Source organism: Prionailurus viverrinus, chromosome A1 (assembly GCF_022837055.1).
Source record: "Prionailurus viverrinus isolate Anna chromosome A1, UM_Priviv_1.0, whole genome shotgun sequence".
Taxonomy (NCBI): domain Eukaryota; kingdom Metazoa; phylum Chordata; class Mammalia; order Carnivora; family Felidae; genus Prionailurus; species Prionailurus viverrinus.
The window spans coordinates 41,330,764-41,402,852 of NC_062561.1; positions in this window are offsets into that span (position 1 = coordinate 41,330,764).

Genomic DNA, 72,089 nt, shown 5'->3' on the forward strand with positions numbered 1-72,089 from the left:
AACACTTAACATACAGTGTAGTATTAGTTTCAGATGTAGCGTTTAGTGATTCAACACTTACATACAACACCCGGTGCTCATCACAAGTGCACTCCCCCCGTCACCTATTTAGCCCATCCACCTGCTCACCTCCATTTTGGTAATCATCAGTTTCTTCTCTATAGTTAAGAGTCTATTTCTTGGTTTTTCTCTCTTTTTGCCCCACTGTGTTCATTTGTTTTGTTTCTTAAATTCCACATATGTGTGAAATAATATTTTATTTGTCTTTCTCTGACTTATTTAGTTTAGCATAATACTCTCTAGCTTTATCCATGTCATTGCTAATGGCAAGATTTCATTCTTTTTAGTGGCTGAGTAAAAATCCATTGTCTATATATACCACAGTTTCTTTATCCATTCATCAGTTGTTGGACATTTGAGCCCTTTCCATAATTTGGCTATTGTTTATAATGCTGCCATAAACATCAGGGTGCATGTATCCCTTTGAGTCAATGTTTTTGTATCCTTTGGGTAAATACCCAGTAGTACAATTATTGGATTATAGAGTAGTTACATTTTTAACTTTTTGAGGAACGTCCATGCTGTTTTCCAGAGTGGCTGCACCAGTTTGCATTCCCACCAACAGTGTCTCATTGCACTTTAAAATTGTCAACTGACTAAAGGAAATGTTTTTTTGTCCCTACAATCTTGATGGATTGGGAGGTTCTAGTGCCTGAAGGATGAATGCTTCTCTGAGAGAAGTAAGTCACATTTCTGACAAAATAGAAGTTAACCCATCATTGGACAATTGGGGGTCTTCAACCACTGAGCCTACAGCATAGGAGAAGGTTGTGTATCAACTGTACTTGGAAAAAAATCGACTGACTGCTTCACAATAGGGACAATGAAGATTTTTTTTTCTAACCAATATTACTCACTGAGTTGCATTTTAATTCTTCTTTCCAATAGTCCTAATAAGCTGCAACTCAGTAAAGATAAGGTCCCCAAGAACTCAAATGATGTGATTTGGTAGGTAAAAGACTGTCCAGCTGAAGTTAAAGGAAACATAGAGGAGGGAGATGGTGAATATGATCACAATATGAGCCTTATGGCTATAAAACAGACATCTATGGCAAGGTGCTGTATGCTAATAAATTATTTCATTTATCAACCGCCTCCTGCTACCTAGTATGAAGAACCCTGGAAAGCTAACATTTTAGGTTTTTGGAAGGAGCATGATCAAATTAATATCACTTCTGATTATGCAATACAGGATGAGAAACTGTACTGGGAACACAGCATTCCACCTGAAAGGGGTGAAGGGAAGGAGGAGATCTGAGGGTAAAAAGAATGGAGGATGTGGGATATCTTTCACTTGCCAATACGGATTCACTCTCCATCCTGGTATATCTTGCTCAGTGCCCCAAGATGTTGGCTGTTTAGTGTAGTTCATTTGGCTCCAGTGCTTCCTTGCTTCCAACTGGTTTAAGCCAATGGGTAACACCCGAAGGCAAGCAGATCAGAGCGTGGGAGGAGGAGGAATTTGCTTTGTTACTACTGTCTCCATTTTCCTGTCTGTGGGTTCACCTTATACAAGCAGAGCCCCTCCATTAAAGGCCATAATACTGCCTGATGACCTTCCCAACTTTCGCTGTCTTGATTTCATCAACCACACGCCCTTACCCTTTCTGACCTTGTGGTGGTAAGGGCTCTTCCTCCATTCAACAGTTCCTCACACTGCTAAGGTTGCTGTGGTTTCCATACACTTTGTAAACTTTATTGCTCTGTTTGTCCAACATGCTAATCTTGCTGGCTTTTGGGTTCTTTCTAAAATGATAAAAATGATTATTGTGATCTCTAAATTGACAAAGTTAGGGTCTTTAGGGATTATTTTGTCTTGGCAGCAGTTAATTAGAAAGCTGACAATCTGTAGGACCTCAGTACATACCAAGTGGATTTTTAAAAAATCATACAATTGACAGCATCCTTCTTTAAAAATTCAAAGTGTGGAAAATGCATCTGTGAATTCTATCTTATAACACACTAATTAGTACTAGAAAATATGTAGTTTATTTGCATAGGCCAATTATTTTCGTATTTATTATAATGCTGTGGAATTTAAACTGATGGTTTATCACAAATTGTATGGAGGAACTGTTTTTGACTTGTCAATATTTGAAACATGGAAACCACTGTTACTACCTTGCTAAAGATCCACAAAGAATTAATCAAAATATTTGTACTTTCATTTTTTCTTTCCACCTGACATTATATTAATATACCAGAACTTATTGCATGTGTCATTTTGTCAAAGATTCTTAATGAGAATCTTTAAAAGAAATAAAAGCAAAATAGAAGTAAATGTACTAATTTGTAGGATCAGCAAACATAATTTAAAAATAAAGCCCATCTCTCCTGAAATCAATATTACACTATATGTTAACTAGAATTTAAGTAAAAACTTGAAACAACATAAAATAAAACAAAACCTATCCAATATCAGATTTTTAAAGTTATAGATATTATCTGTACTTGGGTTGTCTTAATCTCAATCTACTAATTTTTTAATTATTGTATACATACTTAAGGGTATTTATAAAGAGAAATGAGACAAAAAGATACTGATACATGCTGAAAGAGTATGTTATTTTATTTAAAATGTTTATTTATTTATGTATTTCTGTATTTATTTATGAGAGAGTGAGGGGCAGAGAGAAGGAGACAAAGTATCCGAAGCCGGCTCTGTGCTGACAGCAAGGGCTTGATGCAGGGCTTGAACTCACGAATCTAGAGATCATGACCTCAGTTGAAGTTGGATTCTTAACCTACTGAGCCATCCAGGTGCCCCGAAAGAGTATTTTAAAGTCTAGATTTGTTTTTGCCTTTAGTCAAAGCATAGCTCTTTTTGTTGAAAAGTAATCTCCCCTCATATTTTATCCCTTTTAATTTTAAATTTATTTCAGTGTCATTCCTTACAAGTTCAATGTTTAATTAAAAGAATTAACTATCAGTGTGTTCTTATTATAGTAATTTGTATGTATGTGTGAATCTTTTAAATTTATATATATAGATTCACTTTTAACAGGGTATCTATAATTTCTCATAAATGAGTGTTACTATTTATATTTATATACACATACTCTGGCAATTTTGTTTTTTACCTGTGCCAAATTTCATGGGATATTTCAGTATCTATGACTGAATATATTTGTTAGGCTAGGAATAAATACATAGTCCCCAAATATACCTGTTCCCTCTGAGAAGTACATGGAGGAAGCAATCTACTAGGGTCCTTTTAGTTAGAACTATCACAAGCTTATAAATTTATTTTTCACTTTTCTCCATTATTTCCCCAATGTGTAGTATATGAAATGTGCTGATCTCACATGAGAAATAGAAAAATCTGGACTGATATAATAAAGACATCTGGTGAAAATATAAATTATTTTATTATTAAGTGGGGATATAAAATATACATGAAAAAACATTTTATTATTTGATTTGAAAATAACTTTTTGATGGTGTATATTGTGTAGTTCTTTATAATCTCAAAGGCATTTACTTAAAAACAAATTCCAGGAATGCCATTCTGGCATATGCAACACAGAAAGCTAATTTCCCCGAACAACAGTCTAGCAAAATCCCCCTCAGAAATATCTCTGAATAAGAGCAAATTGATGGATGTATAGTTTCCATGCAATTCAAAATCAAATGAATCTGTCATCAAGAATTGGAGGAACTTGGCTGTAATCATTTTTTCTGTTTATCTTATTCTACACTGATAAGTTTTTTCCTCTTTCCTGAATGCCAATTTCTTAGCAAATTATAGAATCAGTTCTCTTGTTTTCCTATTATCTATATTATGTGAAAGTGAGGTTAGCTAGGTGGCTTTTGATTTTCTAAGTTTTTAGTTATTTCATTCAACTTTTAATTTTGTGCCAAATGGGCCATATTTTTAAAATTTTCACCTTTATGCTTGTTGGCTTAGCAGTGTACCCTTGCAATTTCAACAGTATCTGGCACATAGTAGACCATCAATACATCTAATGGGTGAGTAAATGACATAATTATGCATAAAACTAATTGTCAAATCACATTATGAAATGACTTTTACATCTTGCCCCAAATCTTGCTGTCCTAATCGCAACACTGATATTCCAGGAACATAAAATCAAGCTATCATAAAAAATTCTATTATACACCAGAAGATCATTTTTAACAATTTAGTTTTCCCCATATAGTTATTTTGAATTCCTTAAAAATTTACATTCTGTTGGTTTTAATCTATTCTCTTCTGGATGAGGGAGAAACTTAAAACAATAAAATGATTATATCATGTTTTATATATAAATTATCAATCTGCAACTTACTTTGGGACTCAGCTTCATTTCCAAATAACACTGACAAGATATTACCAAGTCAAGAAAAAAAATGTCTTAAGTGTGATTGTTATTAATATAGATTTTGCAAATATGGAATGAAACACTAACTTATTCATTTCAACCCATCCTTTTTTTGTCCATTGTGACTCATCCAAGCCTGGATCTAATTTTGAAATCAATAGAAAATATATAGATGGAATTTACAGGCATGAGCAAAAACATGAGAGATGCACAGTAAATGTGACCTTCGATCTTGAAGGCTAAACTATGAGAACAAAGACAATAGACAAAGTGATTCCACTTCAGAGTATCCTAAATTCATAGACTTAGAAAGAGAAATCTCCTCCAAAGTCTGCATTATGAACAAAATATGCAAAATTTTGTAACATTTCTGTCTTAAAAAGCATGTTGAACATTTATAGAAAAACAATGAAGATCTAAAATAGATCTCTAACACATGTACAAATGAACAAAATAGCATCTCCGTTTTTATGCTAACTGCAAAGCATGACAGCATTACCACGGACTCTGAAGAGCAGAGTGACAAAGTCTCCGTTTCCTAAATGCCTTTTTCAGTTGCTTGTTAAAAAAATATTCCTTCCTCTATCACATTCATGCGTACATCTTTACAACCACAACTCTGCCTCGGGCACTTTGTGGTGTCAGAGGCTACCATCTGGAAGGTGGTTGTGTATAGTAAATGAGTTTTAACAGAACCAATTGTGTTGGTTTCCTCCAGAGGGACGAACCCCTAACTGCAAAAATTCTTAGTACAACATTGAATTTTGCAGGAGAGTCTGCCCTACCTATTTGCTATATACACACTTGCCACCAGCTGTTTTATGCACTCTTGGCTCCCCAGCTGAGACAATTAAGGGAACAGGATTTGGCATTCTGTATAAATATGAGATAAGACTCTGGAGCTCTTTCCAGGTTGGCAAAGCATGGGGTAAAAAACACGGCTTTGCTCCAGAATAAAGACTTTTTAATCTTATAGGCAATGATCGAGGAATGAAAGAGGCAGATGCTAAAAGGATAATGTGGGAAAATATGGAAGCCTGGCCATCAGCAAAATATTGTAAATTAAATTAAGTGCATAAGAGTAGCTGCATCCTGCAAAAAGGAAAGGGAAAGAAAATGCTAAATGTTTGGGTAGGGGGAGCAGATTGGGATATTTTGCTCTGTGTGATGCTTTTCCTGAACACTGCATCTAGCTAAACATTATCCAGAGTAGCTACATTTCACTCCTGCTTCTAGCATGTACTGGGGTGTTGAGTCTGAAACCCTGTAAAGAAAAGAGCATGGGGGGCAGGATTGGGTAAGTGATGAACGAGGTAAGTATGTACTCTAGAATAGAACCACTGTTCAAGTTACAGAAAAAAACAACTTCCTAATTAAATTAAAGTTGTTTGGTGATGTTTTAGCTGTAACGATGTTACCCGGTGAACATTCTCACCTTTATAATTTGTTTTCTACATAGAAAAGCTATAAATAAATATGACAAATTACTAATTTCTACGTTCATTCATGTTGACACTGTTGCTTTTTTCTTTACTTTGCTTTAAAATTTCCTATGATCAATATGCCATTTTTTAAATGAAAAAAATACAAAATAAAAAAATAGGATTTTTCTCTCCTGTCTCCTGTAAAAACAGCTATTGAAACTATTTTAGGTAAGCTAATAGGTCTGTTTCTTGGGAGAAAAAAATGCATGCATGTGAAGGTGGTTCCAGAAGCTGTATTTCCTACCCTGACTTCTAGCCCAAACACTAGATTCATATCCATAATTACTTGGTACCTCAACAAGACACACATCTCAAAACTGAAAAAGCGGAATCAAAAATCTTGATCCTGCTATCACTTAATTTGTATGTTTACCCATCTCTGGATTTTGTTGAGGCAATGTTAGCATTCAATTGTTAAAGAAACAGTACCCACTTGTCAAGCCTAAAGTAATTATATTCCCCTTGATACTTCTCTTTCCCCAACTCTGAAATTTATTTCATCAAAAACTCCCATTTATGCTACCTACAAATATATATGGACACTGCCCATGTCTTTACATATGTTTTTCCATGATCCTAGTAAAAGCCACTGTCAACTTTCACTGTGATTACTGTAGTAAGGAAAAAAGGAAGGAAGAAAGGGAAGGAGGGAAGGTGGGAGGAAGGCAGGAAGGCAGGGAGGAATGAAGGAAGGGAGAAAGGAAAGAAGGTGGGAGGAAGGAAGGAAGGAAGGGAAGGATGGAAGGTGGGAGGAAGGCAGGATGGCAGGCAGGAATGAAGGAAGGGATAAAGGAAAGAAAGTAGGAGGAAGGAAGGGAGGAAAGAAGGAAGGAAGGAAGGAAGGAAGGAAGGAAGGAAGGAAGGTGCGAAGATTGAAACTCCTTCCTCTAGCGTAGAAAGCCTTATGAGGTCTGCCCCCAGCCATATGCCTCATCACTCTTCATCTTACCTCCTATGTTAAATTCACACTGTAGTAGTTTTTCAAATATGATAAACTTTTAGCTACTTAAGAGTCTTTTGAAATAGATGTTCTGATTTCCTGGAATATTCTTCCTTCTCTTTCTGTGGTGGATTCTTTAACCTTCAAATTTCTTCTTAAATGTCATTTCTTTGCCCATGCAATCTAAGAAAATAAAAAAAGTCACTATCCCATCACTTACTTTAACTTCCTATACACCACTTAACACTATCTCATATATGTCACACGCGCGCGCGCGCACACACACACACACACACACACACACACACACACCAGTTTGTATTCCCTTTTAGCATAGAAACTTTTTAGGATCAGAGACTTTAATTGCATTGAGTACAATCAAATTCTGCCCCTTTAGAAGAGCGAGTGGCAAATAATGTTTATTCAGTATAAATTTGTTGGGTAAGTAAATGAGTAAGACTGGAGTTTAATTATTCTAATACCTTAAAATTCTATGTAATTTTAATAGCCAAACTGACACTGTTATATTTAATTCTAAGCTTCAATTCAAAGTAGCCATATCAGGAATAACTTTTTTCAATGAGAAAATTATAAAAAATGTACTTATTTTAACAATTCTGCAACTTCTATATTGATGGATTATTTTAAACATATTTTACTTCATTCACCTAACATAAGGTAACCAAATTGTATGGTCATAAATCTAGTATATCAAAATATTTTGATATTTGCTTGAGTATCCATATTATTAACTTTTTAAAACCTTAGTTTCAAAATTCCAATTGCTTTAATGTTTTCCTAGCTAATGTGCATCAAGTGTTTTTATAAAAGACATTACACTAGTGCATATCTTGCATTTATCAGCATTCTATGCTTTCTCCTAAATAGATTTGCTGGGCTGAAAACAGGCATAAATTAAATAGTAACATGTAGCTATTGTAAAATAAATTGTGGCAACCTGATGAAGAATAGATAAATTTAAATGGTGGGACAGAAATACAAGCTACTAGGAAACATCAAAATAACCTAGTCTATCACAATCAGAAATTGATCATAATATTTTCTTCTAGAAGGTGTTTGGTAAACAATAGATGCTATTTTTCCATAATTAACTGTGTTTATCAGCTAAATATAGGGTAACATATTACATTTTGTTTCCCTATTCTGTGTATGACCTTGCTCTTTTTCTCAGGGAAATGTCAATAACTTGGATTTCATGATATAAAATGAGTGTCAACAGATTATTTTTATAAAGTGCTCTCAATGTCCATTGATAAAAAATACATTAGTTCTAAGATTGTCAACAACTGACCAGCAGTTAAGTGAAATGTTCCCACTGATTCAAATGAAGCATTTCTGACAATTAGCAGAAAGAAAATGATTTCTTAAGATCTAGTGACAGCATGAAAAGACAAATCCCTTAATGCTGTAAGAAGGCAACAGTGTGCATAAAGTGATTTTTTTGATTCTTGTAGTCATTTTGACCTATCTTCATAGACCTTCATAGCTATGCTCTCTAAAAGTGTTCTTACCAATTGTTGTAAAAGATAAATTGTATTTTGTGAATTGCTCAAAAAGTAAGCTAGATGGTGCTAAAGAACACCATTCTATTTATTATGTGGGCATATTTACAACATAACTGTTGTTGGTAAGAATGAACAAAAAGGTTGACACCCATTACATTCACATCCAATTTGGTATTGCATTATAAATTAAACACAAAAGTTTACGAAGAAGACAGACTCAAGAAGGGGGTGAGATTAAGAGGTAGTCCATATTCATAAGCTTGTATTAAAGTAAACACAACATAACCCATAATCACAAAATAATAATTGTCACTATATAACAAACCTATGTCAGATTTCTACTGCAGATATGTTACTATTCTTCTGCTAAATCTGTGGTACGTGAATATTCTGATCCTTTTGGGATACCTTTTTTTTTTCTTGCACTTAATATAAAAATTGAGCAGTGGGGTTTAAAGTGATAAACTACAACTGGGATACCCCAAATATTTAGATATTATCTACAGCTCACCTTGGAATTGCTTTTAACCCCGTTTATATTTATGTCTGAAGGAAAACTCGTGTTCCATTAAAAGTAACTCATCATTTTCTCAAATTAAAGAGCCCCTTTTGGATTAAATCAGCTTCCCTGAGCCTGCCTCACAAGCACCACTTGCCAGTAGCCCCTTTTGGATTAAATCAGCTTCCCTGAGCCTGCCTCACAAGCACCACTTGCCAGTTTGAATGAGTGCTGTAGTCTGAGAAGGGTTCTGAAGAGTAGTTGGCTGCTTGGGCTTTGCCTTTAGCTTTCCGGGGTTCAGAGATTTTAAGCCCCAAAGAAAACTATGGGGTAGCATAATTTTTTTTTTCATTTTAGCCATGTTGATAGGCATATAGTGATATCTTGTTGGGGTTTTAATTTTCATTTCCGTGGTGACTATTGATCCTGAACATATTTTTATCACACGTTGTCTTGTAACACCAGACACTGATGTAGTGCTAGATACACTGTACATGTTGCATACATTTCTGTTGAAGTGAATAATAAATCTTACAATCCCTGGACAAAGTGTATTATATTATGCTCACAAGACCATCCACGGTGATGTTATACACACATCTGAATATGGCTTTGGTTCAGAAGACGCTGGAAATCTTTTAATGGACCAAAAAAGTAACAGCTCATCATCAGAATCAAGATTTATAAGACTCTGTGCTATTTTTAAAGTTAGTGGGAAGTTGTTATGTGCTTTTTTTAAGGATATAAGCTGCTAGTGTATGCCATATTCTAGAAGGGGTAAGCACTGGCTTTGGGAGAGAGGGATGGGAAATTGAGCAATAAAATATTTCCCTAAAAATAGCCCACGTTCTACCATTGGAGACATGATCCCTATTCTCTTGTGGGTTTTGTGGTGAAGAATATTAACAATTAAATTAAAGCTCTGGTTACTTAGGATTATCCTTGCTTAAAAATTGCCTGGACTCTTCTGGCAACAGGTATGCAATAGTGTGCAGTACTTGAAAAATAAGAGATAAAGAGTAAATGCAAGCATAAGCAGATTTTTGAGTTGTGTTGAAATTTTAATCTAATAAAACATGCTTATGTAGGATGGTCATGAAATCCCTGTCCTCCCCCCTCCCCGCCACGTCCCACTCTAAATATCACACTTGAGGCTGTTTTTATACTTTTTGTTGTTGTGTTTCAGTCAATGCAGTTGTAGGAAGTCTTCAGAAATAGAAATTTGTAATTACTTTCTCCAGTCTCTTTCACAGTCCTCTACATGAAAAAACAGATGACTAAACTGACAGCATTTCTTACTGTGTTTGAAAGGTAACCAAAGCTTTTTGCAGAAGCAAAATGTGAATGAAACACACACATACACATATACAAGTGAATTGCAAAGGGCAAGAAATTGAGAGCAGATGGATCAGTTCTGCTAGTAAGACCATAACGAAATCATCTTCTCAGAGTTGAGGCTGTTGTTTTTTCATTCAAAGCATGCATCACAGACCATCCCAGAAGTTTAAAATCAAATATACAGATTAAGCTGGGTGAAATGTTAATCATGTAAAGCAAAACCGAAGGATTTAGGTTTCACACAGCAGTATGCACTGTCTGCATGTTAAATACAGGAAGACAAAATTCCACCAGCTAATTGAAAAATAGATATTGAATAAATTTAACATTAAGGAACATGTAATTATAGTGATGCCCCCAAATGCTTGATTTACTTAATGAGAAGCCGTTTAGTAAGATGAACTCTTACAATGGAGTGAATATTATTACAGATCATTTCTGTATCATAATTTTCCTTTTATGTCATTCACCTAACAGGACATCTTTAAAAAAATAAACAATGATGGCAGAATTGAGCTGTATTAGTCTTTGTTAAATTTTAAGAATATTTAAAACTTAGGTATCCTCAGTCCTCATAGAGTTTAAATGATACAAGCCCTCCTAAGACACTGAATTCTGTAAAAAATGGAACATAACCATCTTCCAGAAAGCCAAACAGGCCCAAGTAAACTTCAGCAATGAAACTTAGTTTGGTAATGGCAATGATAAATCAGGAAACTACAGATCATATTAGTTAATTGCTATTTAGTTTTAAACCAAGTGCTGAAAAACAAATAGTAGAGCTTCTTATATATTGTTTAAATAGGGTGAAACTGGTAAGTATATTTCATGTAACAGAAAAATTAATACAGAACACTTCTCCCACCTTAAGGGCATTTCTTTACTAGACAATGGTAGGGAATTTGGTGACATTATAAATCAGAGCTTATCTAAATGCATTTAATTCCAACTGCATTCAATAAATACTTCCTTCTAACGTAGAAGCTTTAAAAATCCTTAGCAACTTGTTAACAATTGAAAAATGTATGAGAAAGCAGTGTTTTGACTTAATTTTGTTCCCTCTACCTAAACCTGCAATTTATTTTATGTATTGGAGGGACCTCATGTCATTTTCACATGAAAAATATTAAATACTGAATTGACCACCATATTCTAGAAGCAACAGTGTATCATTTATAAAATAAACACTTTGTTTGATTTGGGACTTGGGAATATAATGTCATATCACTCCCTTGCTTAAATTACATTACATAGTAAGTGGACTTTGGAGATGTTAAGATCTTTCATCAGCTGACTGTGAGTGAATCAACAGAGAGCCTATCTCTGGTTGTGTTTGTGACCTAATCAGGTGAGCCCTCTAAAAGAGACACTAGAGGTAAAAGACAGGTCTCAGCAGTCACTCCTCCTGACCTTGACAGAACAAACTCCTGTTGTGGAGAAGACCATGTGGCAGGAAATGATGGGTGATTTCCAGATCACCCACTCAGCCCTGCAACTTCAGGAACTTTGCCAGAACCAGTGAACTTGGGAGAGGACTCTGAGCCTCTGATGACATCGCAGCCCTGGCTGCCACCTTTGACTGGAGACTTGCAAAGACCCTGAGTAACAGATCCAGCCATGTAATGTCCAAGCTTCTGCCCCGCAGAATCTGAATCTTGTTTTAAGCCACAAAAATGGTGATATCTTATTACATAGCAAAGATAACTAATACCATTTTCATTAAGAACAAGAAGATATTAATAGACCATTATCATCCTTATCTGAGGGACTTCAAAAGGACATTCGAGCAATAGGTCAGTATTGATGAAAATATAAACGCTCTGGGACATTTTGAGAACAGATAATAACATAGAAATAGACATTTACAACTAATTTTTCTTGGAATTTAAACTGTATTCTTATTGATACCCATATGAAATAAGGATCCAGAACATAAGTAAACATGATTTTTCAGTTTGGTGGTCTGTATAGGTTCACTCTAAATTTCTTCTGGTGTATTGGAAAATCCCTAAATATAAACCAAAAACTTACCTTTTGAGTATATACATAAAGCATGAAATACACAGAAATCAATTCTACTTTCAGAAGCAGGAGAAGGGAAAGCACTCAGCTACTCAAGCATTTGTTAATCACCTTTAACTAAATACTTACATATTTGACTGAATAAGGGTAATAAGGAATTTCAAAAACTAGTAGAAAGAAGCTTATAGTATAAAAACTGAACTGCTGCTTGGCGAAGAAGTACTTTGCTAATCAGTTGAAGTTCTTCTTTTTATTTCTTGTTTTTTCTGCTTACTTCATAAACTATTGTATTCAGTATCACTGAAGAAATAGTACCAGACACTTTGTTTCAGATGATTCATATATCATGAGGACATTCTAATTTATATTTAAAAAACAAAACGGAGCACCATTGAGTGGCTCAGACGGTTAAGCATCTGACTCTTGAGCCACCAGTGAGTGGCTCAGGTCATGACCTCACAGTTTGTGGGATTGAGCCCAGCATCTGGCTCTGGCTGACAGCACAGATCCTGCTTGGAATTCTCTGTATCCTTCTCTCTCTCTGCCCATCCTCCGCTTGTAATGGCTCTCTTTCCCTCAAAATAAATGAATAAACATTTTTAAAAATAAAAAAAATTAAAAAACCCCTAATTTTGTATGCTGCTGGTTACTATGTATCCTCAGATCTGAATTTGAACCTGGTTATTTATAAGATGTAGAATATAAAGCCTAAAAAAGAGAGAAAAGAGTGAAAATTTTACTGTAGATTATAGATGGATAGATAGATGATGATGATAGATAGATAGATAGATAGATGATAGATAGATAGATAGATAGATAGATAGATAGATAGATAGATTTTTTATTTTGTTGCACTTACTTTCCTGCCGGTAAAAAAGTATAAAATCCAAGGGGAAAATATTAAACATAAACTGAAGGCACAGGAGTGTCAGCCAAAGCAGGTAGAAGTTGGGGGAAATTCCACCTTTGAATGAAGAGAAGCATGCCGGTTGGTATCTGGGTGTCACTGGCTTTGCCCAGGTCGGCACTGCAACTAAAGCATCAGCACAAGAGGGCAGCCTTATAGGGCTGAGGAGGCACAAGTCAGCACAATTGCATCACAACACAATATAAACATACCCTTCCCCATTTCAAACATGTGAAAGGTTTCCTCTTAGGTATACAAGAGCAATTTGGTGAAGAAAAAGCCATTGGTTGGGCACTTAACCCCACACGGTTCATGAAACCTCATGAAGGGTCTTCTTTTCTAGTTCCAGTCCTAATGGCCTCCTTACACTGTTTCCTAAAGGTACTTCTCCTTACTCTCCAGAGCCTGTTTGCATGCTGACCCCTTCATGTTATCATCTGTCATTTTAAAATCTCAGCTAGCCATTCATTTCTTTGGGGAATTTCCCCTGACAACTCCAACAAGGACCAGTCCACTGGTTTCAGAGAATTATGTAAATCTTATTGAAACACTTATCATAGTTTGTAATTTAAATTTATTTGATAGTTTTGATGAATGCCTGTGTCCCCTACTGTCCTAGAGATCCTATGACAGGATCTTGCATATGGTATAAGTGCTAAATTACTATTGCAGGTTTCTGTGCCATTTTAGTCCTTTCTAACCAACCTGTAATATATCTGTATTTGTAAGAAAAACTAAGAACATTTAAAGATCATCATAGGAGGTCGGGATGTATATACATTCCTTCTGGACCATAGTAAGGAAGGCTTTGAAGTAGGTGGTTAATGAATTTAGAATAAGATTCATTTGCTCTGTATGCAGTTTTCTTTATTAGAGCTTAGCTGCTTTGGTGATAACATGGAGGAAAGCAGACAGGTGAGTTTCTGGGAAATAAAGCTTCTTCAACAGGTGTACCAAAAAGGAGAAAGCCCTATGGGTTATATTGTTGTCTCTCTCTGAAGGCTTTCTTAAAATAATGATACTGCAATGTTATCTCAGTTTTTTATACTCTTCTACTTGTACAAAATCATAATCATAAACAATATGTTTAGTTTCACAAGTAACTACTCTTGTCACTTTACAGAGTTTAATAATAAGTAATAAATAAGTTTAATAATAAATAAATAAATTTAATAATAATAAGTAAAATGTTTACCATCTTTGTCCTATTGGCATAGTTCAAAGAGATTTGTTTTTGGCATGCACATCTACTTCTTGGTGCTTGTAGGTGCAAATTTTGAGTCATATATTTGTCAAAAATATGGTTTTGAGAACACTCTCCAGTCCAAATTTTACATAGTTCTATGCAATTCCCATTGAAGAATGTAAGAATAGCTCACATAAACAAAACTCATGGTTCACCATAAATACTAACTATCCATAAAACAGGAAGACCTTTTCAACTATTACCATCCCTGTTTGTTTACATTGGACCACCTTCTCCTAATCATCCCTGGAAACCTCCACAGATGTCGAAGTATAGTCCACAAACTACCACTTGTTGGAATATTTAAACATTTCAGGAGGTTTCCAAGTGTCCTGAAATTTTTTCATCAGCTGTAGGGAACTCAAAAGGATCTACTTTATTCATTAGTTCTACAAATCAATGGAGAATTCTCTGGGTCTGCTTCATGGTAAATGTAAGCTTACAACCACTGGAGAAGGTGCTCGAGCATAGTCCTTTATTACACTGTCCAAGAGTGCATACTCTAATGCCTAGCAGTTTGAATGACCTGTGTGAAATCTTAAATTGCCATAATGCTAAATCATAGTGATAAATGTTGTCTGAAAGGATCTTTTATTCTGCTTGTTAAATGTTCAAAATGAAAGTGTGTTATTTAAACCAAAGCGTTTTTTAGCATCCCTTAGAATAGGTTAGAAAATGTTAAGAAATCCAAAGTTTAAGAGCGTTCTTACATGTTTTTCTCTTTTTAACATGAGCTACAAATTACAAATTTCATGAATCCCTAACCAAGATCTTCAAAGCAAAACAAAAACACATTACATTTAGCTTATTGCATGGCCTCCACCTACTTAAAAAAGCAGCAATTCAAAATATTTTCACTTATTGAAAAAATACTTAACCTGATCACCATAACTAACAGATGCTGAAGATGAGAACATATGGTTCATTCATAGCACCTAAAATTAAACTTTAAAACTCTACTGTTTGTCTCAATTTTTTTATGGAGAAACTCTTTCTAGCTTTTATATTTCAACATTACATTGTTATGTTTCATTGTCTACCTAGAGAAAGGATCTTTTCAATGTCTTCATCAGTCATAGTTTGAACAATTATAGAGAAAAATGATAGACCTGAAGTTAATAGGAAACAGTTAGAAATTACCCTTTTTAATCATGGCTGCTTATTTAACTTTAAAGCCATTACATTGAATTAATGTAATAAGAATCAATCACTCTATATTATGGCTGTGTTGTAGAAGATAATAGAAACTTAAGAAAATCAATTTAGCTTTTGTGCCATTTGATATGATACATGTGGTTTGTGATAGCTAAGGAAGTAAAGAAAGGTCTTTGGTAACTACTCATAGTAATGGTGATAATTCAAATCCACATTATTCCAAGGAACCTGTGTTATAATCTGACTTTTGTCAGTTGAAAGAAAAATCCACTTTTATTATTTAAATCACTTAATTTTACATACTGCGGATGCCTTTTTAAAAAGCACAGTTTAATAATCATATCTAGGCATATTATTTTAATTTGTATTTAAAACAATCAAAGACGTTGGTTTTACTGGCAATTAAACTGAATAACTGAAATTTCTGATAATGGCCCTGACTTTTAATTTAAATTATTGGGTGATATTTAAGTATAATCATAGATTAAGAATAGATTTAAAGAATTCATTTTGTCTATTATCATTTCCTCAGATATGACAATTCCTAAATGTACTTTCAGCATAATTATGACTCTGAATTGTAGGCAATAAATAATGCTTTAATAAATTACTTTATATGTAACATTATTTATTTTAAATATGCAAGTAAGATAAATGTTATGTTTACATATATTTATAAATAATATTTCATATTTACAGATAATGCTATTGGCAAAGTATGTTATTCTCAATTTTTTAAAATATTTCCCCTTGGAGTAAACACATAAAATTTTGTGGTAAAGCATCCAGATACTTTTTTGAGAGATCATGTTGTAGGAATTCAAAAGGATGGAAGGAAGGAAGGAAGGAAGGAAGGAAGAAAGGAAGGAAGGAAGGAAAGAAGGAAGAAGGGAAAGGAGGGGAAAGGAAGAAAGAAATAAAAGGAAAAAAAAGAAAAGAACAGAAAACAAAAGAAAAGAAAAAAGAATAAGAAAGAAGAGAAGGAGAGAGGGAGGAAGAGGGGAGGGAGGAAGAAAATGTTGCTTTAAAAAACCTTCATATCAGGGGCGCCTGGGTGGCTCAGTCGTTTAAGCATCTGACTTCAGCTCAGGTCATGATCTCGTGGTTCATGAGTTTTCAGGCTCTGTGCTGCAGCTCAGAACCTGGAGCCTGCTTCGGATTCTGTGTCTCTCTCTTTCTCTGACCCTCCCACACTCGTGCTCTATCTCTCTGCCTCAAAAATAAACATTAAAAAATTTAAAAATATTTTATATCAGTGCTAAATAATAATTTATTATGTCATATTTGCTTAATTTAATGTTTTTACATTAATTGGTAGTACTTACTATAAGCCACTGCTATTCTTGTAATGATAGACTATGTTTTCTATCCATTAACAAAACTATTTTAAAGAATGCCTTCTAATTTCCTAATCCCAAGTGTCATTTGTGAACATGTCCTATTAAATGTGATGTCTTGATCTATAATAAACATTATTTAAAAATAGCAAGAGCATTTATATAACACATTATCTGGTGGTACTCTTCTTACTTGCTATTGATCTTTAGCTCCATCAGTCATTAGTTGACTACTAAAATGTCTAGATGTAACTGAGGCAATGGTTCCACAGGGGACCTAAGACATGATCTTTTATGGCACAGTGTATCATCCATATGTATTATTTTTCTCATCAAAAACCATTCATAAAACATCAAATCAGGAAATGAAATAAATATTTGACTATATTATATGCAAACCTGAAGCTAAATATAATAGGCATAGAGAGTTACAAAACAGATGGTAAAAGAAAAATACCTTGGAATATTTTGGATAACAGTTCTTTATCAGATATGTATTATGCAAATATTTTCTCCCAATGTGGCTTGTGTTTTTGTTCTCTTAACAGTATTTTTAATGGAGTTAAACATTTTAATTTTAGTGGAGTCAGGCTTATCCATTCTTTCTTTCATGGATCATGCTTTTAGTGTTATAGTCAAAAAAGTCATCACTGAACTCAAAGTCATCCAGATTTTCTCTTATGGTATCTTCAGGGAGTTTTAGATTTTGCAGTTTTGTACTAAATTTTGTGGTACATTTTGAATTAATTGATTTATTGAGAAAAAATCAATAGAGACATTGATTTTATTGATCTTTCTACTTACATAGGTGGAGGCTTAGATTATTGATTTTACATTTTTTTTCTAGTATATATGTATTTAATGCTATAAATTTCCCTCTAAGTACTGCCTTCCCTGAATCCCACAAATTTTGACAGGTTGTGTTTTTATTTTCATCTCATTCAAAACATTTGTCGTTTGTCTTGAGATTTATTCCTTTACACCTCTGTTATTTAGAGGTGTGTGGTTTAATCTTCAAGAATTTGAGGAGTGTTCCAGTTATCTTTGAATTATCAATTTCTAGTTTAATTGCATTGTGGTCTGAGAGAAGACTGTATTATTTCTATTCTTTTAAATTTGTTAAGGTGTATTTTATGTACCAAAATATGGTGTATTTTGGTTCCTTATGAACTTGAGAAGAATGTGTAATGTGCTGTGGTTGGATGAGTAGTTTATACATGTCAATTATATCCAGTTGATTGATTAAAATGTCAACAGTATTTTTTTTCCCACTGAAGACTGTAGATTATAATCAGTTAATCTTTTCCAAAAAAATATAACAAAGGTAAATTACTATTTAGGAACTGATCATTAATTTCAACTTTAATTGTGTGTTATACATGTTAATATTCTATTCTAGAATAACATGTTAACAATCTGCTTCTACCTTTTACCCCCAAAATTGAAATTGCTCCAACTTCCAAGAGAAACATCCTCCATAATTTTTAACTACAATTTCACATTTTATTTCTAGTTTTATCAATGTTGAGATAGAAATACGGTTTTCTGACTTAGCAGATATCTTAAATATTTACACATTATGTTCTGTAATAAATTATACATTATCAAAAATCTCATTTATTAGTGTCCCTATTGATTACATCCTCAGAAAACTCTTTTGCATATTGTTGTTTTCCATGAAGTGGAACGTTGTCCATTTTTAACAAAATGTCTGCCAGATATCCACAAGTGAATAATCATAGGTTTTTGTCAAGTTGTTTTTTCAATAAAAATGGTTAGCGATGGATCAGGGAGGATGTGTTTGAGCTTGCAACTCAAAGAATGTCTTATGTGCTTTTCCTGGGGAGAACTATTATAATTTGGTATGAAACAGAAGTACATTTCCTCACAGAATATTTTAAAATAAAAGGATATTAAAATTTTAATACTAAAAAAACAAAAAACTTGATATTTAAAGAAATTTATAAAAATGTGTATTCAATACAGAGATTTTAAAAATATTTGTTTCTGATTCAAAAGAACATTATTAAGTGAATGTACATTATATATTCTATATATAATAATATATAATACATATTATATACATATATATATATATATATATATATATATATATATAAAGGTACCTACTACTGTTTTTGCATATTCAGTGAAAATATTAACACAATGAAAAAGGCAAGTAAGTATTATTTCTTTTAATGTTTATTCATCTTTGAGAGAGAGAGAGAGAGTGTGTGAGTGGGCAAGGGGCAGAGACAGGGGGAGACATAGAATCTGAAGCAGGCTCCAGGCTCTGAGCTGTCAGCACAGAGCCTGATGTGGGGCTTGAAACCACTAACCACATGATAGTGACATGAGACAAAGTCGGACGAAGTTGGCTAAACTGACTGAACCACCCAGGCTCCCCAAAAGGCAAGTAATTCCTAGCATTATTATTTTAGAAGTTTTGACTTTGTGACCACCTTATCATAGATTTATGATTTTTTAAAGCTTTACAGAAAGTATTTGTATCTCTTCTGGATAAAATGATTCATAACATATTTATGTTTTAAATATTAATATAAACTATTTATTTTTTATTTTTTTTTTTATGAAATTTATTGACAAATTGGTTTCCATACAACACCCAGTGCTCATCCCAAAAGGTGCCCTCCTCAATACCCATCACCCACCCTCTCCTCCCTCCCACCCCCCATCAACCCTCAGTTTGTTCTCAGTTTTTAACAGTCTCTTATGCTTTGGCTCTCTCCCATTCTAACCTCTTTTTTTTTTTCCTTCCCCTCCCCCATGGGTTCCTGTTAAGTTTCTCAGGATCCACATAAGAGTGAAACCATATGGTATCTGTCTTTCTCTGTATGGCTTATTTCACTTAGCATCACACTCTCCAGTTCCATCCACGTTGCTACGAAAGGCCATATTTCATTTTTTCTCATTGCCACGTAATATTCCATTGTGTATATAAACCACAATTTCTTTATCCATTCATCAGTTGATGGACATTTAGGCTCTTTCCATAATTTGGCTATTGTTGAGAGTGCTGCTATGAACATTGGGGTACAAGTGGCCCTATGCATCAGTGCTCCTGTATCCCTTGGATAAATTCCTAGCAGTGCTATTGCTGGGTCATAGGGTAGGTCTATTTTTAATTTTTTGAGGAACCTCCACACTGCTTTCCAGAGAGGCTACACCAATTTGCATTCCCACCAACAGTGCAAGAGGGTTCCCGTTTCTCCACATCCTCTCCAGCATCTATAATCTCCTGATTTGTTCATTTTGGCCACTCTGACTGGCGTGAGGTGATACCTGAGTGTGGTTTTGATTTGTATTTCCCTGATAAGGAGCGACGCTGAACATCTTTTCATGTGCCTGTTGGCCATCCGGATGTCTTCTTTAGAGAAGTGTCTATTCATGTATTCTGCCCATTTCTTCCCTGGGTTATTTGTTTTTTGGGTGTGGAGTTTGGTGAGCTCTTTATAGATTTTGGATACTAGCCCTTTGTCCGATATGTCATTTGCGAATATCTTTTCCCATTCCATTGGTTGCCTTTTAGTTGTGTTGGTTGTTTCCTTTGCTGTGCAGAAGCTTTTTATCTTCATAAGGTCCCAGTAATTCACTTTTGCTTTTAATTCCCTTGCCTTTGGGGATGTGTCCAGTAAGAGATTGCTACGGCTGAGGTCAGAGAGGTCTTTTCCTGCTTTCTCCTCTAAGGTTTTGATGGTTTCCTGTCTCACATTTAGGTCCTTTATCCATTTTGAGTTTATTTTTGTGAATGGTGTGAGAAAGTGGTCTAGTTTCAACCTTCTGCATGTTGCTGTCCAGTTCTCCCAGCACCATTTGTTAAAGAGGCTGTCTTTTTTCCATTGGATGTTCTTTCCTGCTTTGTCAAAGATGAGTTGGCCATACGTTTGTGGGTCTAGTTCTGGGGTTTCTATTCTATTCCATTGGTCTATGTGTCTGTTTTGGTGCCAATACCATGCTGTCTTGATGATGACAGCTTTGTAGTAGAGGCTAAAGTCTGGGATTGTGATGCCTCCTGCTTTGGTCTTCTTCTTCAAAATTACTTTGGCTATTCGGGGCCTTTTGTGGTTCCATATGAATTTTAGGACTGCTTGTTCTAGTTTCGAGAAGAATGCTGGTGCAATTTTGATTGGGATTGCATTGAATGTGTAGATAGCTTTGGGTAGTATTGACATTTTGACAATATTTATTTTTCCAATCCATGAGCAGGGAATGTCTTTCCATTTCTTTAAATCTTCTTCAATTTCCTTCATAAGCTTTCTATAGTTTTCAGCATACAGATCCTTTACATCTTTGGTTAGATTTATTCCTAGGTATTTCATGCTTCTTGGTGCAATTGTGAATGGGATCAGTTTCTTTATTTGTCTTTCTGTTGCTTCATTGTTAGTGTATAAGAATGCAACTGATTTCTGTAAATTGATTTTGTATCCTGCAACTTTGCTAATTCCTGTATCATTTCTAGCAGACTTTTGGTGGAGTCTATCGGATTTTCCATGTATTATATCATGTCATCTGCAAAAAGCGAAAGCTTGACTTCATCTTTGCCGATTTTGATGCCTTTGATTTCCTTTTGTTGTCTGATTGCTGATGCTAGAACTTCCAGCACTATGTTAAACAGCAGCGGTGAGAGTGGGCATCCTTGTCGTGTTCCTGATCTCAGGGAAAAAGCTCTCAGTTTTTCCCCGTTGAGGATGATGTTAGCTGTGGGCTTTTCATAAATGGCTTTTATGATCCTTAAGTATGTTCCTTCTATCCCGACTTTCTCAAGGGTTTTTATTAAGAAAGGGTGCTGGATTTTGTCGAAGGCCTTTTCTGCATCGATTGACAGGATCATATGGTTCTTCTCTTTTTTTTTGTTAATGTGATGTATCACGTTGATTGATTTGCGAATGTTGAACCAGCCCTGCATCCCAGGAATGAATCCCACTTGATCATGGTGAATAATTCTTTTTATATGCTGTTGAATTCGATTTGCTAGTATCTTATTGAGAATTTTTGCATCCATATTCATCAGGGATATTGGCCTGTAGTTCTCTTTTTTTACTGGGTCTCTGTCTGGTTTAGGAATCAAAGTAATACTGGCTTCATAGAATGAGTCTGGCAGTTTTCCTTCCCTTTCTATTATTTGGAATAGCTTGAGAAGGATAGGTATTATCTCTGCTTTAAACGTCTGGTAGAACTCCCCTGGGAAGCCATCTGGTCCTGGACTCTTATTTGTTGGGAGATTTTTGATAACCGATTCAATTTCTTTGCTGGTTATGGGTCTATTCAAGCTTTCTATTTCCTCCTGATTGAGTTTTGGAAGAGTGTGGGTATTCAGGAATTTGTCCATTTCTTCCAGGTTGTCCAGTTTGTTGGCATATAATTTTTCATAGTATTCCCTGATAATTGTTTGTATCTCTGAGGGATTGGTTGTAATAATTCCATTTTCATTCATGATTTTATCTATTTGGGTCATCTCCCTTTTCTTTTTGAGAAGCCTGGCTAGAGGTTTGTCAATTTTGTTTATTTTTTCAAAAAACCAACTCTTGGTTTCGTTGATCTGCTCTACAGTTTTTTTAGTTTCTATATTGTTTATTTCTGCTCTGATCTTTATTATTTCTCTTCCTCTGCTGGGCTTAGGCTGCCTTTGCTGTTCTGCTTCTAGTTCCTTTAGGTGTGCTGTTAGATTTTGTATTTGGGATTTTTCTTGTTTCTTGAGATAGGCCTGGATTGCAATGTATTTTCCTCTCAGGACTGCCTTTGCTGTGTCCCAAAGCGTTTGGATTGTTGTATTTTCATTTTCGTTTGTTTCCATATATTTTTTAATTTCTTCTCTAATTGTCTGGTTGACCCACTCATTCGTTAGTAGGGTGTTCTTTAACCTCCATGCTTTTGGAGGTTTTCCAGACTTTTTTCTGTGGTTGATTTCAAGCTTCATAGCATTGTGGTCTGAAAGTAAGCATGGTATAATTTCAATTCTTGTAAACTTATGAAGGGCTGTTTTGTGACCCAGTATATGATCTATCTTGGAGAATGTTCCATGTGCACTCGAGAAGAAAGTATATTCTGTTGCTTTGGGATGCAGAGTTCTAAATATATCTGTCAAGTCCATCTGATCCAATGTCACATTCAGGGCCCTTGTTTCTTTATTGACCGTGTGTCTAGATGATCTATCCATTTCTGTAAGTGGTGTATTAAAGTCCCCTGCAATTACCACATTCTTATCAATAAGGATGCTTATGTTTATGAGTAATTGTTTTATATATTTGGGGGCTCCGGTATTCGGTGCATAGACATTTATAATTGTTAGCTCTTCCTGATGGATAGACCCTGTAACTATTATATAATGTCCTTCTTCATCTCTTGTTACAGCCTTTAATTTAAAGTCTAGTTTGTCTGATATAAGTATGGCTACTCCAGCTTTCTTTTGGCTTCCAGTCGCATGATAAATAGTTCTCCATCCCCTCACTCTCAATCTAAAGGTGTCCTCAGGTCTAAAATGAGTCTCTTGTAGACAGCAAATAGATGGGTCTTGTTTTTTTATCCATTCTGATACCCTATGTCTTTTGGTTGGCGCATTTAATCCATTTACATTCAGTGTTATTATAGAAAGATACGGGTTTAGAGTCATTGTGATGTCTGTATGTTTTATGCTTGTAGTGATGTCTCTGGGACTTTGTCTCACAGGTTCCCCCTTAGGATCTCTTGTAGGGCTGGTTTAGTGGTGACAAATTCCTTCAGTTTTTGTTTGTTTGGGAAGACCTTTATCTCTCCTTCTATTCTAAATGACAGACTTGCTGGATAGAGGATTCTTGGCTGCATATTTTTTCTGTCTAGCACCCTGAAAATCTCGTGCCAATTCTTTCTGGCCTGCCAAGTTTCAAAAGAGAGATCAGTCACGAGTCTTATAGGTCTCCCTTTATATGTGAGGGCACGTTTACCCCTCGCTGCTTTCAGAATTTTCTCTTTATCCTTGTATTTTGCCAGTTTCACTATGATATGTCGGGCAGAAGATCGATTCAAGTTACGTCTGAAGGGAGTTCTCTGTGCCTCTTGGATTTCAATGCCTTTTTCCTTCCCCAGTTCAGGGAAGTTCTCAGCTATTATTTCTTCAAGTACCCCTTCAGCCCCTTTCCCTCTCTCTTCCTCCTCTGGGATACCAATTATGCGTATATTATTTCTTTTTAGTGTATCACTTAGTTCTCTAATTTTCCCCTCATACTCCTGGATTTTTTTATCTCTCTTTTTCTCAGCTTCCTCTTTTTCCATAACTTTATCTTCTAGTTCACCTATTCTCTCCTCTGCCTCTTCAAGCCGAGCTGTGGTGGTTTCCATTTTGTTATGCATTTCGTTTAAAGCGTTTTTCAGCTCCTCGTGACTGTTCCTTAGTCCCTTGATCTCTGTAGCAAGAGATTCTCTGCTGTCCTCTATACTGTTTTCAAGCCCAGCGATTAATTTTATGACTATTATTCTAAATTCACTTTCTGTTATGTTATTTAAGTCCTTTTTGATCAGCTCATTAGCTGTTGTTATTTCCTGGAGATTCTTCTGAGGGGAATTCTTCCGCTTGGTCATTTTGGATAGTCCCTGTGGTGAGGACCTGCAGGGCACTTCCCCTGTGCTGTGGTGTATAACTGGAGTTGGTGGGCGGGGCCGCAATCGGACCTGATGTCTGCCCCCAGCCCACCGCTGGGGCCACAGTCAGACTGGTGTGTGCCTTCTCTTCCCCTCTCCTAGGGGTGGGATTCACTGTGGGGTGGTGTGGCTCCTCTGGGCTACTTGCACCCTGCCAGGCTTGTGATGCTGGGGATCTGGCGTATTAGCTGAGGTGGGTAGGCAAGGTGCTCGGGGGCAGGAGGGGCAGGCTTAGATCGCTTCTCCTTAGGTGATCCACTTCAGGAGGGGCCCTGTGGCAGCGGGAGGGAGTCAGATCCGCTGCCGGAGGTTTGGCTCCACAGAAGCGCAGAGTTGGGTGTTTGCGCGGAGTGAGCAAGTTCCCTGGCTGGAACTGGTTCCCTTTGGGATTTCGGCTGGGGGATGGGCGGGGGAGATGGCGCTGGCGAGCGCCTTTGTTCCCCACCAAACTGAGCTCTGTTGTCAGGGGGCTCAGCAGCTCTCCCTCCCTTTGTCCTCCAGCCTTCCCGCTTTCCGAGCAGAGCTGTTAACTTATGACCTCCCAGACGCTAAGTCTCGCTTGTTGTGGGAACACAGTCCGTCAGGCCCCTCCGCTTTTGCCAGCCAGACTCGGGGGCTCTGCTTGGCCGGTGAGCTGCCCCTCCGCCCAGGCTCCCTCCCGCCAGTCCGTGGAGCGCGCACCGCCTCGCCGCCCTTCCTACCCTCTTCCGTGGGCCTCTCGTCTGCGTTTGGCTCCGGCGACTCCGTTCTGCTAATCCTCTGGCGGTTTTCTGGGTTATTTAGGCAGGTGTAGATGGAATCTAAGTGATCAGCAGGACGTGCGGTGAGCCCAGCGTCCTCCTAAGCCGCCATCTTGCCGCAACTCCTATAAACTATTTATTTGTAGTGTTAAGCAATGGTAAATTTTAAGGTTAGCAAGAACATATCTCTATGCAAAAGATAATCAGAGACTATTATGAACAACTTATGATTACATTTACAAATGCAGTTAGAATCAATAAATTCCTAAGAAAATATAAATAATCAAATTTGAAGTAAAAAACAGAAAATTAAAATGTTGCTATAAACATTACAATACTGTACCAATAATTTAAAATGCATTTTCAAAGATAATGCCACCTCACTGTTTTAATGAGTTCTTTTAAATATGTAGTGAAGAACCAATTCCAATTTTATGCAAACTCAGAAAGAAAATAATTGGAAAATACATACAAAAATTGTTAAGTACAAAGTATACTTTAAATGTTAATGTTTAGGGGAACCTGGGTGGCTCATTTGGTTAAGCATCCAACTTCGGCTCAGGTCATGATCTTATGGCTTGTGACTTCAAGCCCAGCGTCAGGCTCTGTGTTGACAGCTCAGAGCCTGGAACCTAACTCAGATTCTGTGTCCCTCTCTTGCTCTGCCCCTCCCCCGCTCATGCTCTGTCTCTCTCTCTCTCTCTCTCTCAAGAACAGACAACACATTTTTTAATATTAAAAAAATAAATGTTAATGTTTAATCAACATAAAATCATAAATATCAATTATTAAAACATACTTCTCATCTTCCAAGATGATTATATCTAACATGACTTAATGAAGAGTACTTTGTAGAAGAACCTTTGACATACAGTCACGGCACATATTCAAACACATATATACACCTATCAACAATACAGTAGAAGCATCCGAATGCCAATGTTGGCTTTTCTGTTATGTGCTTTGCAACACTCTGTGTAGTGTAGATGTGTCTCCTAGGTCCCCATTCAAGGAAAGACATCTTAATTGCTGAAAGTACTGTCAGCAGACATTTTATAGCTATGACCCCCCCCCCCCCCCCCGCCCCGCTGCGGGAATTGCTTCCAGTGCAGAGGCCACCATGCTCAAGATCATTTCACATCCTTTTAAGGATTTCTCCTGTCCAATGACTGAGGGGCCATTTTACTTCTACATGTTTATGTGAGGTCAGCAGAAGCTGTTGCACCTACACTGCAGCTCATTTTCTCTGCCCAATCTTGTTCCTCACGTCCCTTCCACAGGGTCTATCTTAATATTTGCAGATTAACTCAACATGGAACATGTTTCCGAAGGATCCAGATATCAGCACTTATGCCTGACTCAATGGGCAAAAGACCTACATAAATATATCCCTATATAAAAATCATAGAGAAATTGTGAATAGATTCTTTGTACTTCCCTCCCTTCAGAATTAAAAAAACAAGCCATTCAAGAAAAATATATGTATCTGAGATAGATATCACATATGAAGTATTTTCTGTTATGAATAAAGGCTTTGGTAGGGGAATGTTCTTCTTAGAAGCTGTGTTACATAGTTGATGACAACATGGGAAAGAGACTTCTCAATTTCAAGATACATGATTTATAAGATTTCTTCCAGAAAAAAAAAGAGAGAACTCATTTTCCTATAGAAGGAGTAAGAAGTTAAGTAATAAGGATGATTTCAAAGACCATCCTATTTGATATATACAAGAAATCCCCAACTAGTACTAGGTAGAAGTAACCTCTAGAAATAGTCTTATTTTTTTAAAATTACACTGTAGGGATTACATGTACAGATGTCACACACTTTGACCCCACACTATTATTTTCATTGCATGCTTCAATCTTACAGTAAGTGTATATTGAACATATTACCTATATTTTACTAACATACATATAACTTATGTAATTTACATTTTAGTTTAAAGTATATTTTGAAATGTACAGTATTGTATCTTACAAAAAGAAATATATGTTGTAAGAGCACTTAATTGAAAACTAAATTAGCTGGTAACTTCTAAATTTCATTTTGAGAATAAATACATTGAGAAAAAGTGACAGCTCTAGAGAGAGAAAAGCAATTTTTTAGTAAATACACTGTCAGTGTAGTGTAATATGCTGCCTATGCTTCTATACCACCTAAATTCTTAAGCCAAAAAATTAAGTTAGTTTTACACAAAATTATGGAGGCCAGGTGATTATGCAAAACTTATGACTTATGCAAATCTAAGCTCCTATTCCAATATTTGAAATTAGATTTTCTAACTCCAAATATAGTAACCTTGACTTTATCCCATGGCTGAATGAATAAAAAGCTTCTGGAAATAAGTTTGGTGAAAAGTTGACAAAGCTGGGGTTCTTCATCATATATATATATATATATATATATATATATATATATATATACATGTATATATATAATTAAAAATAAAATATAGATATTGCCCATGAAGATTGACATTTTTATTAAAGATATTTCCCCTTTTTATCCTTGTTGATAATTTCAGTATCTATTGTATTCTCACAAAACCTCAATTATTTTTGCCTATTTACTATAATTAAAAATGTCCATTAGGCTATTTTAATAAATTATTTGGTAAACTTAAACATGTTCTCAGATATTACAGAAGCCAACAGATGCAGGTGTAAGAAATGTCAATTGCATAAATATCACCCACTTAATCCTTTAGGTCAGGGTACCCATTTTCAATGTGTGCACCATTGTTTAGGGTTTGCTCAATCAGTTTTATTTAATTCAGTTTTTATAGGTTGCCACAATTGGCAATAAATCATGAGTCTTTTTTATTCTTTGTGGTGTCAAAAAAATAATGCAGCTATTTATACAAATATAAAATATGCAGATGCATAATTAGATAGTGATTCTAATTAGTATCATTCTTGATAGTAACAATAAACATAGTCAATTGATGACATAATGTATCCTAACACAATTCTAATAATTATTAATAGTATACAGCTACAATCAATCATTACAAATATGACTTTACAGGTAAATCCCTCTTCCTGTACACAAAATAATTTTTGTCATGTATGTCTTTTATAAGAGGAAAATATGGAATAAATGCAACATTTAGGGTACAAAAGTAGAAAATTCATTTCTTGGTGATAATTATTTTAATTGGTAAAATACCATTTTTAGTTATAATATTTACCATCAAGGGGAAAATAAGGGGCAGATGACATTTAGCATACATAAAATTTCTTTACTTGCCAACAGATGTACTTTAACTGAAACATCTGTTTGCTCTTTATTTTTTATTTTTTTGGTGTCTATTCATGTGTGTGAGTATATAATTTATATTAGTTTATAAAATTATCCTAAGAAAACACTAAATATTTTAAAGGGATTGCAGCTTTGGAGAAATTTGGTGATAATTTGAATGGATGCTATACTGTGGAGAAGCAGATTCAGAAGAATTTTCAAGATGTTTATGTCCTTGAGATGCTAAGAATGTATTAAATATGTGTACAGTCCATTCATTCCTGGGAAGTATTAGTAGTATTTGTGTGCAGTTATGATTTCAGTCTGATAAGAAATTTTACTATTTTTAGTAGTTATTTTCTACAAAATCTTCCTAAAGAAGATGAATCACAATAAATTTATGTTTTATTTGAATCCTAAGTAATAAGAAAAGTTTTTTTATCATTATGCAAAAATGAAGATAATTTATTTTTAAAAATTAGCTGTCTTTAGAAAGAAAATACTCATGTCATATCCTGGAGTTAATGAACTTCTTCAAAATTTTCTGTAAATTCAGCATCAACAAATAGCAGTCAATGAAAGAGGAGACTTCAAATATTTCTTTAAAATTTCATTACTGTGAAGTGTCCAAAATAATTATCAAACTCACAAAAAACATTATTCCAGTTTGACATTATTGACGTTTCCTCATTCACTGTCTGTGACCTGCTTCCTCCACCAAAACAGTTACTTTGAAAATATGATCTCCTAGATAGTTCCAAGGTGCAGGTTACAAATGAGAAAATTTTGATTCATCTGGAATTTACTTCAGGACCAACATTGCCTTGTTTATTATTTTGAAATTCCTAACTTATTGCACTGGCTATTTGGTGAATAATTTTCTTCTTCTTTTTTTAACATTTATTTATTTTTGAGAGAGAGAAAGAAAAAGAGCACGAGCTGGGGAGGGGCAGAGATAGAGGGAGACACAGAATCCAAAGCAGTTTCCATGCTCTGAGCTGTCGCAGGAGCCCAACTTGGGGCTCGAACCAATGAACCGTGAGATCATGATTTGAACTGAAGTCAGATGCTTAACTGACTGAGCCACCCAGGCACCCTAATTTTCTTCTTAAGTGGTGAGGCCCTTTAACCAGGTCTCCACTCCTTCCCCAGGCACACAGGAAAATTACTTTTGTATTTATGTGGAACACATGACTTAGGTTTGTATTTCCCTCCAATTTAAGGGTTTTCTAAAGATATACTTCAACAGTGGCAATTTGTCCTACAGTAATCTTCTTCCCTTGTCTCACTACCACTCCTCGCTAACTCATTCTCAGCCATTCCCATTCCATTTACATATCCTGGAAGGAAACAGCTGGCATGACTGTGTGGGGGGCTATGGCACTGTTAGTGTCCAGCTGGAAAGAAAACCTCAACTGAGCTCCTGGAGTATGTTATTTCCCCAGCCTTCATATCCCTCTACAGTATTTTGCCTTATATATTTTCTCATTTAACTTCCTTTCTGCTAAATTCCTATTTACTGAAGGAGATAATTAGCTCTGGGTGATGATGATAATTTTGTTTCACTCTCCAGTTATCTTCTCAATGGGACACACACACACACACACACACACACACACACACACACACACACAAATGCTTAGTAGTTTTCCATGCCTTGTGGAAAAATGAAAACTTTACAAGTAGTTTCTGTCATTAGGATGTTTGGGATTTGTGTATCTATTCCCAGAATTTCTGCCTAACCTAACCATCTACTTCACTCTAAATTAAGAGTAAAAAAAAAATTACAGGATTTCTGTCTGATTAATTTTTGTCTTTCTTGCCATTCTCACAAAACTTTTTGTGTAGTCTATTTGAGGGGAGAATGGACAGGATTAAAAGGTAACAAATTTATCTTTGCCTTTCCTTGCCTACCAAATCAACTTGGAAAAATAGGCAATGAGATGGACTCTCCTTTGTTTTCTGCTTGGATTATTGTGATATATAGATCTAGATTTATTGATAAAGAGATACAGATATACAGATTTAAATCATTAGTGTTTTACTTTTCACTTTCCCCCCCAAATATTTTACAGTTTCGAGTAGGGTTTATTTTTTGTGGCTTACTCTGCCGACATAAATGGTAATTTGGCAAAAAAATTGGGCTTATAGAACTTTAATTGGACTCAAATATCTTAATTTTGTACTGTGTGAATTGTTTTTTATTTATATGTATTAATACAGTTTATATATGCCTTTAGGCATAATACCACCCAAAAACATGTCCATGAAACAATCCTGTTTGTTCTTATTGTTAGTTTGGTAGAGTCTTCGTAACACCCAAAGCAGGGGGAACAACGTCATGATAATTTTGAACTTTTAAGTCTTGTTTAAATTAGATCTCAGGACACAAGGACTTCATTAATTTTTTTGGTAAGAATCATAATAAAATAGCTGATTATTAGTGGGCTTGGTAAACAAATATTTTTGACTTCAGTGTTGTGTTTTTTTTTTAATTTGTTAATGTTTAGTTTTGAGAAAGAGAGAGAGGGAGACACAGAATCTAAAACAGGCTCCAGCACATAGCTGTCAGCACAGAGCCCGATGCGGGCTTGAACTCATGAGCCATGATCATGACCTGAGCCGAAGTCAGACACCCAACTGACTGAACCACCCTGGTACCCCTTGACTTGGGTGTTTTAAAAAGTCTTGGGGAATAAACAGTCACTTAATACTATCTTGAAAAATGGAAACTTTAATGTTTATACACATGGGTTTTTCAAAACAATGAAGTTATTTGCAATTTGTATGTCACTTATCAAGAGTTTGCTGAAGTAAAAGTATAATTTCATATTGATGAAGATAGTATATAATAATTAATGCATGTTGGAAGAAAATGAGAGCTTTGTGGCTGTAGATGGTTTTGATTATCTTAATGCATCACTTTAAAAAAGCATATTATGTTTAAATTTTTTGACATTTATTTATTTTTGAGAGACAGAGAGAGGCAGACCATGAGCAGGGGAGGGGGAGAGAGAGAGAGAGAGAGAGGGAGAGAGAGAGAGAGAGAGACATACAGAATCTGAAGCAGGTGCCAGGCTCTGAACTGTTTGTTAGCACAGAGCCCGCCACGGGGCTCGAATTCACGAACTGCAAGACCATGACCTGAGCTGAAGTTGGACGCTCAACCGATTGAGCCACCCAGGCTCCCCAAAGATATGTTTAATCTTCACATTTTTAGTAACTAAATTAATTTATTACCCTAGTAAGTGCATCTTGTTTAATTGAGCCCTTAATGAAAATAATAGAATAAGAAAACAAAACTTCCAACTGAAGAGGGATTTAGTAATCTTTCCAATGCAGAAAATGTTCTGCCAAAATTTTGATATGCAACTGTCCAGTGCTGGGAATCCTGCTGACAATCATATCAGTATAGAATAGAGATGGAAAACAATTTAGCAGTAAATAAACATTATCAGGTGTGCATACGCTTGTTAAATTAGCAGAAAAGTGATTACAAGTCAGGATGGAATTTTACACAAATTTAAACTGTATAATGAAAGAAAGAAACATGAAAAAAGCCTCTATCTCCTTATGAAACAAATAGATGCATCCAGTGTTTGTCTCCTATACACATTATTAGAAGGTTGATTTCAGAGCGAGGTATTATGTGGTCCCAGGAGTCAGGGACCCACCATCTCGCATTGTGAAATCAAAACTTTGGTCTTCTTCTGCAGCTTATTGTGCTTTCAAGGAGAACCCTACAGAGGAATGTGCAGGGATACAGTTGCTGCTTCATCCCTCAAAGAATATTTTGTCACCTTACCCCTATTCAGTTCTTATTTCAATACTTCCCTTTCTTAAGTATTCAGATTTGATATTCTCTTACCTATTTGCTATAAGGTTCTGTTTGCATATCTATTCATAGTTTTATATATTTTTTTAAGTTTATTTACTTTGAGAGAGAGACAGAGACAGAGAGAGTGGGGGAGGGGCAGAGAAAGGGAGGGAGAGAATCCCAAGCAGGGCTCCTTGCTGTCTGCAGAGAGCCCCACACGGGGCTCAAACCCACAAACCGTGAGATCATGACAGGAGCCAAAACCAAGAGTCAGATGCTTAACTGACTGAGCCACCCAGCTGCCCCTCTATTCATAATTTTTAATTTTGCATTGTGATTTATCATTTTTGTCTGCCTCCTTTAACTAGACTCTGAGTTCATAAAAAAGGGACTATGGTCTATTCTTGGTTTACTACCCAGCCTCTAACATGCCACATAGTAGGTACTTGAAAGATCTTTGAGTTCTTTATTTAAGTAGAATTTTATCAATATTTCTATTAGAATGCAATGTCTAGAACAGAAAGTGGTGCCCAGTGTAAAGGATGAACCATACTTTTTGAACTTCACACACTTTGCTAACATTCCCAAGCTTTGGGAAACATTGATTTTTCTACTGCTAGGAGCATCATGAATGATTACACTCTTGCAGCTGTTCGTGCTTACCCTGATCTTTTAACTTCTATTTGCTTGCATTAGCATGGACTAATACATTTTTCATTAGAAACTGCAGCTAATGCTCATTTCATACTTATTTTTGCTCTATTAATGGTTTTTATGTTTTGAGGCGCAAGCAATCTAAGGGCTGCGTAATTGTATAAATGGAGGATTATCGGTGTGATGCACAAATCATTTTTGATCCAATGTTATAAATGTTTAATTTCTATGATTTCTGATGTGACCTCTCCACTAACACAGCTTAATTGCACTTCTAAGGGCAGCAACATATATCAGCTGGAATAGAAATACTGTCTTCTAAATTAGAGTCTGCTGAAATATCTTCAACCTCTTTTTTAGTTTGAAACTATGGAGCCTTTTTACTTAAACTTTGATTGAAATGAGTATTTATAACATGGTGTGGTCAACTAGTCTGCTGAGTTTTTATAACAGAAAAATGCTAAAATGTATGGAGGTGTGGCTCAACTGGAGCAGCTGACGAGTGTAGGAACAACTGGAGAGAAAAGGAGACATAGAGCCAGAACTTAAGATGTGTGAATGCCTTAGAGAAGATACACATTTGAGAAAAATTTATCTTAAAAACAAACCATAATGCCATTCCACTGTCTTATATTCACATATAAATATTGAAATGCTACAGGAGTATGAACTGTTAATGAAAGCTAATATGTTTTCTAACATCCCCAACTAAAACTTGAATAAATATATAGGAGGTACCTGCTGAAAAGTAGAATGCCATTATTTAAAACAATATTATACAAAATACCAAATTAGAGAAGTTCAGACATTAAGTAAATAGATGCTTATGCATGAAACAACATATAAAGATTAAAATTTTTATCCTAGTTTTTCTAGAAACTACCAAAAATTATCACAGTATAAAATACGTAAGCCAGGTTAGTTTTTTATTAAAGCATGTTGTAAAATAGAGTAAATGTTTAATAAATGTTTTTTGAATGAGATTTTAGAGGGAGGTGCTTTTTGATCTCTCTGTGTTATTAAAATTTCAGCAGTACCTTTTATGGAAAGCATACCATTACTCTATCTGACTGTAATTTTCAATTTTGAAATGATTACTTATAGCTCTGTTTTAAGCATATAAGATTGGAAGTGGCATTTAAGGAGAGATTTGGCAAGTAAAATGTCAAGAGCTAGGAATGCCTATGAGGAGTAGTTTTAGCAAAGTCAAAACTTCCTCCAGATTTGGCTGCTCTGAGTTTTGAGTAATTAAGACAGCCACTAGACATGTATGTAACTAGCTAGAAAAATGGAATTAGACCTTTAGTGAATTATATGGTGAAAATATTCAAAACAATGAAATTGATTTCTCCTTATTCAATTTGCTGACTAGCCCTGAGTCAAAAAAAAAAAAAAAATAGGATGTGAAAACTGGATTCTTCTGTAGCTAGGTTAAAATATAATTATGGTAGGGCGCCTAGGTGGCGCAGTCGGTTAGGCGTCCGACTTCAGCCAGGTCACGATCTCGCGGTCCGTGAGTTCGAGCCCCGCGTCGGGCTCTGGGCTGATGGCTCAGAGCCTGGACCCTGTTTCGGATTCTGTGTCTCCCTCTCTCTCTGCCCCTCCCCCGTTCATGCTCTGTCTCTCTCTGTCCCAAAAATAAATAAAAAACGTTGAAAAAAAATTTAAAATATGATTATGGTAGCCTAGTAACACCAGTTTGTATTAGGACCTCATCTAATCATCTCCAGGTATACTTCCCAACAGAAAAAGATGGATTTCAAAGGAGCTTTTGAAGACATATTATATTTTACTTTTTTGCCAATACTAACATCTCTTTCAGTCTCATACTTCTTTGCTAAATAAACCAGGCAGATATACACAAGGATAATTTTCTTCTACCCTTTACAAAGCACTGCCTCACCATGGATGAAGATTTATGCCTGAAAAAGCATCAAGCACAATGCCCAGTGCTGTAGAACTTGATTAAAACATACCCATTAGTGTTAGAGATTTCAAAAAAAGCAAAATCAATTAAAGATTACATTACCATTCATGTTACTCAACATAATTTAATAGATAAACACAAGAGTTTTTGATTCAGACTTTGTTTCAATGCTTGTTGATCATTTGCCATTGTCCACTTACTAGATATGTATCTTGAACCAATTATTAAAACTTTCTTCCAGTTTTCACGTGTTAAATAGTAATAACTAATGTTGGGATTAGATAGATAGCAATAGAGTTGTTACAATTTTTAGTGAGATGCCAAAATGTTACATTTTAAGTATTATTTAAATATTAATTATTGCCAAAAACATTTTAAACGAATTATATAAAGAATGAAGCACAGCCTGTAATGTGAACATGCGTATGTGAAATGAGTTAGTTGCAAAGTAAACCTTTGTTTTGTTTCTTCACAAAACATCAAGATGCATAATGTCATCTGTCATTAAACATTACTCAGAAATGGGAGAAAAAGAAGCTTTTAAATTTTTTTTTTAACTGATGAACAAGTAGGGTCAAAACAAGATGGAAAAACTACTCAAGAAGGATATCCTACATTGAAAAAAATGTCATCTTTCAGGAGACTGAGCAAAACACAGAAACATTATAGAAGAATTGACTTTGTAATTAACACAAATAATTAAAATTGTAAGATGGATTGAAATTAATACAAATAGAAAACATACAATCATTTGACCAATAAATTTCAGAGGATACCTTCCCACAAAGGAAACTCTAGGTCCAAATGGCTTCATAAGTAACTCATTCAAGCATTTAAGAAAATATATAATACTCATATTACATGAAACACTTCAAAGAATAGAAAAGGGAGGATTTCCCCAACAATTTTATGAGACCTGTATAACCCTCATATCAGTACCCTCATATCAAAACATCAATTATAAGAAAATAAAATAATAGGTAATTAGTTTTTGACTGTCTAAATCTGGAGAAATTCATGTTATTACAGAAATGCAAAATTGGATTAATTTTTGAAAAATTAATCAATATAGTTTTCCACATATAATATAGGGTTTTTGGTTTTTTTCATTTGTTTGGAAATATTCTCTTGACTCAGTTTTGAAGTAGTCTAGCCATTCCCCCTTCTTAAGTAGCTGATTAAGTTCACACCATTTCCCTTACCAGAATCTCATGAGTCTGTCGTACACTCTCCCCAATAACCTGTGGGGCCAAATATCAGACAACTAGGGACAGCCATCTACTCAGAAACATGCAAATGAGCCAACTGACAGTGAGCCTGCAAACCCTAGCTAACCCTCTTCACCTGCCATACATAAGCTGCACCCCCCCCCACAGTTTCAGGTTGCTGTTACCCTGTCCCCAGGTACAACTCCCTGTGTGGTCCTGCATGGTGGCCTTCTCTCATTTGGAGGTGTAAATAACAAATAGAGCTGCCTTTTGTGTATACAAATGTTAATGTATTCTTTCATGCTATCGGAAGAGTCTTTAAATTTTAGAGAGCACCACATTAGCAATGTTTGGAATTTTTAAGTGTGGACATATGGCATATTTCTTTAAATTCCTGAGTAGTTTATTATTTTATATTTTTATATTTTATTTAAAGTTAGTATACTTTTAGTGTCAAATTGTGATGGTTATTGCTAATGTACGGAAGTAGCATTAAGTTTTATATTTTTACTTTGTATCTAGCAGTATACCTATTCATTTATTAATTCTATTCAGCTCCTCATAAGTTCATAGTTTCTATTTATTTTTCTCCCTATATATAAAAATACTATCATGAAATTTGCAAATCATGAGAGTTTTACTTCTCAAATACCATACTCTTTTTTTTTCTTTTATTATAGTAATACCTAGAATTGTCAGTTCAGTGTTTCATAGAAAATCTAATAGTACACATACTTGTTTTGATTCTAAACATAGGACGGAGACACTGAATTTTAACATTAAGTAATGTATTCATTGAAGGTTTATACAGATATCCAGTCTGTGTGTAAGTGATATCTCTTCTATTTACAATTGCTGGAAGTTTTTTTATCATAAGTGGATGTTGAATTTTTTGCAAATAGTCTTTTTCATCAGTGCAATGGTCATATTTTTTCATCCTCCTTTATTTTGTTATGTGGTTAATTTATATGGAAATGTAAAGGAATCAATACTAAAACACTGTATTAGTAAAGAAGGAAGAAAAAGTTAATAGAAAAAGGACCCCCCCCAAAAAAGAAAACGTAAAGAGAAAACACCTGGTGTCCAAAAAAATATATGAAAAGAATGTTACTATTAAAATTATGAAATTCTGATTATCAGAAAACACCAAAATTGTGAGTCATAAATTGGTAAAAATATATTTATAGTACTGTATTTGAAAAATTACTCTTATCCAGCCATATGGACATATGGATATATATATATATATATGATCAACAAGAGAAGGCAAGTATCCCAATAGAAATGTCAGCAAAAGGCTTCTTACAAAAGAAGATATTTACAATAGATACATATGACAAGGTGATCAACTTTTTCTTTTTATAAATAGGAGCGAATATTACAGCCAGTGTGAAATATCACCACTATGTTGATTGGCTCCTCTGGGACTCAGATGTCAGGAGGAGGGTTGATAGATGAGATTTATTGGGGTAATACTTGTAAAAGATCAAAGGCAGAGGAAGCAAGTAAAATACTTCAGGTTGCAGTGCAGGTCTATGAAAGAAGAGGGAGAGCTGGGAAGAAAGAACCTCGGGCTTCAGAAGAGTCCAGAGAATGTTTCATCCAGCTCAGAGGGAAGATCCAGCACAAACGTTGCCCATGGAGAAATTCTTTAGTTTTGAGAAGTTGCAAGACCTTCTGCCAATGTCAGAAAAGTACATGGTCTCAGCTCAAAATCCAAGGCAGATACTATGGCTAACCACTGGTGGCTATTAGCCAACTACACTCTTTGTGTCAGGTTCTCTTTTGAAGGATATCTTTAGAGACACAATTCTAAGTTTGCTATAACCATAAACTATCATAATCGCTAAAACTAAAATAACTTCTAAAACCAAAGTCTCGTATCCTGCTGGGTGGCAGTGTAAATTGACATAACTATTTTGAAAAAACTGTTTGACATGATCTACTAAAACTAATTATATGCCTATCCCTCACCCCTGAATACATATTCCTAGGCATAAAGTCCCGAAATAATCGAGAGCATTTGCCACCAAAGAGACTTGTACAAAATATTTATAGAAGCTTCATTCATAAATGCCAAACATGGTAAACAATACAAATTTTTATTAGTGATACATAAATTTTAGTATATTCATACTGTGCATAATGGAATATAGCACAGAAAGAATAAACAAATACTTACACTTTACAGGATAACATACATGAATCTTACAATCAGTAGGTTGAGTGAAAATGCCAGGTGCCAAATGCTACATAATATATGATTCTATTCACATGAAATACAAAAACAGGCAAGGGGCCCAGCTTTTAGAGCTAGCAACTCAGTCACTGTGCTATATATACTTCCTCCCCTGAAATAATGCAGGTTCTTTAGTAATAGCACCCTTTGTCTATGAATATTTCCTGAACATATCACACCCTGTATTTCAGATGTGCTTTGAGCTCTGTCTAGAAAAAATTCTCCAGCCTTACCATTCCTTCATTCCTTGATGGGCTAAATTATTTTAATTTTGAGAAGTTTGATTTTAAAGTTACTTCATTTGGCAAAATTTATAAATCCTGAGAAGAATAATATGCTTCCCTATATACCCTCCTAGAAAAGATTGTGAGATCCTGTTCTAAGCACATTATGTATGTTGTCTTGGTTAGTCATCATATGAACACACAACCCCCAGATAGTTAATATTATCATTGCTATTTTACTTTAGGAAAATTAAAACACATAAAAATAAATAACTTGCAAACAGCATACATTTATTTATTTTTTAATTTTTTTAAGTAGGCTCCATGATTTATATGGGGCTTGGGCTCACGACCTTGAGATTAAGAGTCCTATGCTTTACTGACTGAGCCAGCCAGGTGCCTCACGTACGTTTTTTTAAATGGTGTATTTTTTGTGTTATTATTTAACATTTTCCAGTAAGTCTCTAATTCTCACTCATTCACGTTCTTCTCTCCCTCTAACTTTACAGCTACGCTGTAAGATGTTAGGTATTAGAGACTTTTCTAATGTTTCATTATACTGACACTTGCTATCCTCAAGTGCCTCATGTGTATTAGGTCTGCATTAGCTATTTAAATTTCACTGAGTGTATTCAGTGAATAAAAGTAATTTGGTTATCTTAATGGATAGTCATATATGAAATTGTTTACCTACCTACAAGAATTCACACTAAATGCATGGATACTTGGTTTGTATGTCTTTCTTATGACCTTATTTGATATTAATCAATTTAGTTTCTATAGCTTTTTCTTTGTAATAGATTACCAATATATTTCTGTCAGAAAGACTTGGTAAAAGAAAAGAGCACTTATGAAGTGATACCCAGGGACCAAAGATACAACGGTTAATGTGAAAGATCATTATAATTACATTCTATTATAGCATTGATTAGAGTGCTCCTGTGAATTAAAAGTATCATCATTCACTGGGACTTACCATTATGGAAATAGATAACTCTCTAGCATGATGTCTTACTGAACTGATTTTTAAACAAAAGGTCAAATTTACTGGTAGCTAAAAAAATACATATATCTAAAGGAAATTATTAAGATTTTATATACATATCCATGTGTACATTTATTCAATTATTTGCTTTGCATATCCATTTAAATATTTTATTCAAAATATTAGCTAAGATGCAATTAATCATATATTAACTAAATTATCTTTTTTCAATGCTGTACTTTCCCTGCATGTGGTATTGACTAATTCACTCAGGAACTTTCTTTTAGAGACTTGATGTTACAATTCCAGAGTTAAAATCAAAGTAAGTTCAAGGTCATCCTGTTTATAGGTACCTCAACATTTACTCATATTTTGTTTACAAGTACTAACATCATTTCCATTCCAAGCTATTGCTGTCATTTTCCACGAAAGTTTCACCTGCAGTCCAAATAGGGAGACAGATGATGTTTTATTCTGATTCTTGGTGAATATTTTTAAGATAAATTTAATTCTGTGATATTATAAAAAGTTTCATCAGTATTAAGATACTGAAAATAGAAGATGTAAAAATCTCCTATTAAGCATTAAATTGGTATCTCTAGGTGTGCATGTATGTATGTTTCATTAATAAATGACATGTTCAGCACTAGAGAAAACAACGACATCCTTAATTAAATGACTTTGCAGATGCACACTGGTAGCTTAAGCCATTGAAACATGAATGGTACTTCACATCTTCTAAGTATTCCAAACTGACATACATTGCTGAAATCATATTCATTTGGTCACATTTATCCCATGTACTTCAATTTTATCATGCTGTTGTGAATGACAAAAACTCTTTGTGAAGAGCATCAGTTTAACACGTGAATAATCTATGCTTTCCTTTGGTTATTATCTTTAAGTATTATGTCAGCATGTTGGGGAAGTTATTTCTCCTTTATAAGTTAGTTCCAAGTTTACTTGTTTCTATGAATATAGGTTATTTTTCCTTTGGGAGGATTGAATGCACTTAATCATCGATATGTCTGATTCTCATATTATGTGGCAAGTGAGAATATGATTGAACTCAGAAAAACAATCAGGAGCACTGCAATTAATTATATTAATTTTTACCAGCTATAAAGAGGAGCAACCCTGAGAGTTAAGCTTATATTGTAAGATTCCCATTACCATAGATTTGGGACTGATATTTATATTAATCTGTTTCCTTTTTGAAAAGTAGCTAATAGGTTACTGACACCAAATTGTAAATACAGAGTTGGTTCATTTTGAATATATCAAAACATGAATCAATATTATTATACTGCTGCCTTGTTCTTTTCATTACAACAGGTATATCCACCACATCTAATCAAATCAAAATATCAAATCAACATTACTATCTTGAAACATATGCATGGGCTCAATTCAATATAATTGAACTGCATTGATAGTCATTAGGAACTTATGTGTAATTATTTATAAACCCTATAAAGACACACAAAAATAACTCATCTTATGTGTTTATTATTCAAATCCTGTGTTGATATCATTTTTAGTAATGAAAATTAATTAGGTGTCTTTGATGTAAGTTTATACAGAGTACCATTACCTGATCGTGGAATAAAATATTGAGACCACAACATGTAACACAATTTAACTTTTGTAAATTAAAAAACACATACAAAAAAAAACCCAACAATATAATTTTAAAGGTATATCTCCAGGTAGTACATATATTTTAATTATATGCATACATGTATATCTTGACTTCTGTGAGCATATATGTATGTAGATTTTATATACATAAACACTTTATAATATGCATGTATATAGATATATGTTTTATTAGAATACAATTATTTATGTACTCTCTGTGCATACAGTAAAAAATAGAATTGATTACAGTCTTTCACATTAACATATATCACTCCAAGTCATAATTGAATACACACTTCCCCACATTAAACATCCCCACTGACCTTCAAATACAGTGACTGATTTAGTATTTCTTCATAAACTCCTACATGGAAAAAGAACAATATTCCTAAACATGAGTTCGTCTTCCATTTGAGTCAGAAAATCTAGAATATTTAAATTTTAAAATTACTTATTCCAGGTTCCTATTTCAGATGTACTGAATTTGAACCTCTAAGTGAGGCCCAGAAACCTGTACAATCTTAACACATCCTAGGTGACTCCGATAAGCAACCGATTTGGGGCAACAGATGTTTACAAATGCTTATATTAAAGACTTCAAACTATAACAAAAAAGAACTATTCTTTCCATTATGAAAATATTACATGCAACTTTTAGTGTTGTTTCAGTGTTGCTATGTATTGTAATTAAATATATCTTGGGAGCTCCTGGGTGGCCCAGTCGGTTAAGTGTCCAACTCTTGATTTTGGCTCAGGTCATGATCTCATGTTTCGTGCTTGGGATTCTCTCTCTCTGCCCTCCCCTGTTCACATGTGAGCATGGCACTTTCTCTCTCAAAATAAATAAATACACATCTAAAAATATATACCTTGAATTAAAAATATTAGAAAATCTAAACATCGGGGCGCCTGGGTGGCGCAGTCGGTTAAGCAGCCGACTTCAGCCAGGTCACGATCTCGCAGTCCGTGAGTTCGAGCCCCGCGTCAGGCTCTGGGCTGATGGCTCAGAGCCTGGAGCCTGTTTCCGATTCTGTGTCTCCCTCTCTCTCTGCCCCTCCCCCGTTCATGCTCTGTCTCTCTCTGTCCCAAAAATAAATAAACGTTGAAAAAAAAATTTTTTAAATAAAAAAAGAAAATCTAAACATCAATATATTAACATACTGCTATTTTCCCTCATACCTAGAGCATCTGTTACATTCTGATTTGAATTGTATAGCCAATTTTTATTATCTAAACATGAAATATTCTTTTTTGCGGAGGCCTATGTTTAAGGGAAAGTTACATTGGCAATTTTACTAAGTGAAGTTGAAATAGCCTCTGGAAAAATAAAAGACTTCTCCTTCAGGTACTTTTGCTTTTTGTGTCAAATTTTCAGGAATGAATAATTGCCAATTACTTATCTTCTAGTCCTCACACCAAATTCATGCTTTAAACACACATACACATGCATACACGTACATACAAATATTTTCTGTTTAGAGGAGAAAATCTCAAGGTCAAGTGATAATTTTGTCCATCGAAAATGTGTACATGGTGTGAAGAACTGATCACAGTGGTTGTTAATGGAAACAAAATGTTGTCTGTAAATGGGAAATTATATAACAAAGAGAAATTAATTTTAAGTCGAAATCTGAGAAAAGGGTGGCTTGAATAAGGGAGTTAAATATACATTTAAAAATATGCCATTTTAGGGGCACCTGGGTGGGTCAGTCAGTTAAGTGTCCGACTTTGGCTCCGGTCATGATCTCACGGTCTGTGAGTTCAAGCCCCGTGTCAGGCTCTGTGCTGACAGCTCAAAGCCTGGAGCCTGCTTCAGATTCTGTGGCTCTCTCTCTTTGATCCTCCCCCGTTTATGCTATGTCTCTTTCTGTCTCCAAAACAAATATTAAAAAAATTTAAAAGATATGCCATTTTATGATTATTTTTGTTTTTAATAATAGGCAAATTTGGAGAGCCATACAACTGTATTGAAAATGTAAAGATAAATTAGTAAGAGAAAACTAAATGTGATTTATATGCGTTTTGTAAGTACATTAATACTATGATATATATAGACTTCCAATAAATACAGAAGTGTATCTTCCTTGCCTAAGTAAATCAAAATATTAGTTTAACATCTTAATATTATTAAACTAGTAAATGAACATGTTTCAGGCAGCCCCTTACAAAAGCTTCCTTGGAAAAATGGTAGAATAAATAGAATGTGATCATTCATTCGTTCTACTAATATTTGCTGAGTATTTATTAAAATCCAGTCACCATATGAGATTTAGGAACTATGAAGAGGAAGAGATAAAAATCCTGCCATCCACAACGTCACAGACCAACATGGAAGACCTGATAAAAAGTAATAATAATATATAATAATTACTATTAATTAATACTTGTAATGAAAACAAGTAACTTCACTTTATGCAATGTGTGGTTACAGAGACATAAACACCATGGGTAAAATATATTTATATTTATATTTAATTAATTAACTTACTTATTTATAATAAATATATATTATTATATTAATAATATAAACATATATAAATATATTGGAGATATATATCAAATGGCACTTGACTCTGAGGGTATGAAGGCTGTGGATTATGTCAAGGAAAGGTTTTAGACAACGTAATATTCATCATTGAAACTAAATAGAGTTTTTCCACAAGAACAAAGACCTGAGCCTATTTCAGATAAGGAAGAGCATACATAAACGAAAAGAGGTGAGAAACCCCATGGGAAATCTGAGGAACTGTATCAACTCCATTAGACATATAAGCAAAATGCTTATGCCCATGAAGCATGTCTTATTCTTCTATCTGCAACACTTAGTAGGTGTTGCCAAAACATATCGTTGGTAATAGGAAAATAAGCTAAAGCGTACCCAGGAAGATTATAGAGTACAGATGCATGAAACAGAAGGAACTATGAAGAAGCTAAGGCTAACGGTTTGCAAAGCAATGGAGCAGTCCTACAAAAACAATAGAAAACCAATATCACCACACCCCACCCCACCCCACCCGCACACACAAAAAAGCCAATAAGCCCCACCTGCTGAAAACATGAGATGCATTTACAGACATGGAGCTTCACGTGATGCTAAATAGGCCCTAGTTCTTAAACCAAGTCCCATTTCCTCTGCCTTCTGTATGTAATATTCTTTGCAGTCACTCCTTTGCGTTTATGTACATTCTTAACACTAACTCCTGTTTCTGAGAAAACTTCTGTTTCTTACTGTCATGAAAACCTAATTAAGAAAGAGGGTGTGATATGGACAATAAGAGTGAAGGCTTTCAAACCAGACACACATGAATTCATGTCTCAGGGCTTGCAAATACTAGATATTTGGCTTCGGCTATAAAACCTTTCAGAGTCTTTCTTTCCTGCTCTGTAGAATGGGGATAATAATACGCATTTCATAAAATTTCACCATAAGTGATTATGTTTTAAGCTTTATGTCTGGCATACAATAAGCTAGTAATAAATGTTATTCAGCTCAATTAATAATAATTATTTATTAAAGGAATGAATAAGCTGGTCTAGAGAGAGTATTTATATTCAGGCCCCAGAGAAAAATCATTAATCCCATTTTTTAAATTTCATTTATGTGTCAATATCTTAGTAGAGATTTAGATAGCATGCATATCGGTTTTGCCAATCACACAAAGCTAGTCACATCAGTTAATGCTGGGATAGTAATTAAGATTTCAGAAAGATCCTGAAGCAGCCTAGTAACAAAAAATTAATCATCATGTCTGGGGAATTTTTTGAACGTAAAAGGAAAGCTTTCAGTACTGATAAAAATTTTAAATGTGACTACTCTTTAAACCAAGTATTTACCAGAAAACTTTTTTACAAAAATAATAACACAGGCATGAGAAACATATGTACATAAATGCTTATTGCAGTGTTGTTTACAATAGTGAAAAACTGAAGATGGTCTAAAGGTCCATCAACTAGGAAAGTCTTAAATGGATTGTGATGTATCTATATTATGTAGTGATGCTTTAAAAAGATGAAGGTGACCTCTTTGTAGAAAGGAAGTATAGTGCAGTATTTAAGAGCAAGTTCTCCCGAGCCAGACTACCTGGGATAGAATCTCAGTGATCATAGGCTACTTAAACTCTCTGTGCTTCTGTTTCCTCATCTATAAAGATGGAAAATTAAATGTAAATAAAAGTACGGTATTGGGGCGCCTGGGTGGCGCAGTCAGTTGAGCATCTGACTTCAGCCAGGTCACGATCTCGTGGTCCGGGAGTTCGAGCCCCGCGTCGGGCTCTGGGCTGATGGCTCGGAGCCTGGAGCCTGTTTCGGATTCTGTGTCTCCCTCTCTCTCTGCCCCTCCCCCGTTCATGCTCTGTCTCTCTCTGTCCCAAAAATAAATAAAAACGTTGAAAAAAAATTTAAAAAAAAAGTACGGTATAAAATTAAAATAAAAGAGTGAGATTAATGACATTAAAGAAGACATTATAGCTTCCGTAACAGGTATTTTTTTTAAGTTTATTTATTTATTTTGAGAGAGAGAGAGAGAGAAAATGAGAGTGGGGAGGGGCAGAGAGAGAGGAAGAGATAGAGAATCCCAAGCAGGCTCCACACTGTCAGGGCAGACCCCAACATGGGGCTTGAACTGGTGAACCTGAGCAGATATTTTGCTCTGAGATTTTGACCTGAGCAGAAATGAAGAGTGCGAGGCTTAACCAATTAAACCACCCAGGCAACTCATAACAGGTTTTGTTGTGTTTTTTTTTTTAAACTCTCCCTGCATATTGGAGTCCCCTGGAGTGCTTTCAAGTGAGAGTGACACTGATGTCAAGGGTGACTGTGTACATTGGAAGGAAGACAAAATTGAAAAGGTTTGGTGACAAGAAAACAGGTAAATACAAGGAAAGAAGAAGCATTTCATGAGTGATATAGTTTTCATCGGGAAACTAATACAAACAGGCAGAGATCATCACATTTTTTGCAAAATATATTGTATAAAATTTTTGCAAAGAACCGGGTAGCTGGGAACGTGCAATGGCATTACTCATAAATATAATTTCATTTACTCTAAAGGAATCGTTACCAGGAATCTAGTTTTTTCCTTTTTCTTTATTTCCTATTAGCAATAATTTCTAGAATTAAAGTAATCTTGGCAAAACATCAGTTTTCACTCAGAACCATTGAAGTGTCTACTGCACGTTAAAGTGAAACATGGTTAGCGTGTTCTGCTTCTTTCCACAAACGTGTTCATTTGCGTAGTGGATCCTCAGACTTAATAGGAAAGGTGACTATGTCAAAATGCTGAAGAAAAACAGTTAAATGATTATTACAGGTTACTTGGGGTATAATTAGCATTAATGCCACTCACAAAATAGAGACCTCTGGCAGCTACCTATGCCCGGTCAAAATCTATTTTGTCTCTTTGACACCGGAGCAATAAAAAATCTGCCGAAAGTTTGGCGCACAGAGAGGAAACACATTTCTCCTTGGTCAATACATATTACTGGACTCAGTGGGGCTTCAGTAATAACAGCGAGACCCTCTGTAATCAGCTGTTTGTGTACTTACGCAGATGTCTATAGGGCAACCGATGGCATGCCTTTTGGCTTTTCTGTTAGAGGAACTGTTTATTCTGCTGTGTAAATCAGATAAGTCAAATATGGCACGACACAAAGGCAAATTGTGGCTCACATTCATCCTCCATAGGAATTATTGAAAAGGAAAAGTTTTTTTTTTTTTGTAAAAAGTAAATGTAATTGTACTGTAATATCAAAATCATGGTGTGTGTTAAAATATTATGCTGCAATACAAATTAAGTGAATAGGGAACCAGTGAGAAGATGCCCATGCCATCGAGGGGGTTAAACATGAAAAATCACAGATGAAAACACTAAATTTGTGAATATTTGTTAAGATAGTCATGATTTCTAGTAGTAATAATGTCATCATCCAGGTGGAATGTGCCAAATTAGTAAAAATGTAAATTCTGTATTCAGTCTTCCAAAACAATATAAGAAATCAACAACATAAAGTAGTAAATATAGAAAATTAAAAACATAAAGTGGTAAAATATTACCAAGTAAAAAAAATCTAAAAATATTCTATGAAAAATAGCATATTTTATTTAAAAAGACATTAACTGCAGGTCACTGGTTAAGTTACTTGATATTCTGAGACTTTAAGGGCCTTGAACTGATTAATGTGAAATACTGTCCATACTCAATGTTGAAGACACTATTACGTAAAATAGTGTGCCAGAGAAATGACTATACTCTATTTTCACCTCTTTTTAACGTCTCAACGGGTAGTAGTTTTCATCTAGCTTTCCAGTCTTTCCTATGGATGCTTTTCCACGTGTAAGTGAACTTTATAATTTCTGATACACATGCTTAATAAAAATTATGTCCTGTCAATTCTTTAGAGTAAATATTTCCACTATATCCCTGCAGGTAAAGTAAACCTTTCTCCTAATTTTCTATTCCTTGGCTTGAAATGTAGGTAAAATGCTTGATACCTTGTAAGGAATACTTACTCTCACAAGGTTAAAAACTCATTAACACAATCAAGAACATTAGCTGATACTTTTTTTTCCTCCCTAGAAGACAATTTAAATTATAAAAGCTTCATTACTAGAATTTCAGAGGGGCAAATCCATATATTGACTTGTAGACCTGGAAACTAGATAATTTTGTATGCTTGTACCTTTCATTTCATTTGTAAATTTCACGTAATCCATTGTAATTTCAGATAAAGCAAAGGAAAATGCAACTTCTCAGACTGCTACAATGAAATAGACTCAAAGTCATGCAGAGCTTCCAATTTATTTAATTATCATATTTTTAATTAAAAAATTATTTCATTTATTTATTTTTTTTCTTTTAGCCAACACTTTGGAGTCCTTACTATAAGCCACCAAAAAAGTTTGGTTCTAGACACACAAAGGTGACGAGCAAAGACTCCGTCTTATGGCAATCTTCAGTCTAGATCCATAGTTCCTAAGCATAGAAAATGGACATTCAACCTAAATATTTTCTATCATCCATTTATTTACTCACCCATGTGTTATTCTTTTTGTTTCTATTTGAAAGATAAAAAATAAAGATACTCACTAACTTACATGTAGCTCACAATGTGTCAGGTCCTGTGCTAAGCATTTCAACAAATATGAAATATCTTATATTTGCAACTATATGAGGTAGAATCAACTTTTGTCCTAACTATATATATAAAAAAAGAGCCTTAGAAATTTAAAATCATTTACCTAGAATTATATAGTTAATGGATAGCAAAGAAAGTTGTATATCTTTTACTTAACAACTTTTATAAAGAGAATAGTACAAGAGAATTTTCCAAGTCTAGTCACAAGAAATCTAGATCCTAGTTCCCAGACATATTCCATGGAGGAAAAAATGTGTGCACGGTCAAATATCTTCCTGAAATGTATATTTTCCCTCTGCATACACAATTTATGTTAGTATTTCATAAGACTGTGGGAATATTACACTGAAAATACCTGCTTGGCTTTTTTTTTCAAATCCACCATAAACACATTTTTTTTAATGTCAAGCACACATTAATATTCCCTGCCACTTGTAACACACCAGCACTTCGATAAACATTGATTTGCATGAACAGTTGAGATTGCAAAGTTTCCTTATGGAAAATGAAAACAGAAGAACAAAGAAAACTAGCTGGATTCTCCAGTGTAAGTCCCCAAATCAGAAACCTGTAAATTCATTGGACAAACAATGGATATGTATCCTGATCCTTCCAGTTTAAAAGGTCTTGGGAGATTTTGTGACAGGATTAAAAACAAACAAACTTTGATCATCCCTATTTGCTGCGGTCCATTTAACCATGCCTGAGACTCACCTCTGATATCAAGGATGCTTTCTTGCAAAGGTGAGCTTTTAATTACTGGAAGTAATAGGGGAAAGTGTACAGCTGGCTAATTAACAAGCTAGCACCACTACCAAAAACAAAGTTAAATTACTTGTACCTCTAATAGCGACCAATAGATCTATCATCTTTGTATAAACAGGACTGAACATTTTTGTTACTTTACTTTTATTATTGTACCTAAGATTATTGATCTGGTAGACAGTGTTCAGTAAATTCTACGTGGCCATCTGTTACCTTAACATTGTACTATGCGGTGCGGCAAGGATCAAGCATAGGGTGACTCTGAACAGTCTTGTGAAATAATGGCATAGAAAGGGAAACTTACTATCCCCATTTTAAAAGATAAGATTTAATCACTTATCAAGTCCAAAATGATAATGCCTCACTAAAAAATCCATCGTAAGTAACATACCACCTTTATGCTCAATCACTCCCAGAGTTTAGGAGGAGTGGTATCATTCTTTACTCCTTGAAGGGCAAGTTTACCAAGTTTATTTCCCATTACTCCTTTTCTGAAGAGGCCTAATAGCAGCACTTTTCATTCTAAATTTTTGTAGATTGCCCTGTGTTTCTCTGTCTCCCTCACTCGCTCTTTTTCTCTCACAGGCTAAAATGTATGGTTTTCCAATTTCCTGCTCCTGTGTAATCATTTGCCTCTCTTTAATCTACACTAAAACAAATGGGAGGCAATACCTAAGAAATTATTCTGTAGTGTCTTAAACATCCTTGCTTTAAAATTTAAGAGAGGGTTATAATGAGGTTCCTACTGTCATGCAAGATAGGTGAATCTGTAATTTCATGACACATTCAAGAATTATTTTCCATTTCGGTGGACTAAAAGAAGTGTTTCTCATTCCTGGAAACCAAGGGACTATTTGCTGGCTTCTTACAAAATCTGTTATGAGTAAATTTAGTTCAATGAGCTGAAGGAAAAATGTGGAAGTAAGTCATGCTGATAGACAAAATGGAATAGAACCCTTTGTAGTGCATTAGGAGGTACTCTCCTTTTTATTCATTACCTGCATTTTCTCTCACAGTATTCAGAAAAACCTAAGTAATGAATGTGTTAGAAGCTTTCAGTAAAGAACTGATTTCTGAAAGGTGAAAGGAATTTAGAAGGAAGAGTGGTGGAGCTTTGTATTCGTTTGGGAAATGGAGGAAGTTGTACTAACCAGTGAATTAACCAGATTAACTAATGCTCCCACATTATTGGGAAGTTTGTCTAATCTTTTTGAAAACAATATTGCATGTCTGACTTAGTCTGTTTGGGCTGCCATAATGAACTACCAAGGCTCAGTGTTCTCAAAATGACAACAGTTTGTTTTCCATAAATTGGGAGGCTGAAAGTTCAAACTCAGTGTGCCAGTGTGGTATGTTTGTGATGAGTGCCCACTTCTTGCTCTGCCCTCACATGATGGAAGGGCCAAGGGAGATGTCTGAGGTCCCTTTAAAGAGACACTTTAAAGGGCCTAATCCCACACATGAATTCCACCCTCATGACCTAATCACCTGCCAAAGTTCCTACTTCCAAATACTATCACATTGGGGATTAGGTTTCAACCTATGAACCTTGGAGGGTCACAAATATTCAGTGGAGAGCAAGGTTCTCTACAGATAAATTCCCCATGGAAAGAAACACAAGTGTACTTGGGGCACCTGGGTGGCTCAATCAGTTGAGTGTCCCACTCTAGATTTTGGCAAGGTCATCATCCCAGGGTTGTGGGATTGAGCCCTGCTTTGGGCTCTAGGCTGAGTGTCGAGCCTGCTTGCCTACTTTAGATTCTCTTTCCTACTCCCTATGCCCCTCTCACGTGCACTCTCTTTCTAAAATAAAATTTTTAAAAATTAAAAAAGAACACAAATGTGTCAAAAAGATGATTTCTTGCATTGACAATATTGCTATTTATTGATATTAAGGAAAATTTTTTCACGTCTAATATCATTCATGAGTTATATCAGCATACTAAGTGATAAACACATCTATGTGGAGTTTCCTCAAACCACTAGCATGCAATACTTTCAAACAACAGAATATTTTCGGTTATAAATGTATGAAACTGAGAGTTGGGAGAAAAAGCTAAAATATAGTCATTATATAGAACTGTTTTAATGTATGGATAATTCATAAGGTGAAAAAGTTCAGAGTATTTTAGATTTTAATTAATCTCTTTACTAGGTCTGAATGAAAGCAAGGAATTTCCATGAAATATTCAAAATAAAATATAAAAGCATGTTTTATATATTTCGAGGCAGTTTTCCTCCTGCTAGATTGCTAGATGTGATAGTTAATATTTATGAAAAGTACCAAAATGTGTTCAACTTTTATAAATTTTACAACCTACGTGTTTCTTTTGCCTGGTTATCTGTAAGTAAGATTTCTTCCATACACTAAGTGATAATTTGGATAGAAGATTCATTGAAAATCACAAAACAACCATATTTGATTTCTCATAATAGTCAATGACAACTTTATTCCATTATTTTATCGTATTCTACAATTGTCTTTTCACTTCTCTTTCCTCTCTGAATTCATATAATGGCAAAACAAGATTCTGTATATCCACAAAATGGTTCTGGACCTTAAATTTCCAGCATTAAAAGGAATTAAAATAAGGTAAAATCTTCAAAGACTTAAAGCCAACACATATTTGGATGTAAGACTTTTTTTTCTTTCAGTTTCATAGGGAGAAGTGTCTAAGAGATTAATGTTTCACTGGCTTCAAAGGGCATTTTTATCCACTTCCATTGCCAACAAAGGCTGAATAGCAAAAGGCTTGTTTGTATTGTCTTTAAGATTGGATTCCTATGGGAAAATATTTCTTTCACACATTAGTTGGGTAATGAAGGAAATGATATTTGTCCTGATGGTTTAGGAAGTCCTCTGGACTAACATCTTGATTACAAAAGGAAAATGGCTGTGATGTTGAAGAAAATGTAATGTGTGTGTTTTTTTCCTCTATGAAATACCTGATGATGTCTCAACCTTGTACTTTCTCTCATTACATAGTATTCCAAGTTTTATAAATGAAAGCAGCACCATATACTAACTCTACTCACATTCCCTGTGTGACTTTGGAAAAATAAGTGGTCTTTGAGTTTCCTTTGTACATTTCTCTGTACATTCCGGTCTTTGAGTTTCCTTTGTAAAATGATTAGTTTTAACTTAATAATTCCCTCCATTTCTTGCACATAATGGTTTTATGAGGCTGTGTGAATATGAGTTTATGTAAATAAAAGCTAGGGTAAACAGTGAACTTAAAGACAGATATGTTAAGACAGAATTGAACTTTTGGGTATTTATGTTTTCCCCAAACTCCAAATTATGGTAATACATATTGTGCTTTCTTCTTCTGCCAGCTGGCATCACCCTAATTAGAGATGACCATCAGGTGTTAGAAACCCACGATTCAGATATTCAAAATGCGTACTTTCATTTCTGTCCACTTTTAGGATCCCCTTCATGGATATTTTTGAGGATTGTCATTAAAGATACTTAAAAGTGATCAAGAGGGGAGGTGGGTAGGGCTTGAGCAAAACAGGTGAAGGGGAGTGGGAAATATAGGTTTCCTGTTATGGAATTAGTAAGTCATGAGGATAAAAGGTACAACACAGAGAATACATTCAGTGATATTTTAATAGCACTGTATATTGACAGATGGTAGCTACATTTGTGATAAGTACAGTGTAACATATAAAGATATTGAATCACGATGTTGTACACCTAAAACTAATGTAACATTGTGGCAACTATATACATCAATAAAATGTAAAAGTAATAAAAATAAAAGTGGTCAGTACTCTAAAGCCTCCGAGGTGAATGTGAGTCCTGTCAAATAAATCTAGGAATTACTAATATTTGGGCTGTTGCAGTTGGAATTAAATTCAAGGAAAACATTCCTTACTCACCTTCAAGGTCATTGTCATAGGGTTACTTTATTTTTTAACACTTTCTTTTCCTAATTCATCTTCCTTTCCTCCCTTCTCAAAAGTACACATGAAATAACATGGAACATATGGATCTAATTAACCAAATAAAGTTATTTACCAGAGAACTTGTGGAGAAAAATGTTTATGTATTCATATTTTATAAACCAAATCCGAGCAAGGGAATTAGTTGGGAGTTACTGAAGATCTCACTAGGTACATGATTAGTTCCAAAAAGTGTCCCTGGAATTTTAATACAATGTTTAAAAAAAAATTAGGGATACCCTAGGACAGAAACAAAAATAATTCTGTTTCTCTCCAGGTGATCCTGAGGTGATAAGCCATTTAATGATTTTAAAAAGTAAACTGAGGGGCGCCTGGGTGGCTCAGTCGATTGAGCGTCCGACTTCGGCTCAGGTCATGATCTCACGGTCTGTGGGTTCGAGCCCCGCGTCGGGCTCTGTGCTGAGGCTCAGAGCCTGTGCTCAGAGCCTGGAGCCTGCTTCGGATGCTGTGTCTCCCTCTCTCTCTGACCCTCCCCCGTTCATGCTCTGTCTCTCTCTGTCTCAAAAATAAATAAACATAAAAAAATTTTTTTAAATAAATAAATAAAAAGTAAACTGACTACAAAAATGAGGAGTACATAGGTGGCATCATTGTAAACTATAATTTGTACATAAAACAATGACATAAATATTATGAAACAGTTTGAGACTCTTGAATTTACAAAGGCAGAACAAGAATACAAAGACTTCAAGGAGAAAGTTACATTAATAGTTCTTATGTAGTGGTTATCTTTCTCATTAAGTATTACTCTTTTGTCTCGTTCATTTTGGTTTCCGGTATTGCCAGAAAACAGAGCCAATTTTTTAGATTGTTTACCTTTTCAATTTCAGGTAAAAACAAAAGGAAATAAAGGACAAAGGAATGAAGCAGGGGAAAAAAATCCCCTCAGGCAAATCTTGAACTCACCTTGTTATGTTATTAATGCATTAACCTCAAAGGAATCAATATTCCTTTGAGGTTAACACATTAGCAAATCTAATCCTTTTTTTTTATTTGAAGCTGTTATAGAAATACTAGCTATGTGAACTATGATTTTGGAATTTTAATTCTCTTGTATTTGCATAGACAATTTAAAGTTTATAAAATACTGGGGCGCCTGGGTGGCGCAGTCGGTTAAGCGTCCGACTTCAGCCAGGTCACGATCTCGCGGTCTGTGAGTTCGAGCCCCACGTCGGGCTCTGGGCTGATGGCTCAGAGCCTGGAGCCTGTTTCCGATTCTGTGTCTCCCTCTCTCTCTGCCCCTCCCCCGTTCATGCTCTGTCTCTGTCCCAAAAATAAATAAACATCGAAAAAAAAAAATTTAAAGTTTATAAAATACTTTTAATATGCATCATTTAATTTTTATGTTTATCTGTACAAGCCCTGTGAGAGAAAGGCAGGGTAGACACTATTATCAAATTGTACAGAACAGAAGGGTGAAACTGATAGACTGCGTATTAAGAAATACCCAAGTTTGGGTAGTAAGAAATACTCAAGTTTGTGAAGCAAGTAAGTGAACCTGGATACCATGGATCTAAGCCCAGCACCTCTCATGGCTTCCTCTAATAGTCCGCTGATCATAGGTGTTTTTTAAACACACTGCAGGCTCAAAGTCCGTTTCCCAGATATGCATTCAGTTTTTTCCATGAAAACATTTCATAGAAGAAAAGAATTACTTCCTAGTTTGAAAGAGAAGATAAATTGGATGTCTTGCTAAAAAATTTTTTTTCAATACTTGATAATAACAGGTTTTAAATTTAATTTTCCATCGGTGTTTATATTATGCTATCCCTTTTACTTTCAATCACTTTACTGGAAAATTCCTATATCTTCCTAAAACCACAAATGGCTGTTGCAGTTTAATGACAGGCACATGTAAAGTAGGGGAAGTAAACCATTTTCAGGAATTGTACCTTGGCAGTCTCAAGCTGCCTTTTTTTTGGCTTCACTGGTATATTAATAGAAAGACTAAACCAGAAATAATTAAAATTATGGAAGGAAATGTGCATGTTTTTAATATTAAATAAAATTAAATATTAAACCACAATACTGCTGCTTTTCTTTAAAGATAGCAGAAGTAAAAAAATGAGAGGAAGGATTAACATTTTATTCAATCTCATTCCCAGTGTGTGAAGAAGCCTCATGAATGTTGGCAAAGTGACCTTGTGTAATTGTATTTCAATACGTTAATAAATCTAATTCCTGCCTTCTAAATTGAACTACATCTAAAAGTGTACCATATTAAGTATCATTAACTGATATCAGGCATGAAAATTATTTATATTGAACAATATTTGTATGACGGATTGAATAAAATTGTAAAATTTATAAGTTTGATGTTAGTATTGTGCTTGAAATGTTCAGTACCTCCAATTTGAGGTAAATTTGCTATTTTAAGTTTAAAACTTGTTATAGTATTACAATACTTAAATATAAAATTACAATACTTAAATATAATAAAGGTTTCTTGAAGTTATCGACTTGGGGCAGAGATTGAGTGTGTCAAAAGTATTGAAGTGATGCACACTGAGGATTTATGTGACAAGCAACAATAAAAAACCCACATATCCATATTGCACAGACATTCTACACAGAGAATCTCCAGTTTTGGAAGCCCTAAGCTGTTGTGTGATTTATCATGCAGCCAAACAGCAGTGGTCCCTAAAGTGGTTCTTGACAGTATACCTGAAACCCTATACTCTTTTTAAAGAGTTTGCCGGGGTGCCTGGGTGGCTCAGTCGGTTAAGCATCTGACGTTGGCTCAGGTCATGACCTCACGGTTCGCGAGTTGGAGCCCTGAAGCCTGCTTCAGAATCTGTGACTCCCTCCCTTTGCCTTTCCCCTGCTCATGCTCTCTCTCTCTCTCTCTCAAAAAATAAACATTAATTTTTTAAAACGATAAGATAAAAAATAAAAAGTATGCCAATGTGCAAAGGAAACTTTGTAGGAAACACACTTATGAAACTTCAATGGGACTAAGAATTCTGAATAGATAGAAGGTCATTTCTGTCTCTGATTATACACATGTATGTTTATGTGGGCTTATGTAGAAATTTCTCAAAATAAAGACTGGCAAATGTCAGCAAAATTAATCAAAATTTAATATTGTCTCAGTAAAAGAACATTCCCCTTGACCTGGACTAAATAGAATCTCATAGTCTATTGTAGCATAATTTGTTAAAATGAGATATTTAATGAAAAATTATCCATATTAATGTGTATATGCATATTTATTTCCATGTTAATATATACACTCATCTACACTTTTTAATTGGTACATAATATCTGAATAAAATACAATTACAATACTTAAATGCTATGATAAAAATAAAGTATTGGATAACATTACTAAAAGTAAAGAAAGGTGTGGCATATCATCTAGAAATTTGAGCATTTATGTCACTAGGCTTTATAAGCTACTAAACTTTGGTAGAATTAATAGCTAGAATTTTAATAATGTGGCTTCTCATTATCCTTTTTATTCTTATGATTTTTATAAAAATTAATTTTAAATAGTATACCTTTAACCATCATTGAACTTATGAGTCCTCTTAATGCCAATTGCACACACTTGTATAGATGTGTTTTTGTCTGTTTATAAAATATCGTGACAAACTAGGTCATAAAGCCAAAATACAAATGTTCCTTGTTATTTTTTTTTCCCAGCAATGAAAAGTTGCCAAAGCAAGAAAGTTGGAATATAGAGTAATTGGGTAAGTAGCTAATGTTTAGAAAATTAATACAAAAAAAAAAAAACCCAACACCTTATTTAGGGTACGGCTTCAAATTCACATTTTGCTTCATAAACAAGCATAACTAAGCATTAGCATAACCAATCAACCAAGAAAAAATTATCAAACACCTACTATATGTCAGATAATATTTTAGAAGTTTAGTTCTGGGAATGAATAAAATAGACAAAAATCTCTGCTATCATAGAGTTTATATTCTAGTAGGAGAAGACAAACAATAAACAAAATATGCACTTTCAGATGATGGTGAATGCCTTGGAGAACATTAAGTGAGCGGTCTAGGACATTCTGGGTGTTTGTGTGCTTGTGCATGGAGGGTGGTTTGGAGCTTGTCTGCTCCATTCAAAAATGAGTAGAGGTGTAAGCAGGAGGTGAATAGTGGAAATCAGATCACACAGAGCCTCTAGGACATTGTAAGTCCTTGGCATTTTACTCTGAGCGACATTGAAGTGGCTGAACAGAGGGGTGCCTTGATCTAACTTAATTTTGTAAATAGACCAGAGTAGCACTGTTGACATGTGGCAGAATTCTGCACACATTTTGATTTTGCATTTGAACTCATTTGATTAAGCATAATACAAACAATAAAAATTTAACCCATGTAGCCAAAGCCATCTGTGTGGTATGAAAACATGTAGTAGGAATTATTATATTAAGTTTGTTTCACTGTGATGTATGCAAGAGACCATTAATTCTGTAAGTTTTGAATTAATTTGGATAGTATTATATCACAGTAATAGCTGTGCACAATTCCATTGTCAATAAATTAGATAAACCTATTTCAGTTAAAGATTTCTTACATTTAAACTTTGTTATTTGCATTTTTCCTTTGTACTAATCATTAATAAAATTTCATAGAATTTGTGAAAATATAGGCACTCTTCCTATTCGAAATAAATACACAATATTTCCTAGTGGGTTTACACATATCAAAATGGAAAATGTTCAATAAGTTATTTATATAATATGTCAATACTATATATTTTTCTAAAGATGTAAAAGATACCATATAATAATGCTCACTTCAGCAGCACAATACTAAAAGATACCATGTAGTGAAATAAGGGAAGAAATTGATTCAGAATCCCCTTTCGTATCACCGTAGTTCTATACTGAATTGTCCTTAGGTATTCTAAAGTCTGTATATTGTTCCAAACAGCAAGCCTCATGAGAGTATTTGTGAGCTTTGATTAGGAGCCAGTATATAGCCGTTTTCATCTAATGCATCCCTATAGCGGGAAACCTAAAATGAGCGCACACTGTTATCTGTTCTGAAAACAACATACTATAATAACCAGAGGTCATCTTCCAGACAAGTCTATCAGCAGGAACGTTGGGGTCCAATGAGAATCCAACAGAGAAGCAGTGATGGCATGCAAGCTGCAAGCTGAGAACTTCTTCAGTTAAGTGTACTACAGTAGATTTGACCTTGCCTCTGGGTACCAACAAATTCATACTTTACATGAGCTATTTTATGTTAACCAAAGACTCAGTGAGTCTCACTGTTTGGTTTTTTAGGTCTTAATGCTTTTCTGCAGCGTATCTCCTTTACAAGACATGATTATACAGTAGCAAAAAGCATTTAGAATATACACAAGAATGGATACCTGAGATGCAGTTTTCTTTTCACAGTGATAGTTCCCCTTAACTTTCAAATTTCATGTGAATTTCAGCTCCCTTCTTGCTCTACTGCTGTGCAATTGTAAAGAAATGATGAATTTTTCATCAGCTGCTTTTTTATTATAGTACAGGTAATGGGTCACTGGAGTAGAAATCAAAATAAATAATTACTTATTTTGGTCTTGTGAATTACTACCCATGTGACCTTGGGTAATCTCTTTGACCTACAGTTTTTTTAGTTTATAGAAAGAAGACAAAATACTGGTCTTGTTTATCTCACAGAGGTAGGGTAAAATATTTTTTAATTGTAGGATGTTAACATGCGAAAGGTGTTTTAAGTACAGATATTTTTGGTTTGTTTTTCGCTATGTATGTCATGTGTAAAGCCAGTCCTTAATTGAGGAATAAAATGTGATGTTTTTCAAACATAAAATGCATTTCACTTGTTTCAGATATTATCCAGGGTAAACTTGATGAATGTCTTACATAGACCCTGGGCTTTGGATTTCTCCTCAACTCCAGCATTAAATATCTGACATTATTACTAGCTACTCTATTACTTGGTGGTTTAAAAATTAGCTTTTTGAATAAATTAATAAATGTGTAATTAAATTAATAAGTCATTCATTTTTTCTTCAATACATATATTTACTTATCAATTCAAAATTATGGATGAACACTATAGAATTCATATATTGATGAATCAATTTAAAATGCCTATTTCTGTATAAAAGTTTGAGGTTTATCTATTTTTTTAGACTAGCATCTAAATTTTTATTCTATTTATTTTCTGTAAACTATTAAGCAGGCTTTTATTTTATTGTATACATATCTCATTATCTGATTTCCTGCTCCAAAAGAGTTTAGAGGTCACTTCATAAATCTATGCTTTCTCAAGTTTTCATGTGACTGTATTGGTCCAAATAACTAACAGTCACTAGAAAAACCATTTAAACCATCTTTAAAAAATTGATATAGTTTCCGAGATAAATAAAGAAATATATAATGAGAGGGTTGATTTCCATTGAAAGTTGGGTGATTCCTTTTTTAAAAAAATTTTTTCATGTTCATTTGTTTATTTTTGAGAGAGAGAGAGAAGGAGAGGCAGAGAGAGAGAGTGCAGAGCCCAATGTGGAGCTCAAACGCACAAACTGTGACATCATGACCTGAGCCAAAACCAAAAGCCTGATGCTTAACAGACTGACCACCCAGGTGCCCCGAAAGTTGGGTGATGCCTTAAGATGATAAATGATTTTATTTTCTATGTTTCTGGTTAGTTGACATAATGGCACATAGCCATGACACTATCCATCAATTGATGACTAATTGAAAATTTCTAATCAAAAAATGTCATTGTGAATAAATACATCTCAACAAGAAATATGAGGAAAGTGTACCAATACCTATTCTGCAGGATTATGTGAATATGTGTTACAATAGAGCACAGACAGTATTTGTCAGAGATGACATTTCTGTTTGACACAGAACAAATTCTGTTAAGTACAAAAAGGGGTCAATTTTAGCCTAGGACCCCCTGTCCAGATTGAATGAATAATTTCCTTTTTAATATACATAAATGTAATATTTAAGTATACTAGTAAAGTCATGTCATGTTTTATAATGCTTTACAGCATTTCCAAGTTTTTCCCCCTTAGATGAGTATATTCACTTCTAGTTTTAACTAAATGTGTAATAACCACCAGCAAACTCCTGACAAAAATGATTAAATATCTGAGACCAATAGATTTTTGGCAAAATATGTGTCATTTTCCTATTTATATAGGTCTTAATGTGACTATTTAGAAACCCTCAAATTGAGAATTGTGTTAGTGTATATATGTATGTGTGTGTGTGTATATATGTGTGTGTATACATAAATATATATATATGTGTATATATATATATATACACACACACACACACATACATGAGTACACGCACAAATATGATTTTTCTAAAAACATCTGTTTGATTGTGGAAGTGTAACACATGCTACCTGTTACCTCCAGAGATTATGTCCCAACAGTATTGAAAATCAAGAGACTTGGAAGATACCCATACGTTAATGGAGAGAGGAAGAGAAATTTGAGCAGTAATAAATAATTTGTTTAATCCTGTTCAGTTATGAGGACAGCTGGTTCAGAAACTAAGCTGATCTCTGAATTAGTTTTGGTGTGCTTAGGTAAATTAGCTTGAAAAGAGCAGAAACAGCGTCCAAATTGAAATCATTTAAGTCCCTTTATAACATATTTGATCTTCTCTACCATTTGCTCCCCTGTGCAGTTATTGATATAATACCTGAAAAAAAATTCTTCCCAATATGTATTTTATTACCATTGATTATATATAGATTTTAGAAATTTAAACCACAGTATAAACCTGTCATAAAAATAATGACTAGTTATTTGATAAATAAAACTATTTTTTCAAACTTCAAAATTAAAAAAATTCTATTTCTCTGTTTCTAAAGAATTTGATTCTGTGTATGAGTTGTGATGGAATAACAGACCATTTCTTTTCACTTGATATGGCTCCAAAAGCTTCTAATATGATCTAAACCACAGAAACTTCCTTTTTATAAACTATCATAATGTTTAATTTACCTATTACATTTATCAAGGAAATTAGTTTTTTGATGGCTTTTGAAGAGAAACGTTTTAAGTGTAATCAATGAAAACAATCTCAAAATACTGTCATAATCGATATGATTTTCAAAACAAAATGCCATCGCTGATATTCATTGTAAAATGTAACTCATATGTAGAAAAATTGTCTTCCAGTGAGTACATATCAATGTTCAGAACACAATTATTTTAAGTTTTCAGAGATTCATTTATTCATTTTTATGTGATTAGGGGAGTTAGGAGTTTTGCTTATCTTGATAAGATGATACAATTGATTTGATAATTACTTAGGACTATTGTGCAAACTGTGAATGGAAGTCATTATGTAGAAATGTTTTTTGTGTGTGTGATAAGCAAAAATAACACCTCAGTAACACCATATGCGTGCCTTTTAATTAAATTTGATTAAACAACCTTCAATTAAACTGTTTTCCTTTATACACACATTTTTCTTCTTAATTATTTTGAAATATTATAAATTATTTCTGATGATACATAAATCTTTCAAATTTGGCCATAAATCTCATTTAAAATATTAAATTTACAATATAATTTGTATAAAGGAAATATGCCTTGAAGCAAAAATATAACTCTACTGAATTTGGAGGGCCATGGGATTTTTTTGGCATAATTTTTCCTAAAACACCTGTGGCATTAGTTGTCATTTTTCATTTAGAGTTTGTAGTATAAGAACTCGATACTTATTTTCCCTCATGGATCCACTCCGGACATGTGGTTAGTTGTTAGTAATTTCAATAAGTTTTTCAAGTCATAGGGCCCCAATTTTGCAAAAGACTCATTCAAGAATGAATACCTTTCAAACAAAGATGAAAACTTGGTTGCAATAACTAAATGTTATCATAATGAAAATTTTCTATAACTCTTGAGATAAATTTTTTGTCACTTTAACCATTTTTTGGTTGTCGTTTGATTTAATCCTCAATCCTTAGTGATTTATTTCTTGTAACATTGCAGTAAAAACTCCCTTAATGTAAAAAAATTTATGAGGATTGGTACACATTTCTGGAATTTCAGTTTCTTTTGGCTACTACATATGGGCAATCTATCTTAGGAGACATTCCTGGGGATGTCATTATTCATGTTATGCTACAGAAATAATTGCCAGAGATTTTGACTCAAAACATGGGCCCTAGAGAAAATGGTTTCAAATGAGACTAACTCTGACTCTAATTACACATAATTTAATTTTTCTGAATTTCATAAATCTTAAATGTAAAATGAAAATGATAATTCTTACCTTACATTAAGAATAATGTTTCTAAAGGACATGACATATAATTGCACATAGTTTTCCTTCACTTTCCTCTTCAGGTAAAACCATATTTTGTTCTAATTTATTTTTTAAGTACATATAGCTTTTTTTTCCTTGATACATAAATTAAATTTATTAAATTATAGAATAGGATAAACATCACATTGACTCTTAAGAAGACCAGGCATTGTTTCTGCTTTGTAAAAATCAGGGAACCTTAGCCGTATACCATCAGTGTAAAGTTAAAGGAAAGACATACGTTTAGACTTTTAAGGCTGAGTTTTACTAGGGAGATATGTACCTCAAGAACTTAGGTTTAAAAAGTGAAGATGATAAACAAAATATAGATATAAAACAATTGATTATAAGCTGTGAAAATTTTGCTAATAAAAAAGTGGCTAAGCTATTAGAAGTCTAAGGATAAAATGAGTAAAATATATTAGATTAAGTGCCTTCACTAGGTAGACATTTTATGTTGTTTAGTACTTGCCTCTATGTGGTATTTCTTGTTGATTTAGTAATATTGTGGGGATTCTTATACAGTTGGCTATAAATTGCTTATTGGTGGAGGTAGGGGTGTTAAGCATGAGCGCACAGCGAGCAGTCATAAATCCTGGAGAGAATATAAGGAATGGAGGACTGCTATAACAAGACAACAGGGAGAGCAACTTCCAGAATGGTGATGTGAGGAGTTCTGTAGACCCTCTCCCAGCAAAACAAACTTAACTGGTGAAAATTATTAAAAGCAAAACAAAACATACAACCATTTAAAGTCCTTGGGAATTGTTCTAAGGGCATGGAGCAGATTAAGAAGTATTCATGAAAGAAATCTACTAAATCTCACTAAGAATTTGAGCTCACTCGCTTCTCCCATCAGTTCATTCATTGTATTGGAAGCTATAATACTGGTTGGAACATTCAAGATAACAGTGCTGGCTTTTCCCCTATATACCAGATAAGAGGTAATTTATCTGCACAGAAAGCCAAAGCCACCAGCTTTTCTCACTCCCACAGCTTCCTGTTTTGGAAGTTCTATTCCAAGCAAGATAATCTGAGCCACCCAGGACTCCTTTCTCCATCCAGCTCCCACTCCTAGGGCAGAGATTCCAAACTGAGCACACTGCAGTCTCAGTCACCCTTACTCATAGTGCGTAGGTTCCACAAAAGGAGAGTAAACCTGAGAGGAGTGGAGGCTAATGCCCTGGACCAGCAAACCAACAAACAAATATCCATACACCCATCTCCAGAGCAGCAGCATGTAGGTTATGACCCGAGGGAGAGGCAGCCTAAAAGAACAGAAAGTTTGGAAGTTCTCAATAAAAATAACCTAATTTGAAAAAGAGTGTGGAGATGTCAAAACCAATAGAGACTTTGGTAATAATTAAGGATTAGCATGTCAGTCTATGAAAGCAAGTACTTTAGGTCATCCAGAATTTTAACAGAGAACCAAAGAAAGAGCCAGCTAAGAGAGATCGTTCTATAAGGATTGGTATGTTTTCTAGTAGAATTGATATCTTTATTATTCTTTATCTCCGATGCCTCTCTTTATCTCTGATAACTTGTTGCTCTTAAGTCTATCTTGTCTGAAATTACTTATTCTTTCTTTTGATTAGTGTTAGCATTGTGTGTCTTTTTCTATACTTTATTTTCAATCTATATGTGTCTATATTTAAAGTGGCTTCATATTGGCAATATATACTTGAATCTTTTTTTTTATCCACTCTGGAAATGTCTTTTGTTTGATGCATGTAGATCATTGATGTTTAAAATGATTTTTAATATATAGTTGGGATAATATCTACCCTATTTGCTACGCTTTTCTATTTGTTACCTTTTTTCTGTTTTTTTGCCTTCTACAGTTTTTCTGCCTTTTGTTGTTTTAATTGAGAATTTTATATAATCCCATTTTCTTTCCTTTTTAGCCTTTGAATTACACTTCCTTTTTTAAACCTTTTTTAGTGGTATTCTGGAGTTTGCAATATACATTTAAAATGAACACAAAACTACTTATCAATTTTTTAAGTTATTTATTTACTTTGAGAGAGAGAATATGAGCAAGGGAGGGGCAGAGAGGGAGAGAGAGAGAATCCCATGAAGGCTCCGTACTGTCAGCACAGAGCCTTCTGTTTGAGGGGCTCAAACCCACAAACTGTGAGATCATGACCTGACCCGAAATCAAGAGTCAGATGCTTAACTCACTCTAAACATCAATGGACTAAATGCTCCAATGAAAAGACATAAGGTAACAGAATGGTGGGAAAACAAGATCCATCTGTATGATGTTTACAAGAGACCCATTTTGGACCTGAAGACACCTTCAAATTGAAAGTAAGGGGATAGAGAACCATCTATCATGCTAATGGTCAACAAAAGAAAGCTGGAGTAGCCATACTTATATATCAGACAATCTAGATTTTAAAATAAAGACTGTAACAAGATGAAGAAGGGCATTATATAATAATCAAGGAGTCTATCCACCAAGAGGATCTAACAATTGTGAACATTTATACCCCCAATGTGTAAGACCCCAAATATATAAATCAATTAATCACAAACATAAAGAAACTCACTGATAATACCATAATAGCAGAGTACTTACAGTAGTGGACAGGTCATCTAAGCAGAAGAATCAACAAGGACACAGTGGCTTTGAATGACACACTGGACCAGATGGACTTAACAGATATATTCAGAACATTTCATCCTAAAGCAGCAGAATACACATTCTTCTCAAGTGCACATGGAACATTCTCCAGAATAGACCACATACTGGGAAACAAATCAGCCCTCAATAAATACAAAAAGATCGAGATTATACTGTACCTGTTTTCAGACCACAACGCTATGAAACTAGAAATCAACCATAAGAAAAAATTTGAAAAGACAACAAATACTTGGAGATTAAAGAACATCCTACCAAAAAAATGAATGGGTTAAAGAGGAAATTAAAAAATACATGGAAGTCAATGAAAATGATAACATGGCAGCCCAAAATCTCTGGGATACAGAAAAGGCAGTCATAAGACGGAAGTATATAGCAATACAGGCCTTCCTAAAGAATGATGAAAGGCCTTAGATATACAACCTAACCTTACATCTTAAAGAGCTGGAAAAAGAACAGCAAATAAAAACCAAAACTAGCAGAATATGGAAAATAATAAAAGAGCAGAAATCAATGCTATCAAAATAATAATTAAAAAAAAACAGTAGAACAGATCAGTGAAACCAGAAGCTGGTTCTTTGAGAGGATTAATAAATTGATAAACCCCTAGTGAGTTTGATCAAAAAGAAAAAGGAAAGGACCCAAATAAAATCAAGAATGAAAGAGGAGAGATCACAGCCAACACTGCAGAAAATCTGAACAATAATAAGAGAATATTAGGACCAATTATGTGCCAAAAAACTGGGCAATCTGGAAGAAATGGACAAATTCCTAGAAACATATACACTACCAAAACTGAAATAGGAAGAAATGGAAAATTTGAACAGACCCATAACCACTAAAGAAATCGAATCAGTATTCAAAAATCTTCCAAAAAAACAAGAGTTCAGGGCCAGATGGCTTTCCAGGTGAATTCTACCAAAAATTAAGGAAGAGTTAACACCTATTCTTTTGGAGCTGTTCCAAAAATAGAAATAGAAGGAAGTACAAATAGAAATGGAAATGGAAGAACAAATAGAAATGGAAGGAAAACTTCCAAACTCATTCTATGAGGCCATTACCTTGATTCCAAAACCAGACAAAGACCCCACTAAAAAAGAGAACTACAGACCAATTTCCCTGATGGACATGGATGCAAAAATTCTTGACAAGATATTACCCAACCAGATCCAACAATACATTAAAAGAATTATTCACCATAATCAAGTGGGTTTTATAACTGGGATGCCATGGCTGAACCATGGCTGGTTTAATATCTACCAATGAATTAATGTTAATTGATTAATACACCATATTAATAAAAGAAAGAAAAAGAACCACATCATCCTCTTAATAGATGCAGGGAAAGCATTTGACAAAATACAGCATCGTTTCTTGATAAAAAACCCTCAAGAAAGTAGGACTAGAAGGATCATACCTCAAGATCATAAACACCATATATATCATCCTCAATGGGGAAAAACTGAAAGCTTTCCCCCTAAGGTCAGGAACAAGACAGGGATGTCCACTCATGCCACTGTTATTCAACATAGTACTGGAAATCCTAGCCTCATCAATCAGACAACACAAAGAAATAAAATGCATCCAAATTGGCCAGGAGGAGGTCAAACTTTCACTCCTCACAGACAACATGATACTCTGTATGGAAAACCCAAAAGATTCCACCAAACAAATGCTAGAATTGATTCATTAATTCATCAAAGTTGCAGGATATAAAATCACAGAAATTGGTTGCATTTCTATACATCAATAATGAAGCAGTAGAAAGAGAAATCAAGGAATTGATACCATTTATAATTGCACCAAAACCCATAAAATATCTAGGAATAAACCTAACCAAAGAGGTGAAAAATCTATACACTGAAAACTATAGAAAGCTCATGAAAGAAATTGAAGAAGACACAAAAAATGGAAAAAATGTTCCATGCTCATGATTGGAAGAACAAATATTGTTAAAATGCTAATACTACCCAAAGCAATCTATGTATTCAATGCAATCCTTATCAAAATAAAACCAGTAGTCTTCACAGAGCCAGAACAATCTTAAAATTTGTATGGACCCAGAAAAGACCCCAAATAGCCAAAGTATCCTGAAAAGAAAACCAAAGCTGGAGGCATCACAATTCCGGACTTCAAGATGTATTACAAAGCTGTAATCATCAAGACAGTATGGTGCTGGCACAAAAACAGATACACAGATCAATGGTACAGAATAGAGAACCCAGAAATAGACCCACAAATATATGGCAAAGTAATCTTTGACAAAACAGGAAAGAATATCCAATGGAATAAATACATTCTCTTAAGCAAATGGTGTTGGGAAAACTGGACAGTGACATGCAAAATAAAGAACCTGGGCCATTTTCTTACACCACACTAAAAAATAAACTCAGAATGGATGAAAGACCAATCGTAAGACAAGAAACCATTAAAATCCTAGAGGACAAAGCAGGCAAAAACCTCTTTTACCTCAGCCACAGCAACTTCTTACTCAACATGTCTGTGGAAGCAAGGGAAACTAAAGGAAAATTGAAGTATTAGGACCTCATCAAGATAAAAATCTTCTGCATGTCAAAGGAAACAATCAGAAAAACTAAAAGGCAATCAATAGAATGGGAGAAGGTATTTGCAAATGACATATTAGATAAAATGTTAGAATCCAATATCTATTAAGAACTTATTTAATTCAACACCCCCAAAAAACAAACAAATGAAGAAATGGACAAAAGACATGAATAGACACTTTTCCAAAGAAGACATCCATATGGCTAACAGACACATGAAAAGATGCTCAACATTACTCATTATCAGGGAAATACAAATCAAAACCACAATGAGATGCCACCCTACACCTGTCAAAATGGCTAAAATTAACAACTCATGCAAGGGCAGATGTTGGTGAGGATGTGGACAAAGAGGAACACTTCTGTACTGCTGGTGGAAATGCAAACTGGTGCAGCCAGTCTGGAAAACAGTATGGAGGTTTCTCAAAAAATTAAAAATAGAACTACCTTAAAATTCAGCAGTAGTCCTACTAGGTATTTATCCAAAGGATACAGGTGTATTGTTTCAAAGGGGCACATGCACCCCTATGTTTATAGCAGCATTATTGACAATAGCCAAACTATGGAAAGAGCCCAAATGTCCATTCACAGATGAATGGATAAAGATGTGGTATGAGTATATGTGTGTATATATGTATATACACACAATGGAGTATTACTCAGCAATCAAAAAGAATGGAATTTGCCATTTGCAACAAGGTGGATGGAACTAGAGTGTATTTTGCTAAGTGATAATAGTCACTCAGAGAAAGACAAATACCATATGACTTAACTCATATGTGGAATTTAAGATATAAAACACATGAACATAAGGGAAGGGAAGTAAAAGCAATATAAAAACAGATAGGGTGACAAAACACAAGAGACTCTTAAATACAGAGAACAAACTGAAGGTTGCTGGAGGGGTCATGGGTGGGGGAGTGGGCTAAATGGGCAAGGAGCATTAAGGAAGACACTCACTGGGATAAGCACTGGGTGTTATATGTAGGGGATAGATCACTGGATTGTGTTCCTGAAATCATTACTGCACTATATGCTAACATACCTGGATGTAAATTAAAAAGTAAATTAAAAAAAAAACAAAATTTTAAAAATACAATATTCTGCAATGAGAAAAAAAAGAAATTGTTTTCTCAGCCATTTTCAGTCTACTAATAATACCTTCAAAGACATTTCTGTTATAATGTATGCTACAAAGCTACAGCAATAAAGAAAATATGTTGTTGGTATAAGAACAGACAAATGAATCAATGGAACCAGATAGGGAACCCAGATATATTCCTGTATGAATATAGTCATTGATCTTTAACAGAAGAGCAAAGATAATCTCTTCATCAAATGGTGCTGGAACAACTGGACATCCACTTGTAAAAAAGAAAAAAAAAGTATATCCTTTATGAATATTAACTCCAAATGGACATAGACCTGAACCTAAAATGTAAAACCGTATAACTCCTCCAAGACAACATAAGATAAAGTCTAAATGACTCTGTGTATGGTGATGACTCTTCAGATACAACACAAAAGGCACAATCCATGAAAGAAATAATTGACAAGCTAGACTTCATTAAAATTAAAAACTTGTGTTCTGTGAAAGGCATTGTTAAGAAAATGAAAGTCATACCAAAAATTAGGGAAAAAATGTTCGTAAAGACACATCTAATAAAGGATTGTTATCAAAATACACAAAGAACTCTTAAATTCAGCTGTGAGAAAATAACCCTAGCAGCAAATGAATAAAACACCTTAATAGAAACCTCACCAAAGAATATATACAGAAGGCAAATAAGCCAATGAAAAGATGTTAAATATCATGTCATTAGAATATTTCAAATTAAAACAATGAGATACTACTATATACCTCCTAGAATGTCCAAAATCCAAAACAGTGAAAACACCAAATGCTGGGAAGGATGTGGAGTAGTAGAAACTACCATTCATTGTTGATAGGAACGAAAAAATAGTACAGCAACTTCAGAATACAGTTGGTGATTTCTTACAAAACTAGAAATACTCTTAACGTATGATCCAGCAATCTGGCTTCGTAGTATTTACACAAATTGAAAACTAATGTCCATACAAAATATGCATGCTTATGTATACAACAGCTTTAATCATAATTGCTAAAAATAGGAAGCAACCAAAGTCTCCATCCATAGGTGAATGAATAAATAAACTGTGGTACATTCAGACAATGGAATATCATCCAGTACTGCAAAGCAATGACCTCAAGCCATGGAAAGACATGGAGGTACTTCAAATGCATATTACTATGTGAAAGAAGTCAATATGAACAATCTACGTACTCTATGACTCCAGCTTTACAACATTCTGGAAGAGGCAAAGCTATAGAGGTTGTACAAAGATCAGTGGTTCCCAGGGGTTGTTTGATGAAGGAGGAGGAGGGGAGAGATGAGTAGGCAGAGGCACAAAAGCTTTTTAGGGAAGTAAAACTACTCTGTATGATACTATAATGGAACATACATGTCATTATGCATTTATCCAGATCAATAAAATGTACAATAACAAGAGTATAAACTCTATTATAAATTTGGGTGATATGATGTGTAAATGTAGATTCATCTATCTTAGTAAATGTGCCACTATGTTGGGAGATGTTGATAATGAGAGAAGTTGTATGTACAAAGGGACAGGGAGTTTATAGAAACTCTGTTAACTTTTGCCCAATTTTGCTGGGTACCTAAAATTGTACTTTAAAATGTTTATTAATTTAAAAATCCTCAATATTACTTCATTTAGTGTAATTGACTGAGTCACCCTTAATTTAAAGGGCTACTGTTACATAGTGAGAAGCAGAACTGCCTTTAATAAACAACTAGCTTTTAAGTGTGTTCTCATTGCATTATACCATTGGTTGTCAAAAGTGTGGGACCCAAGTAGCACCATAAAAATCATCTGGCAACTGGTTAGAAATGCACATTTTGGACATCTTCCCAGACATACTGAATCAGCAACTCTGGGAGTGAGGCCCAGCAATCTGTTTATTAAAGAAGCCTTCCAGGACTTTTATGTAGGCCGGAGTTTGAGAACTGATTCATTACACCATATTATAGAATGAGTTCAACTGTTGCATCTCCTTAAAAGGTTGATATACCACATGCTGGTGAATGCTCTTTCTCCACCCTACCTTTATATAATAACCACATTGGAAGCAAGCTTGACTCAGCCCCAGGCCAGAGCTATATGGTGAATTAATATGACAATATTTATCCAGTAGAAAGGCACCTTACTGTAGATTGACCAATAAAAGTCCCTTATCTGGAATTTGGCTTTAGGATTCACTTGAAGAAAAAATTTAAGTCAGCATTCCTGGATGATGTCCATGTTCAAATATAGTCTGGAAAGTATAAGATAGTCTGCCTAGGAGGAAGGAAAATGAAGCCGAAATGCAGACATATTTCAATGACCAATTGAGACACATGTCTTCCTGCTTTTCCTGCAATGCTGCGTCAGTGGTTCTGGTCTATTCCAGAAATCTGGTCTATTCCTAAACTCCCAACTTTGGATTCTTTGTGGAACTTGTGCATTCTTTTAATTAGATAGCAATTTTACTTAGCCTAGCTTGATTGGTTTTCTGATTTTAAAAAGTTAACAACCATCACAATTGGTAGAAGATTGTCTCATTATTTGGAAACATCTACTTCACCTATAATGATTTCTGATATTTATTTAACAAATCACAAGATATTTTATTTCTAATGTAAAATGAAAAACTCAAACAAAAACTTAAGAGGAGGAAATTATGCATGACTAAGTATGTGTTCCAGTGAAAGGGCATGTTGTAGAAAAGGCTGCATTTTTATATATAGTTTATCAAGGAGCATTGACAGCTCATAGGCCAGTCAGTGTGGCAGGAGGTATACACATATGGGTAAGCCTCCCTGGACTGCATAACATCTATAGTCACACGCACATACACACACACACACACACACACACACACACACACACACAAATCCACTCACTCATCTTTCTGCTACTGTCTTAAATGCCTGGGCACATCATGCAACAGACCTGTAAGTGCTGAAATACCTGTGTTTGTTCCAGATGTCTACCTTTCTTTCAATCCAGACACAAATACAGAGTTATAGAACACATATCTGACATATATATATATATATATATATATATATATATATAATACATACACTTCACATACATATTTACTTATATGTATAATTTATAATATACACATAATTTAGTACAATGTAGGAGGTTTAATTTTATTATAATACATTTTCCTAAGAAATACTTAAAGTCCTGGAAGATACCAAACCAAAGTAAAACTAAAGTGTAATACTTCAGGGAGTTTCAAGAACTATCTTTCCAAGTACAAGCAAGCCAAATAGAACCCTTTGTTTGTCTCTGGTTTTTTGTTTTTTTTTTACTATTTTTCAAAGTTTATTTATTTATTTTGAGAGAGAGAGTGAGTGGAGGTGTGGCACAGAGAGAGAATCCCAAGCAGGCTCTGTGTTGACAGTGTGGAGCCCAACGTGGGGCTTGAAGCCACGACCCATGAGATCATGACCTGAGTCAAAACTAAGAGTGGGATGCTTAACGGACTGAGTCACCCAGAT